Genomic DNA, 72,089 nt, shown 5'->3' on the forward strand with positions numbered 1-72,089 from the left:
ACAAAACCTTTACCCACAAGGCCTCCCACCACACTCCTACTCCCACACAGCCTCCCACCACATTCCCTCGCACCACGGGTCCTCCCACCACAAACACTTCAACAAACTCCTTCTCACACACAACCTCGCACCAGACGCCCTCCCACCTCACGAGCTGGCAGCACACGCCCTTCACCACACTCCTTCTCCCACACTCCCTCGCAGCACACTCCTTCTCCCACACTCCCTCAAACCACTCAAACTCGCTCCACACGTCCGCGCCCCTCACACTACTCTCTCTTCTCCACACTCCCTCGCACCACACGTCCTAGCACCACACGTCCTCCCACCACTCGCCTATCGCACCACGCGCCCTCACACCATACATCCTCCCACCACAGCCCCTTCACCACACTCCTCCTCACAAACTCCCTCGCTCCACATGCTCTCCCACCACGCTACCTCACAGCACATTTACTTCACCATGCACGTTCTCCCACATTCCTCCCCACTCCACAAGCCCTCCAACCACACGCCCTCCCAGCACACTCCCTTCACCATTTCTCACCACTACTTCACACCACACGCCCTCACACTACTCTCTGTTCTCCACACTCACGTGGACCACATGCACTCCCACCACTTGCCCCCCCACCACACTCAATTCACCACACTCCTTGACTCACATTCCCACAAATCACACACCCTCGCGCCACACGGACGCCCACACAAGCTTCACAGCATTTCTTCTAACACATTCTAACACATTCCTCCCAACACTAAACTTCACCACACACCTTCGCACCACATGGGCTCCCACCACATTGCCTACATCACACTCCTTATTCCACACTTCCTCTAACCACACGCCCTCGCACCACGTGCCCTTTCACCTCATCCCCTCCCAAAACATTGCTTTCACCACACACCTCCCACCACACGCCCTCCCACCACACTCCTTCTCCCACATTCCCACGACACACACACCCTCGCAACACACACCCTCACTCCACACGCACTCCCACCACAGTCCCTCCCACCACACACCCTTCATGATCCACCTACTCACACACTCCCTCGCACCACACGCACTCCCCCCACTCGCCCTCCCACCACTCTCAGTTCACCACACTCCTTTTCCCACACTCACCCGCACGAGTTAACCACGCACCACATGTCCTCACCCCACACACCCTCACAACTAACACTCTCTACCGTATACTTTTACCACAATCACTCGCACCACACACCCTCCCAACACATGTCCTACCACCACACTCCATTCACCATTGCTCAACACTCATTCTCACCACACGCCCTCACACTACTCTCCCTTCTCCACACTCACTCGCACCCCACGCCCTCCCACCACATGCCCTCCCACCACACTCAATTCACCACACACCTTGACCCTCATTCCCACACATCAAACACCCTCACGCCACATGGACTCCCACCACAGTCCCTCCGACCAAACCTTCACTGCACTTCTTCAAACACATTCCTCCCAACACTAACCTTCACCACACATCTTCGCACCACATGCCCTCCCACCACATTGCCTACATCCCACTCCTTATTCCACACTTCCTCTAACCACACGCACTCCAACCACATTGCCTCCCACCACACTCACCTCACCACACTGCTTCTCACATAGTCCCTCGCTCGACACACCCTCCGAACGGCCGCCCTCTCACCACACTCCCTTCACCACACTTCTCCAACACACACTCGCACCACACGCCATCTCACCACACTCCCTCGCACCACACTTCCTCGCAACATATGCACTCCCCACACTCGCCCTCCCACCACTCTCAGTTCACCACACTCCTTTTCCTACACTCCCTCGGACAAGTCACCCTCGCACCACATGTCCTCGCCACACACACCCTGCCTACTAACTCTCTTTACCATATCCTTTTACCACACTCACTCGCACAACACACCCTTACACCGCATGCCTTACCACAACACTCCATTCACCTGTTCAACACACTTACTCGCACCACACTCCCTCCCACCATATGTCCTCCAACCACACTCAATTCACCACACTCCTTGACCCATATTCCCACACACCACATACCCTCGCACCACAAGGACTCCAACCAGAGTCCCTCCGACCACACACACTTCACCGCACTCCTTCTAACACACTCCGACCCACACTAACTTTCACCACACACCTTCGCAACACAAGTCCTCCCACCACGTTGCCTACATCATACTCCTGATCCCACACTTACTCTAACCGCACACCCTGCAACCACAATCCCTCCCATCACACTAACTTCACCACACTACCTCTCCCATACATCCTTGCAACACACACCTTCGGACTGGATGCCCTCCCACCACACTCCCTTCAGCACACACCTCCTCCCAGACACACACGCACGACACGCACACTCACCACACTCCCTCGCATCACACGCCCCCTACCACTCACCCTCCCACCCCACTCACTTCGCCACACTCATTCTCCCACCCTCATTCGCACGACACAACCAAGAAACACATGTCCGCACACCTCACACCCTACCAACACACTCCTTTCACTATACTCCTTCTTCAACATTCCCTCGCACCACACACTAACACACCACACGCCCTCCCACCAACCTCCCTTCACCATTGCCCCTCACGCCCTCCCACCATCTGCCCTCGCATCACACGCACATCAACTTTATGTTCCCAACACACTCCATTCACCACACCCCTTTTCCTACATTTCCACACACCACACATCCTCGCACCACACGAACTCCTACCACAGTCCCTCCAACCACAGACATTTCACCGCATTTCTTCTAACACACTCCTCCCCACAGTAACTTTCACCGCACACCTTCGCAAGACATGCCCTCCCACCACATTGCCTACATCACACTCCTTATCCCACGCTGTCTCTAACCACACGCCCTACAAACACACTCCCTCCCACCACACCCACTTCACCACACTACTTATCACTCCACACACCCTCCGACAGGGCGTCCTTCCACCACACTCCCTTCACTACACACCTTCTACGACACACCCTCGCACCACACGCCCATTCTCCACACTCAGTTCGCCACAATCCTTCTCCCATATTCCCTCACACCAGTCAACCTCGCATCACATGTCCTCACCACACACACCCACCCAACACACTATCTTCACCATATCCTTTTACCACACTCACTCGTACCACTCACCCTTACATCACACGCCCAACCACCACACTCCATTCACCAGTTCACCACACGCCCTACAACCACACGCCCTTCCAACTCATCCCCTCCCAAGACACTGCATTCACCTCACTCCTTAACCCACACGACCTCACACCACATGCCCTCACGCACAATCACTCTCACCACACGCCCAGGCACCACACATCCTCCAAACACATGCCTTCCCACCATGCGCCCAACCACCACACAGACTCCCACCACACTTCTTTCACCACACTTCTTCTCCGTCACACTTCCCCACAATACCTTACCCTAGAAACCCTCCCAGCACACACCCTCTCAACACATTCCTCCCACACGTCCACCCACCACACTCCTACTCACACACTCCCTCACACCATTCGCCCTCCTAACACACGCCCTCTCACCACATGCCCTCCAAACAAACTTCCTTCGCCACACACCTGGTCACACATTCCTTCGCACCACTCATTATCCCACCACACCCTATCCCACCACGCAACCTCAAAGCACATTTCTTTCAACACGCTCCTTCTCCCACACTCCCACGCATCATACACCCTCACACCACACGCACTCCCACCACAGTCGCTCCCACCACACACCCTTCACTGCACTCCTTCTAACACACTCATCCCCAAACTAACGTTCACCACACTCATTCTCACCACATGGCGTCCCCACCACACTCCCTATATCACACTCCATCTCCCACACTTCCTCTTACCTCACGCCCTCCACCCACACGCCCTCCCACCACACTCCCTTCACCACACTCCTTCTCCCACACTCCTTCGCACCACACAAACTCGAACCACACGTCCTCGCACCACACACACTCCCAACACACTCCCCTCACCGGTGTGAGGGTTTGTGGGAGAAGTAGTTTGTTCAAGGTAGTGTGGTGGCAGGGAGTGTGCTGCGAGGGAGTGTGGTGCGTGGGAGTGTGGGAGAACGATGGTGGTGAAGGGAGAGTCGTAGGAGGGCATATGGTGCGAGGTAGTGTGGGGTAGTGTGTAGGAGAAGGAGTGTGGAAAAGAGAGCGTGGTGTGAGGGCGTCTGGTGGGAGGGGGTGTGGTGCGAAAGAGTCTGGGAGGAGTGTGGTGAAGGAAGTGTGGTGGGAGGGCGGGTGGTGCGAGGGCGTTTGGGAGAAGATGTGTGATTAAGGGAGTGTGATGGGAGTGCGTGTGGTGCAAGGTAGTGTGGGGAGGAGTGTGGGAGAAGTCGTGGGGTGCGAGGGAGTTCGGTGGGAGAAAATGTGGTGGGACGACGTGTGATGCTTGCAAGTGCGAGTGAAGGAGTGTGGTGAAGGGAATGTGTTGGGATTGCTTGTGATGGGAGAGTTTGTGGTGGGAGAGTGGATCGTGCGAGGGAGTGTGGGAGCAGTAGTGTGGTAGGAGGGTGTGTGGTGGGAAGGCTTGAGGGTATTGTGGGGAGGAGTGAGGGAGAATGAGTGTGGTGAAGTGAGTATGTTGGCAGGGCGTGTGCTGCGATGAACAGTGGGAGATGGAGTGGGATGGTATGGACTGTGGTGGAAGGGCGTGTGGTGCGAGGGCGTTTAGTGTGAAGGCGTTTGGTGGGAGGGCGTGTGGAGAAATGGTGAAGGGAGTTTGTTGGGAGGATGTGTCATGCGAGGACGTGTGTTGCGGGTGCCAGTGAGTGTGGGAGAAGGAGAGTGGTGAAGGGAGTGTTGTGGGAGGGCTTCTGGGGAAAGGTAGTGTGGGGAGGAGTGTTGGCGAAGTAGCATGTTGAAGGAAATGTGCTGTGAGGGCGTGTGATTGGGAGAGCATGTAGTGGGAGATTGTGTAGTGTCAGGGAGTGTGTGAGCAGGTGTGTGGCAAACGCAGTTTGGAGGGAGGGCGTGTGGTATGAAGGAATGTGGTGGGTGGACGTGTGGGAGAAGGAGTGTGGTGGGAGTGTGTGTGGTGGGAGGGTTTGTGGGGAAAGGTATTGTGGGGACGAGTGTTGGAGAAGGATTGTGGTGAAAGAAGTGTGGTGGGAGTACTTGTGGTGGTTGGGAGCGTGCTGCGAGCGCGGGTGTTTGGAGGACCTGTGGTGCTTGGTCGTGTGGTGCGAGTGATTGTGGAGAATGGAGAGTTGTGTGAGGGCGTGTGGTGTGAGGGATTGTGTGATAAGGAGTGTGGTGAAGGGAGTGTTTTGGGAGTGGATGAGGTGGAAGGGCGTGTGGTTCGAGGGCTTGTGGTGAAATAGTGAAAGGAGTGTGGTGGTTGGGCATGAGGTGGAAGAGTGTGTGGAGCGAAGGAGTGTTTGACCAGGAGTGTGGTGAATGGAGTTTGGTGGGAGAGCATGTGGTGGGAGGGCGTGTGGTAGGAGGGCATGTGGTGCGAAGGAATATGATGGGTGGAGCTGTGGTGAAAGGAGTGTGATGGGAGGACGTGTGGTAGTTGGGTGCATGGTGGGAGGGCCGGTGTTTGGAGGATGTGTGGTGGTTGTGCGTGTGGTGCGAGTGAGTGTAGTGAGTGGGCGTGCCGTACGTGGGAGAGTGGGAGAAGGTGTGTGGTGAAGGTAGTGTGGTGGGAGGGCATCCGGTCAGAGGGTGTGTGGAGCGAGAGTGTATGGGAGAGGTAGTATGGTGAGGTGAGTGTGATGGGAGGGGGTGTGGTTGGAGGGCCTGTGGTTAGAGGAAGTGTGGGATAAGGAGTGTGATTTAGGCAATGTGGTGGGAGGGCATGTGTTGTGAAGGTGTGTGGTGAAAGTTCCTGTGGGGAGGAGTGTGTTAGAAGAAGTGCGGTGCCGGGTGTGTGGCTTGAGGTACTGTGGTTGGAGTGCGTGTGGTGCCAGGGTGTGTGGTGCGTGGGAATGTGGGGTAAGGAGTGTTGAGAAGGGAGTATGGTGCGAGGACGTGTGGTGGGAGGGCTTTTGGGTAAAGGTAGTGTGGGGAGGAGTGTGGGAGAAGGAGCATGGTGAAGGAAATGTGGTGTGAGTTAGTGTGGTGGTTTATCGTGTGGTGGGAGAGAGTGTGGTGCAAAAGAGTGTGTGACCAGGAGTGTGGCGAAGAGAATTTGGTGGGATGGCATGTGGTGTGAGGCAGCATGTGAGTAGGAATGTTGTGAAGAGTGTGTCGTGGGAGGGCATGTGGTGAGAAGGAATGTGGTGGATTGACGTGTGGAGAAGGAATGTGTTCGGACGGTTTGTACGGAAAGGTATTCTGGAGAAGTGTAAGGGAGATGAAGTCTGCTGAAAGAAGTGTGGTGGGAGAACGTGTGGCAGGAGAGTGTGTGGAGAGATGGAGTATTTGAGAAGGGGAGTTGCGAATGAAGTTTGGTGGTTGGGCATGTGGTGGGAGGACGTGTGGTACGAGAGCATGTGGTGCGAAGGAAAATGGAGGGTGGAGCTGTGGTGAAAGAAGTCTCGTGGGAGGACATGTGGTGGTTGGGTGCATAGTGGGTGTGCGGGTGTTTGGAGGATTTGTGGTGGTAGTGCGTGTGGTGCGAGTGAGTGTGGAGAAGGGAGATTAGTGTGAGGCCGTGTGGTGTGAAGGTGTGTGGTGAAATGGTGAATGGAGTGTGGTGGTAGGGCGTGTGGTGTAAGGGTGTGTGTGCGAGTGAGTGTGGTAAAAGTGTATGGTAAAGGCAGTTAGTTTGGGAGGTTGTGTGTGGCGAGGACATGTGGTGCGAGGTTGGTGCGAGGGAGTTTGGGAGAAGGGGAGTGGTGAACTGAGAGGAGTAGGGGGAGTGCGAGTGTGGGGAATGCATATCTTGCGAGGGAGTGTGGTTTGAAGGAGTGTGGAGAATGGACGTGTGGTGCGAGGGTGTGTGGTCGAAGGTGTGTAGTGAAGGGAGTGTGGTGGGAGGGACTGTGGTGGGAGTGCGTGTGGTGCGAGGGTGTGTGGTGCGTGAGAATGTGGGAGAAGGAGTGTGGTGAAGGGAGAGTGGTGGGAGGACATGTGGTGGGAGGGAGTGTGGAAAGAGGATATGTGGGAGAATGAGTGTGATGTAGGCAATATGGTGGGAGGGCATGTATTGCGAAGGTGTGTGGTGAAAGTTAGTGTGGGGAGGAGTGTGTTAGAAGAAGTGAGGTGAAGGGTGTGTGGTCGGAGGGATTGTGGTGGGAGTCCATGTGGTGCGAGGATGTGTGGTGTGTGGAAATGTGGGTCAAGGAGTGTGGTCAATGGAGTGTGGTGGGAGGACGTGTGTTGGGAGGACGTGTGTTGGGAGGGCTTTTGTGTAGTGTTGGGAGCAGGGTGGGAGAAGGTGGCTGGTGAAGGAAATGTGGTGTGAGCTTGTGTGGTGGGATAGCGTGTGGTGGCAGAGTGTGTGGTGCAAAGGAGTGTGTGACGAGGATTGTTGCGAAGGGAGTTTGGTGGGAGGGCATGTGGTGGGAGGGCGTGTGGTATGTGGGCGTGTGGTGTGAGTGAGTTTGTGAGTAGCTGGGTCATGAAGGGTGTGTGGTGGGAAGGACTGTGGTGGGAGTGCATGTGTTGTGAAGGTATGTGTTGCGAGGGTGTGTGTGTCGTGGGAATGTGGGAGAAGGAGTGTGGTGGGAGGGCGTGTGGTGGGAGGGCGTGTGGTTAGAGGTAGTGTGGAGTAAGGATTGTGATGTAGGCAATGTGGTGGGAGCCCATGTGGTGCGAAGGTGTGTGGTGAAGGTTAGTGTTGGGTGGAATGTGTTAGAAGAAATGTTGTGAAGCTTGTGTGGTCAGAGGGACTGTGGTGGGCGTCCGTGTGGCGCGAGGGTGTGTGGTGTGTGGGAATGTGAGCCAAGGAGTGCGAAGGTGTGTGGTGGGGGGGCATGTGGTGGGAGGGCATGTGGTCCGCGTGAGTGTGGAGAACTGAGAGTAGTGTGAGGGCGTGTGGTGTGAAGGAGTTGTGATAAATGGTGAATGGAGTGTGGTGATAGGACGTGGTGGGAGGGTGTGTGGTGAGAGTTAGTGTGGTGAACTGATGAAACGAGTGTGGTGGTAGGGCGTGTGGTGTAAGGGTGTGTGGTGTGAGTGAGTGTGGTAAAAGCATATGGTAGAGAGAGTTAGTTGGGAGGGTGTGTGTGGTGAGGACATGTCGTGTGATGTTGACTCATGCGAGTGATTGTGGGAATAGGAGTGTGGTGAACTGAGAGTGGTGGGAGGGCGAGTGGGGGGAGTGCGTGTGGTGCGAGTGAGTGTAGTGAGTGGGCGTGCCGTACGTGGGTGTGTGGGAGAAGGTGTGTGGTGAAGGTAGTGTGGTGGGAGGGCATCCGGTCAGAGGGTGTGTGGAGGAAGAGTGTATGGGAGAGGTAGTATGGTGAGGTGAGTGTGATGGGAGGGGGTGTGGTTGGAGGGATTTTGGTTAGAGGAAGTGTGGGATAAGGAGTGTGATTTAGGCAATGTTGTGGGAGGGCATGTGTTGTGAAGGTGTGTGGTGATAGTTCCTGTGGGGAGGAGTGTGTTAGAAGAAGTGCGGTTAAGGCTGTGTGGTGGGACAGACTGTTGTTGGAGTGCGTGTGGTGCCATGGTGTGTGGTGTGAGGGAATGTGGGATAAGGTGTGTGGAGAAGGGAGTGTGGTGGGAGGACGTGTGGTGGGAAGGCTTTTGGGTAAAGGTAGTCTGGGGAGGAGTGTGGGAGAAGGAGTGTGGTGAAGGAAATGTGGTGTGAGGTAGTGTGGTGGGATATCGTGTGGTGGGAGAGTGTGTGGTGCAAAATAGTGTGTCACCAGGAGTGTGGCGAATAGAATTTGGTGGGAGGGTGGGTGGTAGGAGGGCATGTGGTGTGAGGGAGTATGTGAGTAGGAATGTGGTGAAGGGTGTGGTGGGAGTGCATGTGGTGGGAGGACGTGTGGTGCCAAGGAATATGGTGGGTTGACGTGTGGAGAAGGAGTGTGGTGGGAGGGCTTGTATGGAAATGTATTGTGGGGAAGTGTAAGGGAGAAATATGGGGAAAGAAGTGTGGTGGGAGTCCATGTGGTGGGCGAGAGTGTGTTGCGAAGGAGTTTGTGACCAGGAGTGTGGCAAAGGGAATTTATTTCAATGTTTGCAGCTTCATTTTAGTATTTATTTATACTTTTTGAAATTGAAAAATAAATTCGTATTACTTTATCTACATTTTGTTTTCTGGTTGTAAAGTATATTTTTAAAATTCTTTAAAAGTTTTTCAAGTCCTATTAATATTTAAACATGAAAGATGTAAAACAATGAATTGATAAACATTTCGCAAAAAAAGCATTGATTTTGATGAAGCTAATATGAAGCTGCAAACATTGAAATGAATGTATTTTAGCCTGTATAGTATTCTTTTTAAAATTTAAATGTGTAGGTGAATTTCCTGATCGACAGTTTGTTTTCTTTAAGATAATTATTTTTTCAAGCCTCTAACAATTTTTTACATTTTAGAAAGGCTATTAATATTTGAACATGGCAGTTCATATGAGAATCATTGTTTAATCATTTCCCAAAAGTCCATTTATATTAATGTTTGTTGTTTCATTTTCGAAATTATATTATACTTCTTTAAATTGGAAACGAAGATGTGAATTTAGAGTTCTATATTAGGCTAGGTATTTTTACAACCTCTGACAAACATTTTACATGTGCTGTTTAATCAACTGAGATCATAGGCCACACTAACTTTCCCCACTTTCCATCGCACCACACGGCATCCCACCACACGCCCACCCACCATACGCCCTTCCACTACACGCCCTCCTACCAATCTCCCTTCACCACACTCCTTCTCCCACACACCCTCCCACCACACGCCCCCAAACCACTCTCCCTTCTCCACACTCCTCCTCTCACACTCCATTGCTCCACACGCCCTCGCACCACACGCCCTTGCACCTCATACCCTCCCAATACACTCCCTTCACCACACTCCTTACCTCACACTCCATCGCTCCACACGCCATCACAATACTCTCCCTTATCCACATTCCATCGCACCACACGTCCTAGAACTACACGTCCCCCAAATACCCGCCCTCCCACCACGCGCCCTCCAACCACACGTCCTCCCACCACACTACTTTCACCACACTCCTTCTACCACATACATCCTCACAATAGCCCCCACAAACCCTCCCACCACATTGCCTACATTAAACCCCTTATCCCACACTTCCTCTAACCACACCTCTTACAACCACACTCCCTCCCATCACAGTTCACCACACTACCTCTCCCATACACCCTCGCTCCACACACACTCTGACCGGATGCCCTCCCAACACACTCCCTTCACCACACACCTTCTCCCACACACCCACGCATGATTCGCCCACTCGCGTGTGGTGGGATGCCGTGTGGTGCGACGGAAAGTGGGGAAAGGTAGTGTGGCCTATGATCTCAGTTGATTAAACAGCACATGTAAAACGTTTGTCAGAGGTTGGAAAAGAACTTCTTCAAGAAACCAAATTGTAGATCAGTAAATTTACAATTACATTCTAATTTTAAAAAGATTAATATATGCTTAAAATGAAATTACAAACATAAAATAAAATGTTTTTTTGAGAAATGTTGAAATTGTTTCACATCTATAAACTTTCATGTTTAAATATTAATAGCCTTTGTAAAACGTTTAAAGAAGTTTAAAAATATACTATACAACCATAAAAAAAATGTAGATAAAGAAATTTGCATTTAAATTTCAAGTTCAAAACGTAATAAATGCTAATATGAAGCTGCAAACATTGAAATGAATGTATTTTAGGAAAAGATTAAACATAGCTTTCTCAGCTATGAACTACGTTGTTTATAGTTTAACAGAACTTGTAAAACGTTTGTCAAAGGTTGTCAAGAAACCAAAATGTAGATCAGTAAATTCACATTTACATATCAATTTTTAAAGAAATAATATAAATCCTTAAAATGAAATTACAAAAATAAAACAAAATACTTTTTTGAGAAATGTTTAAACATTTTTTCACATCTTTAAACTTTCATGTTTAAATATTAATAGCCTTTGTAAAACGTTTAAAGAAGTTGAAAAATATACATTACAACCGGGAAACAAAATGTAGATAAAGAAATTCGCATTTAATTTTCAATTTGAAAAAGTATAAATAAATGCTAATATGTAGCTGCAAACATTGAATTGAATGCATTTTAGGAAAAGATTAAACATAGTTTTCTCAGCTATGTACACCATCGTTTATATATAAACATACGTAAAACGTTTGTCAGAGTTTATAACAATACTTTTCTTTAACGAAACGAAATGTAGAAGAGTAAATTCATATCTACATTTCAAGTTTAAAAACCATCGTATAATTTCCAAACTGAATCTAAAAACATTAATGCAAATGTATTTTTCAGAAATATTTAAAAATTGTTTCACATCTATGAACTTTCATGTTTAAATATTCATAGCCTTTGTAAAACGTTTAAAGCAGTTTAAAAATATATTATGCAACCAGAAAACGAAGTGTAGGCAAAGAAATTTGGATTTAATTTTCAATTTCAAAAAGTAAAATATAATGCTAATATGAAGCTGCAAACATTGAATTGAATGCATTTTATGAAAGATTAAACATAGCTTTCTCATCTATGAACTACGTTGTTTATAGTTTAACAGAACGTAAAAGTTTGTCAGAGGTTGTAAAAGTACTTTTCTTCAAAAAACCAAATGTAGATTAGTAAATTCACATTTACATTACAATATTTACAAGAAATATACCATAGTAAATGCTTAAAATGAAATTACCATCATAAAATAAAATGCATTTTTGAGAAATGTTTAAGCATTCTTTCACCGATGAACTTTCATGTTTAAATATTAATAACCTTTGTAAAACGTTAAAAAAAGTTTTACAAAGGCTATTAATATTTAAACATGAAAGTTTATAGATGTGAAAAAATTTCAACATTTCTCAAAAAAACATTTTATTTTATGTTTGTAATTTCATTTTAAGCACATATTATTGTTTTTAAAATTAGAATGTAATTGCAAATTTACTGATCTACAATTTGGTTTCTTGAAGAAGTTCTTTTCCAACCTCTGACAAACGTTTTACATGTTCTGTTAAACTATAATCAACGTAGTTCACACCTGAGAAAGCAATGTTTAATCGTTTCCTAAAATGCATTCATTTCAATGTTTGAAGCTTCATATTAGCGTTTATTCATAATTTTTGATATGCAAATTTCTTTCTCTACATTTTGTTTTCTTGTTGTATAGTATATTTTTAAACTTCTTTAAACGTTTTACAAAGGCTATTAATATTTAAACATGACATTTGATAGGTTTGAAATATTGTTTAAACATTACCCAAAAATACATATATGGTTGCAGCTTCATTTTTTGAGGGCGTGGTGAAATGGTGAATGGAGTGCTGTTGTTGGGCGTGTGGTTTAAGGTTGTGTGTAGCGAAAGGGTGTTGGAGAAAGAGTTTGGAGAAGTGAGTGTGGTGGGAGGGTGAGTGGTGGGGGTGCGTGTGGTGTGAGGGTGTGTGATGTGTGGGCGAGTCATGCATGGGTGTGTGGGAGAAGGTGTGTGGTGAAGGGAGTGTGTTGGGAGGGCATCCGGTCAGAGGGTGTGTGGAGCGAGGGAGTATGGGAGAGGTAGTGTGGTGCACTGTGATGGGAGGGAGTGTGGTTGTAAGAGGTGTGGTTAGAGGAAGTGTGGGATAAGGGGTTTAATGTAGACAATGTGGTGGGAGGGTTTGTGGGGGAAGGTATTGTGAGGATGAATGTGGTAGAAGGAGTGTGGTGAAAGAAGTGTGGTGGGAGGACGTGTGGTTGGAGGGCGCGTGGTGGGAGGACGGGTGTTTGGGGGACGTGTGGTTCTAGGACGTGTGGTGCGATGGAATGTGCATACGAGAGAGTATTGTGAGGGTGTGTGGAGCTAGGGAGTGTGGGATAAGGAGTGTGAGGTAAGGAGTGTGCTGAAGGGAGTGTATTGGGAGGGTATGAGGTGCAAGGGCGTGTGGTGCGAGGGCGTGTGGGAGAAGGAGTGTGGTGAAGGGACTGTGCTGGGAGGGCGTGTTGTGCGAGGGTGTGTGGATACCTGGGCTAGTGGGAGAAGCAATATGTTGAAGGGAGAGTGGTAGGAGAAAGTGTAAGAAGGATATGCTGAAGAGACTGTGTTTGGAGAGTGTGTGGTGCGAAGATATGTGGTGCGAGTTAGTGTGGGTGGAGTGTGGTGGGAGGATGTGTGGGAGCAGGAGTGTGGCGAAGGGAGTTTGCTAGGAGGGCGTGTGGTGGAAGGGCGTATGGTGGGTGAGCGTGTGGTGGGTTGCCGTGTGGTGCGACGGAAAGTGGGGAAAGGTTGTGTGGCCTATGATCTCAGTTGATTAAACAGCACATGTAAAACGTTTGTCAGAGGTTGTAAAAATACCTAGCCTAATATAGAACACTAAATTCACATCTACGTTTCCAATATAAAGAAGTATAATATAATTTCGAAAATGAAACAACAAACATTAATATAAATGGATTTTTGGGAAATGAATAAACAATGATTCTCATATGAACTGCCATGTTCAAATATTAATAGCCTTTCTAAAATGTAAAAAATTGTCAGAGGCTTGAAAAAGTAATTATCTTAAAGAAATCAAAATGTCGATCAGGAAATTCACATCCACATTTAAATTTTAAAAAGAATAATATACAGGCTAAAATGAAACTACTAACATCAAAATAACTGCTTTTTTAGCGAAATGTTTATAAATTCATTGTTTTAAATCTATGAACTTTCATGTTAAAATATTAATAAGACTTGTAAAACTTTTAAAGAATTTAAAAAATATACTTTACAACCAGAAAACAAAATGTAGATAAAGTAATTCGAATTTAAATTTCAATTTCAAAAAGTATAAATAAATGCTAAAATGAAGCTGCAAACATTGAAATAAATTCCCTTTGCCACACTCCTGGTCACAAACTCCTTCGCACCACACTCTCGCCCACCACATGGACTCCCACCACACTTCTTTCACCATACTTCTTCTCCCTTACACTTCCCCACAATACATTTCCATACAAGCCCTCCCATCACACTCCTTCTCCACACGTCAACCCACCACATTCCTTGGCACCACATGCCCTCCCACTACACGCACTCCCACCACACCCTTCACCACATTCCTACTCACATACTCCCTCACACCACATGCCCTCCTACCACCCGCCATCCCACCAAATTCCCTTCGCCACACTCCTTGTCACACACTCTTTTGCACCACACACTCTCCCACCACACGATATCCCACCACACTACCTCACACCACATTTCCTTCACCACGCTCCTTCTCCCACACTCCTCCCCACACTACCTTTACCCAAAAGCCTTCCCACCACAAGTCCTCCCACCACACTCCCTTCTCCACACACCTTATCCCACATTCCCTCACACCACACGCACTCCAACAACAGTCCCTCTCACCACACAGCATTCACCGCACATCTTCTAACACATTCCTCCCCACAGGAACTTTCACCACACACCTTCACAACACATGTCCTCCCACCACATTGCCTAAATATCACTCCTTATCCCACACTTCCTCTAACCACAAGCCCTCCAACCATGCTCCCTCCCATCACACTCACCTGACCACACTTAACTCTCCCATACACTCTCGCTCCACACAACCTCTGACCGGATGCCGTCCCACCGCACTCCCTTCACCACACACCTTCTCTCACACACCCACGCACGGCACGCCCACAGACGGCTCTCCCTCGCACCACACGCACTCACCCCACTCGCCCTCCCACCACTCTCAGTTCACCACACACCTTTTCCCACACTCACCCGCACGAGTCCACCTCGCACCACATGTCCTCACCCCACACACCCTCACAACTAACACTCTCTACCATATACTTTTACCACAATGACTCGCACCACACATCCTCCCACCACGTCCTACCACCACACTCCATTCACCATTCCTCACCACTCCTTCACACCACACGCCCTCACACTATTCTCAGTTCTCCACACTCACTCGCACCACATGCCCTCCCACCACATGCCCCCCCACCACACTCAATTCACCACACTCCTTGACTCACATTCCCACACACCACACACCCTCGTGCCACACGGACGCCCACCACAATCCCTCTGACCACACAACCTTCACAGCACTTCTTCTAACACATTCCTCCCAACACTAACCTTCACCACACACCTTCGCACCACATGGGCTCCCACCACATTGCCGACATCACACTCCTTACTCCACACTTCCACTAACCACACGCCCTCCCACCACATGCCCTTTCACCTCATCCCCTCCCAAAACATTGCTTTCACCACACACCTCCTACCACACGCCCTCCCACCACACTCCTTCTCCCACATTCCCATGACGCACACACCTTCACACCACACGCACTCCCACCACAGTCCCTCCCACCACACACCCTTCATGACCCTCCTACTCACACACTCACTCACACCACACGCCCCATACCACACGCCCTCCCACCAAATGCCCTCCCACCAAACTCCCTTCGCCACAATGCTCGTTACACACTCCTTTGCACCACACACTCTGCCACCACATGCCCTCCCACCAAACTCCCTTCGCCACAATGCTCGTTACACACTCCTTTGCACCACACACTCTGCCACCACACGCTATCCCACCACACAACCTCACACCACATTTCTTTCACCAGCCACCTTCTCCCACCCTGCTCCCCACACTACCTTTACACAAAAGCCCTCCCAACACACGTCCTCCCACCACACTCCAGTGACCACACTCCTTGACCCACATTTCCACACACCACACATCGTCGCATCACACGGAATCCCACCACAATCCCTCCGACCACACACCCTTCACCTCACTTCTTCTAACACACTCCTCCCCACACTAACTTTCAACACACTCCTTCGCAATACATGCCCTCCCAACACATTGCCTACATCACACTCATTCTCCCACATTTCCTTCGTACAACACGTCCTCCCACCACATGCCCAACCACCAAGGATATGTTGAAGGGATTTTTTGGGAGGGTGTGTGGGGCGCGGACGTTTGGAGCGAGTTTGAGTGGTTTGAGGGAGTGTGTGAGAAGGAGTGTGCTGCGAGGGAGTGTGGGAGAAGGAGTGTGGTGAAGGGCGTGTGCTGCCAGCTCGTGAGGTGGGAGGGCGTCTGGTGCGAGGTTGTGTGTGAGAAGGAGTTTGTTGAAGTGTTTGTGGTGGGAGGACCTGTTGTGCGAGGGAATGTGGTGGGAGGCTGTGTGGGAGTAGGAGTGTGGTGGGAGGCCTTGTGGGTAAAGGTTTTGTGGGGAGGAGTGTGGGAGAAAGTGTGTGGTGAAAGAAGTGTGGTGGCAGGACGTGGATTGGAGAGCACGTGGTGGGAGGGTGGAGGTGGGAGGGCGAGAGAAGGAAGGACGTGTGGTGCCTTGGCATGTGGTGCCAGGGAGTGTGAGAGAAGGAATGTGGTGGGAGCCAGTGTGGTGCGAGAGAGTGTGGGGGAAGGAGTGTGGTGAAGTGAGTGTGGTGGGAGGCAGGTTGTGGGAATGCGTGTGGTGCGAGGGTGTGTGGGTGAAGGAGTGTGGAGAAGGGAGTGTGGTGGGAAGGTGTCCGGTCAGAGGATGTGTGGAACAAGGGAGTATTGGAGTAGTGTGGTGAAGTGAGAGTGGTGGGAGGGGTGTGGTTGGAGGGCGTGTGGTAGTAGGGCATGTAGTGTGAGGGAGTGTGTTAGTAGGAGTGCTGTGAAGGGTATGTGGTCGGAGTGCGTGTGTTGGGAGGGCGTGTGATGCGAAGGAATATGGTGGGTTAACGTGTGGAGAGGGAGTATGGTGGGAAGGCTTGTAGGGAAAGGTATTGTGTGGAAGTGTAAAGGAGAAGAGTGTGGTGAAAGAAGTGTGGTGGGAGTACTTGTGCATGGTTGGGCGCGTGCTGCGAGCGCGGGTGTTTGGAGGACCTGTGGTGCTTGGTCGTGTGGTGCGAGTGTATGTGGAGAATGGAGAGTTGTGTGAGGGCGTGTGGTGTGAGGGAGTGTGTGATAAGGAGTGTGGTGAAGGGAGTGTTTTGGGAGGGGATGAGGTGGAAGGGCGTGTGGTGGGAGGGCTTGTGGTGAAATAGTGAAAGGAGTGTGGTGGTTGGGCATGAGGTGGGAGAGTGTGTGGAGCAAAGAAGTGTTAGACCAGGAGTGTGGTGAACGGAGTTTGTTGGGAGAGCATGTGGTAAGAGGGCATGTGGTGTGAAGGAATATGATGGGTGGAGTTGTGGTGAAAGGAGGGTGGTGGGAGGACGTGTGGTAGTTGGGTGCATGGTGGGAGGGCCGCTGTTTGGAGGATGTGTGGTGGTTGTGCGTGTGGTGCGAGTGAGTGTGGAGAAGGGAGAGTAGTGTGAGAGGGTGTGGTGTGAAGGTGTGTGGTGAAATGGTGAATGGAGTGTGGTGGCAAGGTGTGTGGTGTAAGGGTGTGTGGTGCGAGTGAGTGTGTTCAAAGAATATGGTAAAGAGAGTTAGTTGGGAGGGAGTATGTGGTCAGGACATGTGGTGCGAGATTGACAGGTGCGAGGAAGATTGGGAAAAGGGGTGTGGTGAACTAAGAGGAAGGTTAGGGTTAGGGTTAGGGTTAGGGTTAGGGTTAGGGTTAGGGTCACTCACATCACACACCCTCCCACCACATGTCCTAGCACCACACTCCACATTCCTCACCACTCCTTCACACCACACACTCTCACACTACTCTCCCTTCTCCACACTCACTCGCACCACACGCCCTCCCACCACATGCCCTCCCACCACACTCACTTCACCTCACTGCTTCTCACATACTCCGTCGCTCCACACACCCTCCGAACGGACGCCCTCTCACCACACTCCCTTCACCACACTCCCTCGCAACATATGCACTACGCCCACTCTCCCTCCCACCACTCTCAGTTCACCACACTCCTTTTCCTACACTCCCTCTCACCAGTCACCCTCGCAGCACATGTCCTCGCCACACACACCCTGCCTAATAACTCTCTTTACCATATCCTTTTACCACACTCACTAGCAGAACACACGCTTAAACCACACGCCTTATCACAACACTCCATTCACCTGTTCAACACACTCACTCGCACCACACTCCCTTCCACCACATGTCCTCCAACCACACTCAATTCACCACACTCCTTGACACATATTCCCACACACCACACACCCTCGCACCACAAGGACTCCCACCAGAGTCCCTCCGACCACACACCCATCACCACACTTCTTCTAACACACTCTGCCCCACACTAACTTTCACCACACACCTTCGCAACACATGCCCTCCCACCACATTGCCTACATTACACTCCTGATCCCACACTTACTCTAACCGCACGCCCTCCAAACACACTCCCTGAAATCACACTAACATCACCACACTACCTCTCCCATACACTCTCGCAACACACACCTTCGGACTGGATGCCCTCCCACCACACTTCCATCAGCACACACCTTCTCTCAGACACCCATGCACGACACGCCCACTCACCACACTCCCTCGCATCACACACACCTCCACTACTCACCCTCCCACCACACTCACTTCGGCACACTCATTCTCCCACAATCATTCGCACAACACAACCAAGAACCATACATCCGCACACCTCACACCCTACGAACACACACCTTTCACTATACTCCTTCTTCAACAGTCCCTCGCACCACACACTAACACACCACACGCCCTCCCACAAACCTCCCTTCACCACTTCCCCTCACGCCCTCCCACCAGATGCCCTCGCATCACACGCACATCAACCTTATAACTCCCAAACACACTCCCTTCACCATTCTGCTTCACCCACATGCCCTCCCACCACTCACACACCCACCACACGCCCTACCACCACACTCCCCTCACCACAATAAGTCTCCCAAAAACCCTCGCACCACATGCACTCGCTTCCCTTCTCAACTCCCTTCTCAACACTCCTTCTCAACACTCCCTTCTCAACACTCCTTATCACACATTCACACACACCACACACCCTGGCACCACACGCACTCCAACCACAGTACCTCACGCCGCACACCCTTCACCGCACTTCTTCTAACACACTCCTCCCCACAGGAACTTTCACCACACACCTTCACAACACATGTCCTCCCACCACATTGCCTAAATCACACTTCTTATCCCACACTGCCTCTAACCACAAGCCCTCTAACCACACTCCCTCCCATCACACTCACCTCACCACACTACCTTTCCCATACACTCTTGCTCCACACACCCTCTGACCGGATGCCCTCCCACCACACTCACTTCACCACACACCTTATCCCACACACCCACGTACGGCACACCCACTCACTACACTCACTCGCACCACACGCACTCCCCCCACTGGCCCTCCCACCACACTCCTTTTCCCACAATCACTCGGACGCGTCAACCTCGCACCACATGTCCTCACCACACACACCCTCCCAACTAACTCTCTCTACCATATGCTTTTACCACACTCACTAGCACCACACACCCTTACACCACACGCCCTACAACCACACTCGGTTCATCAGTTCACCACACTAACTGGCACCACACACCCTCCCACCACGTCCCACCACCACACTCCATTCACCATTTCTCACCACTCCTTCACACCACACGCCCTCACACTACTCTCAGTTCACCACACTCACTCGCACCACATGCCCTCCCACCACATGCCCCCCCACCACACTCAATTCACCACACTCCTTGACACAAATTCCCACACACCACACACCCTCGCGCCACACGGACGCCCACCACAGTCCCTCCGACCACACAACCTTCTCAGCACTTCTTCTAACACATTCTTCCCAACACTAACCTTCACCACACACCTTCGCACCACATGGGCTCCCAGCACATTGCCTACATCACACTCCTTACTCCACACTTGCTCTAACCTCACGCCCTCCCACCACATGCCCTTCCACCTCTTCCCCTCCCAAAACACTGCTTTCACCACATTCGCACTAAACACCCTCGCACCACACGACCTCCCATCATTTCTCCACACACCCCCACCACACGCCCTCGCGCCTCACACCCTTCCAACTCATCCCCTCCCCACACTCGCTTCACCACACTCCTTATCCCACACTCACTCGCACCACACGCCCTCACACTACTCTCCCTTCTCCACACTCCCTCGCACCACACGTCCTAGCACCACACGTCCTCCCACCACCCGCCCATCGCACCACGCGCCCTCACACCATACTTCCTCCCACCACAGACCCTTCACCACACTCCTCCTCACAAACTCCCTCGCTCCACATGCTCTCCCACCATGCTACCTCACAGCACATTTCCTTCACCATGCACGTTCTCCCACATTCCTCCCCACTCCACAAGCCCTCCAACCACATGCCCTCCCAGCACACTCCCTTCACCACACTCCTTCTCCCACACACCCTCTTACCACATTCATTCTCCCACACTCCCTCGGACCACACAACCTTGCACCATGAGTCCTCGCCCCACACACCCTCCAAGCATAATCCCTTCACCATATACTTCTCCCACACTCACTTGCACCATGCACACTCGCACCACACGCCCTCCCACCACACAACCTTCACTACACTCCTTCTCCCAAACTCCCTCACACCACACGCTCTTCCCATACTCCCCTGCACCAGTCAAACTCGCACAACATGACCTCGCCACACACACCCTCCCAACTAACTCTCTCTACCATATCCTTTAACCACACTCACTCGCACCACACATCTTCACAAGACACGCCCTCCCACCAATCTCCTTTCAACATTGCACCCCACGCCCTCCCACCAGACGCCCTCGCATCACACGCACATCAAGCTCATACCTCACTTCACCACACTGCTTCTCACATACTCCCTCGCTCCACACACCCTCCGAACAGAAGCCCTCCCACCGCACTCCCTTAACCACACTCCTCCAAAACAGCCTCGCACCACACGTCATCTCACCACACTCCCTTGCGCCACACTCCCTCGCACCACACGCACTCCCACTAATCGCCCTCCCACCATTCTCAGTTCACCACACTCCTTTTCCCACACTCCCTCGCACCAGTCAAGCTCGCACCACATGTCCTCGCCACACACACCCTCCCAACTAACTCTCTCTACCATATCCTTTAACCACATTCACTCGCACCACACACCCTTACATGACACACCCTACCACCACTCTGCATTCACCATTTCTCCCCACTCCTTCACACCACACGCCCTCACACTGCTCTCCCTTCTCCTCCCTCACTCGCACCACACTCACTCACACCAAAGACCCTTCCACCACATTTCCTCCCACCACACTCAATTCACCACACTCCATGACCCACATTCCCACACACCATACACCCTCGCACCACACGCACTCCCACCACAGTCCCTCCAACCACACTCCTTCTCCCACACCACCTCTCACCACACGCCCTCCTACCACATGTGCTCCCACCACACTCACTTCACCACACTACTTCTCACACACTCCCTCGAACCATACGCCGATCTACCACACACACTCTCACACCATACGCCATTCCACGACACGCCCTCCTATCAAATACTCTCCCACAACACGCCCTCCTACCACACTTCCTTTACCACATTCCTCCTCTTACACTCAATCGCAAAACACATTCTCCCACCACACGCTCTCCCTCCACATGCCCTCACACCACATTTCATTCACCACACTCCTTCTCCCACACTACTCCCCGCACTGCCTTTCACACAAACCCTCCCACTACACGCCCTCCCACCACACACACTTCACCACACACCTTGTCCAACACTCCCTCGCACCACACGCACTCCCATCACACTCCCTTAATCACACATCTTCTCCCAAATGCCCTCGCACCACCCGCCCTCCCACCACACTTCCTTCACCACACTCCTCCCAGACTCTTTCGCACCACAGCCCCTCCCACCACAAGCCCTCACACCACACTCTCTTTTCCACACTCCTTCTCCCCCACTCTTCCCCACACTACCTCGCACCATATGCCCTCCTACGACTCTCCCTTCACCACCATCGTTCTCCCACACTCCCACGCACCATACTCCCTCGCAGCACACGCCCTGCCACCACACTCCCTTCACCACACTCGTTCTCCCAAAAGCCGTCGCACCACACTCCCTCCCACCACACTACCTTGACCAAACTACTTCTCCCACACTCCTTCACACCGGTGAAGGGAGTGTGTTGGGAGTGTGTGTGGTGCGAGGACGTGTGGTTCGAGTTTGTGTGGTGCGAAGGATTGTGGGAGAAGGAGTGTGGTGAAGGGAGTGTGGTGGGAGGGCGTGTGGGTGGAGGGCGTGAGGTGAGAGGAAGTGTGGGAGATGGAGTGTGATATAGGGAGTGTGGTGGGGGGGCCATGTGGTGAGAATGAGTGTGGTGAAAGTTAGTTTGGGATGAGTGTGTTAGAAGGAGTGCAGTGAAGGGTGTGTGGTGGGAGCGACTGTGGTGGGAGTGCGTGTGGTGTAAGGTTGTATGATGCGTGGGAGTGTGGGAGAAGGAGCGTGTTGAAAGAAATGTGCTTTGAGGTAGCGTGGTGGGATAGGGTGTGGTGGGATAATGAGTGGTGCGAAGAAATGTGTGACCAGGTGTGTGGCGAAGGGAGTTTTTTAGGAGGGCATGTGGTGAGAGGGCGTTTGTGAGGAGGGCGAGTGGTGTGAGGGAGTGTGTGAGTAGGAGTGTGGTGGGTGGACGTGTGGGAGGAGTGTGTTGAGAGGGTGTGTGGTGGGAGGGTTTCTAGGGTAAGGTATTGTGGGGTAGTGTGCCGGAGAAGAAGTGTGGTGAAAGAAGTGTGGTGGGAGGCCGTGTGGTGGTTGGGCACGTGGTGGTGGGCGGATATTTGGAGGACGTGTGGTGCTCAGGCGCGTGGTGCAAGTGAGTGTGGAGAAGGGAGAGTAATGGGAGGGCGTGTGGTGAGATGGCGTGTGGTGCGAGAGTGGGTGGGAGGAGTGTGGTGAAGGGAGTGTGGACAGAGGGGGTCCGTTCAGAGGATGTGTGGAGCGAGGGAGTATGTGAGAGGTGGTATGGTGAAGTAAGTTTGGTGTGAGGTCGTGTGGTAGGATAGCGTGTGGTAGGAGGGCATATGGTGTGAGGGAGTGTGTGAGTAGTAGTTTGGTGAAGCGTGTGTGGTGGAAGTGCGTGTGGTGGGAATGCGTATGTTGTGAAGGAATGTGGTGGGTGGACGTGTGGAAAAGAAGTGTGGTGCAAGGCTTTGTAGGGAAACGTATTGTAGGGTAGTGTAGGGAGAGAAGTGTGGTGAAATAAGTGTGGTGGGAGTCTGTGTGGTGGTTGAGCGCGTGGTGGGAAGGCATGTGTTTGGAGGAAGTGTGGTGCCTGGGCGTGTGGTGCGAGTGAGTGTGCAGTAGGGAGAGTAGCATGAGGGCATGTGGTGTGAGATCACGTGGGATAAGGAGTGAGGTGAAGGGAGTGTTTTGGGAAGGGATGAGGTGGAAGGGCGTGTGGTTGGAGGGCGTGTGGTGAACTGGTGAATGGAGTGTGGTGGTTGGGCGTGTGATGTAAGGGTGAGTGGTCCGAGTGAGTGTGCTAAAAGGATATGGTGAAGAGAGTGTGTTGGGAGGGTGTGTGTGGTGAGGACATGTGATGCGAGGTTGACTGGTGTGAGGGAATATGGGAGAAGGATTGTGGCGAACTGAGTGTGGTGGGAGGGCGAGTGGTGGGAGTGCGTGTAGTGCGAAGGAGTGTCGAGAATGGGCGTGTGGTGCGAGGGTGTGTCGTAGAAGGTGTGTAGTGAAGGGAGTGTGGTGGGAGGACGCCCAGTCGAAGGGTGCGTGGAGTGATAAGTAGTGTGGTGAAGTGAGTGTGGTGGGAGGGAGTGTGTTTGGAGGGTGTGTGGTTAGAGACAGCGTGGGATAAGGAGTGTGATGTAGGCAATGTGGTGGGAGGGCATGTCTTGCAAAGGTGTGCGGTGAAAGTTACTGTGGGGAGGAGTGTGTTAGAAGAAATGCGGTGAAAGGTGTGTGGTCGGAGGGACTGTGGTAGGAGTTCGTGTGGTGCGAGGATGTGTGGTGTGTGGAAATGTGGGAGAAGGGGTGTGGTGAATGGAGTGTGTTGGGAAGTTATAAAGTTGATGTGCGTGTAATGCGAGGGCATCTGGTGGGAGGGCGTGAGGGGCAATGCTGAAGGGAGGTTGGTGGGAGTGCGTGTGGTGTGTTAGTGTGTGGTGCGAGGGAATGTGGAGTATAGTGAAAGGAGTGTGTTGGTAGGGTGTGAGGTGTGCGGACATGTGGTTCTTGGTTTTGTCGTGCGAATGAGGGTGGGAGAATGAGTGTGGCGAAGTGTGAGTGGTGGGAGGGCGAGTGGGGGGAGTGCGTGTGGTGCGACGGAGTGCGGTCTGTGGGCGTGCCATGCGTGGGTGTGTGGGAGAAGGTGTGTGTGGTGAAGGGAGTGCGGTGGGAGGGCATCCGGTCAGAGGGTGTGTGGAGCGAGAGTGTATGGGAGAGGTAAGTGTGGTGAGGTGAATGTTATGGGAGGGAGTGAGGTTGGAGGGATTGTGGTTAGAGAAAGTGTGGGATAAGGAGTGTGATTTAGGCAATGTGGTGGGAGGGCATGTGTTGCGAAGGTGTGTGGTGAAAGTTAGTGTGGGGCAGAATGTGTTAGAAGAAGTGTGGTGATGGGTGTGTGGTCGGAGGGACTCTGGTGGGAGTCCTTGTGGTGCGAGTGTGTGTGGTGTGTGGGAATATGTGTCAAGGAGTGTGGTGAATTGAGTGTGGTTGGAGGACATGTGGTGGGTAGGAGTGTCGTGCGAGTGAGTGTGTTGAACAGGTGAATGGAGTGTTGTGATAAGGCGTGTGGTTTAAGCGTGTGTTGTGCTAGTGAGTGTGGTAAAAGGATATGGTAAAGAGAGTTAGTAGGCAGGGTGTGTGTGGCGAGGACATGTGCTGCGAGGGTGACTGGTGAGAGGGAGTGTAGGAAAAGGAGTGTGGTGAATTGAGAGTGGTGGGAGGGCGAGTGGGCGTAGTGCCTATGTTGCGAGGGAGTGTGGTGCGAGGGAGTGTGCTGAGATGGCGTGTGGTGCGAGGGTGTGTTGGAGGAGTGTGGTGAAGTGAGTGTGGTGAGAGGGCGTCCGTTCGGAGGGTGTGTGGAGCGACGGAGTATGTGAGAAGCAGTGATGTGAAGTGAGTGTGGTGGGAGGGTGTCTTGGGTAAACTTATACCTCTCATTTTGTTCATTTAGATTGGTCACAGTGTTTGAGCTACCGAAAGAAAATAGACACACACACCGAGAGCAGTTCAGTTTATACAAATGTTTATTACTAATTCAAAAGCTGATTTCACACTACAATATGCAAGCCCTTCCCAACTATACTTATCAACGCTTGGACTGGTCCCAACTGCCGAAGCGAGGCAACGACTGCACACTTGTAGTAGGTTGTCAGGGCGCTGGTAGCAGCTTCTCCACCTCCCCCGACCGGGACGTTGCTCGGACTCTGGCTGTTCTTCCTTCTTGACAAGGGGTGTTCCCACCCCTCGGAGAGTCTAAACTTCAGCAGCAGGACCACAGGCTTATATACCCCAAAAACAATTAATCATGCGCCTACTCCTTCTAATATTTGTCAGTCAAAATCAAAACTGAACATTACATTCTACAATTTAGAAGATTAATTATTCTGGAACCAGGATGTTATAACTTCCTGGTTTATCTCGTAGATACAAAGACTTATTAAAACTTCTCGAGCAAGACAGGTTGTGACCAATTCGTCAATTTCAGAGTGTTGCATTTGACAACTGCTTTCCCTGGGCCTCACAGTGGAATTCCATTTCAAAGTGTATCTTCAGATAAGTCCCCATGGCTGAGTTTAATTACATCTGCTAGTTCTGAAAGTAAGGTGACCTGCGTGTGGACCCAGTGTCGTCAGTTCCACATAAGCAAAAAGCATCTGGGTACATGGTTTTAATCCTCCATTACAGAGGGCATGTGGTGGGAGGGCGTGTGGTGCGAGTGAGTGTGGAGAAGGGAGAGTAGTGTGAGGGTGTGTGGTGTTAAGGAGTGGTGAGAAATGTGGAGTGTGGTGGTAGGACATGTGGTGGGAGGGTGTGTGATGTGAGTGACCCTAACCCTAACCCTAACTCTAACCCTAACCCTAACCCTAACCCTCCTCTTAGTTCACCACACCCCTTTTCCCAAACTCCCTCGCACCTGTCAATCTCGCACCACATGTCCTGACTACATACACCCTCCCAACTAACTCTCTTTACCATATTCTTTGAACACACTCACTCGCACCACACACCTTTACACCACACACCTTGCCACCACACTCCATTCACCATTTCACCACATGCCTACACACCACACCCTCTCACACTACTCTCCCTTCTCCACACTCACTCGCACCACACGCACAACCACCACACATCCTCCAAACAGCGGCCCTCCCACCATGCACCCAACTTCCACACGTCCTCCCACCACACTCCTTTCACCACAGCTCCACCCATCATATTCCTTCGCACCACACGCCCTCTTACCACACGCCCTCCCACCACATGCTCTCCCACCAAACTCCGTTCACCACACACCTGGTCAAACACTTCGCTCCACACACTCTCCCACCTCATGCCCAACCACCACTCTCCTTTCACTCTTTCACCACAAGCCCTCCCACCACACGCCCTTCCACCTCATCCCCTCCCAAAACACTCGCTTCACCACACTCCTTATCACACACTCCCTCACACCACACGCCCTCACACAACTCTCCATTGCAAAAGAGTATGTGACCAGGAGTGTGGTGAAGAGAATTTGGTGGGAGAAGAGTGGTAGGATGGCATGTGGTGTGAGGGAGTATGTGAGTAGGAATATGGTGAAGAGTGTGTGGTGGGAGGGCATGTGGTGAGAAGGAATGTGGTGGATTGACGTGTGGAGAAGGAATGTGTTCAGACGGTTTGTAGGGAAAGGTATTCTGGAGAAGTGTAAGGGAGATAAAGTGTGCTGAACGAAGTGTGGTGGGAGAACGTGTGGTAGGAGAGTGTGTGGAGAGAAGGAGTATTTGAGAAGGAGTGTTGCGGATGGAGTTTGGTGGTTGGGCATGTGGTGGGAGGACGTGTGGTATGAGGGCATGTGCTGCGAAGGGAAATGGAGGGTGGAGCTGTGGTGAATGAAGTCTCGTGGGAGGATGTGTGGTGACTGGGCATGTGGTGCGAGTGAGTGTGCAGTAGGGAGAGTAGCGTGAGGTCGCGTGGGATAAGGAGTGAGGTGAAGGGAGTGTTTTGGGAGGGGATGAGGTGGAAGGTCGTGTGGTTGGAGGGCGTGTGGTGAACTGGTGAATGGAATGTGGTGGTTGGGCGTGTGATGTAATGGTGAGTGGTGCGAGTGTGTGTGGTAAAAGGATATGGTGAAGAGTGTGTGTTGGGAGGGTGTGTGTCGTGAGGACATGTGATGCGAGGTTGACTGGTGTGAGGGAATATGGGAGAAGGATTGTGGTGAACTGAGTGTGGTGGGAGGGCGAGTGGTGGGAGTGCGTGTGGTGCGAAGGAGTGTGGAGAATGGGCGTGTGGTGCGAGGGTGTGTTGTAGAGGTGTGTAGTGAAGGGAGTGTGGTGGGAGGACGCCCAGTCGGAGGGTGTGTGGAGTGATAAGTCGTGTGGTGAAGTGAGTGTGGAGAAGGGAGATTAGTGTGAGGGCGTGTGGTGTGAAGGTGTGTGGTGAAATGGTGAATGGAGTGTGGTGGTAGGGCGTGTGGTGTAAAGGTGTGTGTGCGAGTGAGTGTGGTAAAAGTGTATGGTAAAGGCAGTTAGTTTGGGAGGGTGTGTGTGTGGCAAGGATATATGGTGCGAGGTTGACTGGTGCGAGGGAGTTTGGGAGAAGGGGTGTGGTGAACTGAGAGGAGTAGGGGGAGGGCGAGTCTGGGGAGTGCATATGTTGCAAGGGAGTGTGGTGCGAAGGAGTGTGGAGAATGGGTGTGTGGTGCGAGGGTGTGTGGTAGAAGGTGTGTAGTGAAGGGAGTGTGGTGGGAGGGACTGTGGTGGGAGTGCGTGTGGTGCCAGACTGTGTGGTGCGTGAGAATTTGGGAGAAGGAGTGTGGTGAAGGGAACGTGGTGGGAGGACATGTGGTGGGAGGGAGTGTGTAATAAATAGTGTGGTGAATGGAGGGTTTTGGGAGGGGATGAGGTGGAAGGGAGTGTGGTGGGAGGGCGTGTGGAAAGAGGAAATGTGGGAGAATGAGTGTGATGGGAGGGCATGTATTGCGAAGGTGTGTGGTGAAAGTTAGTGTGGGGAGGAGTGTGTTAGAAGAAGTGAGGTGAAGGGTGTGTTGTCGGAGGGATTGTGGTGGGATTCTGTGTGGTGCGAGGATGTGTGGTGTGTGGAAATGTGAGTCAAGGAGTGTGGTTAATGGAGTGTGGTGGGAGTGCGTGTGGTGGGAGGACATGTGGTGCCAAGGAATATGGTGGCTTGACGTGTGGAGAAGGAGTGTGGTGGGAGGGCTTGTATGGAAATGTATTGTGTGGAAGTGTAAGGGAGAAGAAGTATGGTGAAAGAAGTGTGGTGGGACTCCATGTGGTGGGCGAGAGTGTGGTGCGAAGCAGTTTGTGACCAGGAGTGTGGCAAAGGGAATTTATTTCAATGTTTGCAGCTTCATTTTAGCATTTATTCGAATTACTTTATCTACATTATGTTTTCTGGTTGTAAAGTATATTTTTAAAATTCTTTAAAAGTTTTACAAGTCTTATTAATATTTAAACATGAAAGTTCATAGATGTAAAACAATGAATTGATAAACATTTCGCAAAAAATGCATTTATTTTGATGTTAGTAGTTTCATTTTAGCCTGTATATTATTCTTTTTAAAACTTAAATGTGGACGTGAATTTCCTGATCGACATTTTGTTTTCTTTAAGATAATTATATTTTCAAGACTCTAACAATTTTTTACATTTTAGAAAGGCTATTAATATTTGAACATGGCAGTTCATATGAGAATCATTGTTTAATCATTTCCCATAAATCAATTTATATTAATGTTTGTTGTTTCATTTTCGAAATTATATTATACTTATTTAAATTGGATGTGAATTTAGTGTTCTATATTAGGCTAGGTATTTTTACAACCTCTGACAAACGTTTTACATGTGCTGTTTAATCAACTGAGATCATAGGCCACACTACCTTTCCCCACTTTCCGTCGCACCACACGGCATCCCACCACACGCCCACCCACCATACGCCCTTCCACCACACGCCCTCCTAGCAAACTCCCTTCGCCACACTCCTGCTCCCACATACCCTCCCACCACACTCCTCCCACACTAACTCGCACGACATGTCCTCGCACCACACACCCTCCAAACACAGTCTCTTCACCATATCCTTCTTACACTTTCTCCTACCACTCTCCCTTCAACATATTGCTTCTCCCACAAGCCCAGGCATCCACACGCCCTCGCACAACACGCCCTCCCAGCACAGTCCCTTCACCACACTCCTTCACCCACACACCCTCGCACCACACGCCCCCAAACCACTCTCCCTTCTCCACACTCTTTCTCTCACACTCCATCGCTCCACACGCCCTCATACCCTCCCAATACACTCCCTTCACCACACTCCTTACCTCACACTCCTTATCCCACACTCCCTAGCTCCACACACCCTCACAATACTCTCCCTTATCCTCATTCCATTCCACCACACGTCCTAGAACCACACGTCCCCCAAACACCCGCCCTCCCACCACGCGCACTCTAACCACACGTCCTCCCACCACACTTCTTTCACCACACTCCTTCTACCACATTCATCCTCACAATACCTTCCCCCACAAACCCTCCCACCACATTGCCTATATTAAACCCCTTATCCCACACTTCCTCTAACCACACTTACAACCACACTCCCTCCCATCACAGTTCACCACACTACCTCTCCCATACTCCCTCGTTCCACACCCCCTCTGACCGGATGCCCTCCCAACACACTCCCTTCACCACACACCTTCTCCCACACACCCACGCATGACACGCCCACTCACCACACACCCACACACCACACGCACCCCCACCACTCACCCTCCCTCCACACTCACTTGTACACACTCTTTCTCCCACACCCATTCGCAACACACAACCTTAAACCACATGCCCAACCACAGCACTCCATTCAAAATTTCACCACGGCCTCAAAAATGAAGCTGCAAACATATATGTATTTTTGGGTAATGTTTAAACAATATTTCGCACCTATGAACTGTCATGTTTAAATATTAATTGCCTTTGTAAAATGTTTAAAGAAGTTTAAAAATATACTATACAACCATAAAAAAGTGTAGGTAAAGAAATTCGCATTTAAATTTCAAGTTCAAAACATAATAAATGCTAATATGAAGCTGCAAACATTGAAATGAATGTATTTTAGGAAAAGATTAAACATAGCTTTCTCAGCTATGAACTATGTTGTTTATAGTTTAACAGAACTTGTAAAACGTTTGTCAAAGGTTGTCAAGAAACCAAAATGTAGATCAGTAAATTCACATTTACATATCCATTTTTAAAAAAATAATATAAATTCTTAAAATGAAATTACAAAAATGAAACAAAATACTTTTTTGAGAAATGTTTAAACATTTTTTCACATCTTTGAACTTTCATGTTTAAATTTGAATAGCCTTTGTAAAACGTTTAAAGAAGTTGAAAAATATACATTACAACCGGGAAACAAAATGTAGATAAAGAAATTCGCATTTAATTTTCAATTTGAAAAAGTATAAATAAATGCTAATATGTAGCTGCAAACATTGAATTCAATGCCTTTTAGGATAGGATTAAACATAGTTTTCTCAGCTATGTACACCATTGTTTATATATAAACATACGTAAAACGTTTGTCAGAGTTTATAACAACACTTTTCTTTAACGAAACGAAATGTAGAAGAGCAAATTCATATCTACATTTCAAGTTTAAAAACCATCGTATAATTTCCAAACTGAATCTATAAACATTAATGCAAATGTATTTTTCAGAAATATTAAAAAATTGTTTCACATCTATGAACTCTCATGTTTAATATTCATATGCTTTGTAAAGCGTTTAAAGCAGTTTAAAAATATACTATGCAACCAGAAAAGGAAGTGTAGGCAAAGAAATTCGCATTTAAATTTTAATTTCACAAAGTAAAATATAATGCTAATATGAAGCTGCATTTTAGGAAAAGATTAAACATAGCTTTCTCAGCTAAGAACTACGTTATTTATAGTTTAACAGCACATGTAAAACATGTGTCAGAGCTTGAAAAAATACTTTTTCTTCAAGAAAATAGATCAATAAAATCGCATTATATTTCAAAATTTAAAAGAATAATATAAATGCTTTAAATTACAAAATTGCTTATTTGAGAAATTTTTTCACATCTATGAACTTTCATGTTTAAATATTAATAATTAAATAAGGACATCGCATTTAATTTTCAGTTTGAAAAAGTATAAATAAATGCAAATATAAAGCTGGAAACATTGAAATGAACGCACTTTTGGGAAAGATTAAACATAGCTTTCTCATCTAAGAACTACGTTGTTTATAGTTTAACAGCACATGTTAAACGTTTGTCAGAGGTTGTAAATGTACTTTTCTTCAAGAAAACAAATTGTAGATCAGTAAATTCACATTAACATTTCAATATTTAAAAGATAATATAAATGCTTAAAATGAAATTACAAACATAAAATAAAATGCTTTTTTGAGAAATGTTTAAGCATTTCTTCACATCTATGAACTTTCATGTTTAATATTCATAGCCTTTGTTAAACGTTTAAAGCAGTTTAAAAATATACTATGCAACCAGAAAACGAAGAGTAGGCAAAGAAATTCGCATTTAAATTACAATTTCAAAATGTAAAATATAATGCTAATATGAAGCTGCATTTTAGGAAAAGATTAAACAATCTTTCTCTGCTAAGAACTACGTTGTTTATAGTTTAACAGCACGTGTAAAACGTTTGTTAGAGGTTTAAAATATACTTTTCTTCAAGAAACCCAATTGTGGATGAGTAAATTTACATTTACACATCAACATTTAAAAGAAGAATATAAATGCTTATAATGAAATTACAAACATAGAATAAAAAGCTTTTTAGTGAAATCTTTAAATATTTTTTCACATCCATGAACTTTCATGTTTCATATTAATAACCTATGTAAAACGTTTAAAGAAGTTTAAAAATACACTATACAACCAGAAAACAAAATGCAGATAAATTCGCATTTAAATTTCGATCAGATCGTAATAAATGCTAATATGAAGCTGCAACCATTGAAATGAATTCATTTTTTGAAAAAATTAAACATAGCTTTCTCATCTATGAATTACGTTGTTTATAGTTTAACAGCACATGTTAAACGTTTGTCAGAGGTTGTAAATGTACTTTTCTTCAAGAAAAAAAATTGTAGATCAGTAAATTCACATTAACATTACAATATTTAAAAGATAATATAAATGCTTAAAATGAAATTACAAACATAAAATAAAATGCTTTTTTGAGAAATGTTTAAGCATTTCTTTACATCTATGAACTTCATGTTTAAATATTAATAGCCTTTGTAAAACGTTTAGTTTTAAAATATACTATCGAACCAGAAAACGAAGTGTAGGCAAAGAAATTCGCATTTAAATTACAATTTCAAAATGTAAAATATAATGCTAATATGAAGCTGCATTTTAGGAAAAGATTAAACAATCTTTCTCTGCTAAGAACTACGTTGTTTATAGTTTAACAGCACGTGTAAAACGTTTGTTAGAGGTTTAAAACCCAATTGTGGATGAGTAAATTTACATTTACACGTTAATATTTAAATGAATAATATAAATGCTTATAATGAAATTACAAACATGGAATAAAATGCTTTTTTGAGAAATGTTTAAGCATTTCTTCACATCTATGAACTTTCATGTTTAATATTCATAGCCTTTGTTAAACGTTTAAAGCAGTTTAAAAATATACTATGCAACCAGAAAAGGAAGTGTAGGCAAAGAAATTCGCATTTAAATTTTAATTTCACAAAGTAAAATATAATGCTAATATGAAGCTGCATTTTAGGAAAAGATTAAACATAGCTTTCTCAGCTAAGAACTACGTTATTTATAGTTTAACAGCACATGTAAAACATGTGTCAGAGCTTGAAAAAATACTTTTTCTTCAAGAAAATAGATCAATAAAATCGCATTATATTTCAAAATTTAAAAGAATAATATAAATGCTTTAAATTACAAAATTGCTTATTTGAGAAATTTTTTCACATCTATGAACTTTCGTTTAAATATTAATAATTAAATAAGGACATCGCATTTAATTTTCAGTTTGAAAAAGTATAAATAAATGCAAATATAAAGCTGGAAACATTGAAATGAACGCACTTTTGGGAAAGATTAAACATAGCTTTCTCATCTAAGAACTACGTTGTTTATAGTTTAACAGCACATGTTAAACGTTTGTCAGAGGTTGTAAATGTACTTTTCTTCAAGAAAACAAATTGTAGATCAGTAAATTCACATTAACATTTCAATATTTAAAAGATAATATAAATGCTTAAAATGAAATTACAAACATAAAATAAAATGCTTTTTTGAGAAATGTTTAAGCATTTCTTCACATCTATGAACTTTCATGTTTAATATTCATAGCCTTTGTTAAACGTTTAAAGCAGTTTAAAAATATACTATGCAACCAGAAAACGAAGAGTAGGCAAAGAAATTCGCATTTAAATTACAATTTCAAAATGTAAAATATAATGCTAATATGAAGCTGCATTTTAGGAAAAGATTAAACAATCTTTCTCTGCTAAGAACTACGTTGTTTATAGTTTAACAGCACGTGTAAAACGTTTGTTAGAGGTTTAAAATATACTTTTCTTCAAGAAACCCAATTGTGGATGAGTAAATTTACATTTACACATCAACATTTAAAAGAAGAATATAAATGCTTATAATGAAATTACAAACATAGAATAAAAAGCTTTTTAGTGAAATCTTTAAATATTTTTTCACATCCATGAACTTTCATGTTTCATATTAATAACCTATGTAAAACGTTTAAAGAAGTTTAAAAATACACTATACAACCAGAAAACAAAATGCAGATAAATTCGCATTTAAATTTCGATCAGATCGTAATAAATGCTAATATGAAGCTGCAACCATTGAAATGAATTCATTTTTTGAAAAAATTAAACATAGCTTTCTCATCTATGAATTACGTTGTTTATAGTTTAACAGCACATGTTAAACGTTTGTCAGAGGTTGTAAATGTACTTTTCTTCAAGAAAAAAAATTGTAGATCAGTAAATTCACATTAACATTACAATATTTAAAAGATAATATAAATGCTTAAAATGAAATTACAAACATAAAATAAAATGCTTTTTTGAGAAATGTTTAAGCATTTCTTTACATTTATGAACTTCATGTTTAAATATTAATAGCCTTTGTAAAACGTTTAGTTTTAAAATATACTATCGAACCAGAAAACGAAGTGTAGGCAAAGAAATTCGCATTTAAATTACAATTTCAAAATGTAAAATATAATGCTAATATGAAGCTGCATTTTAGGAAAAGATTAAACAATCTTTCTCTGCTAAGAACTACGTTGTTTATAGTTTAACAGCACGTGTAAAACGTTTGTTAGAGGTTTAAAACCCAATTGTGGATGAGTAAATTTACATTTACACGTTAATATTTAAATGAATAATATAAATGCTTATAATGAAATTACAAACATGGAATAAAATGCTTTTTTGAGAAATGTTTAAGCATTTCTTCACATCTATGAACTTTCATGTTTAATATTCATAGCCTTTGTTAAACGTTTAAAGCAGTTTAAAAATATACTATGCAACCAGAAAAGGAAGTGTAGGCAAAGAAATTCGCATTTAAATTTTAATTTCACAAAGTAAAATATAATGCTAATATGAAGCTGCATTTTAGGAAAAGATTAAACATAGCTTTCTCAGCTAAGAACTACGTTATTTATAGTTTAACAGCACATGTAAAACATGTGTCAGAGCTTGAAAAAATACTTTTTCTTCAAGAAAATAGATCAATAAAATCGCATTATATTTCAAAATTTAAAAGAATAATATAAATGCTTTAAATTACAAAATTGCTTATTTGAGAAATTTTTTCACATCTATGAACTTTCATGTTTAAATATTAATAATTAAATAAGGAAATCGCATTTAATTTTCAGTTTGAAAAAGTATAAATAAATGCAAATATAAAGCTGGAAACATTGAAATTAACGCACTTTTGGGAAAGATTAAACATAGCTTTCTCATCTAAGAACTACGTTGTTTATAGTTTAACAGCACATGTCAGAGGTTGTAAATGTACTTTTCTTCAAGAAACCAAAGGTAGATCAGTAAATTCACATTAACATTTCAATATTTAAAAGATAATATAAATGCTTAAAATGAAATTACAAACATAAAATAAAATGCTTTTTTGAGAAATCTTTAAATATTTTTTCACATCTATGAACTTTCATGTTTAATATTCATAACCTTTGTTAAACGTTTAAAGCAGTTTAAAAATATACTATGCAACCAGAAAACGAAGTGTAGGCAAAGAAATTCGCATTTAAATTTCAATTTCAAAATGTAAAATATAATGCTAATATGAAGCTGCATTTTAGGAAAAGATTAAACAATCTTTCTCTGCTAAGAACTACGTTGTTTATAGTTTAACAGCACATGTTAAACGTTTGTCAGAGGTTGTAAAAGTACTTTTCTTCAAGAAACCAAAGGTAGATCAGTAAATTCACATTAACATTTCAATATTTAAAAGATAATATAAATGCTTAAAATGAAATTACAAACATAAAATAAAATGCTTTTTTGAGAAATGTTTAAGCATTTCTTCACATCTATGAACTTTCATGTTTAATATTCATAGCCTTTGTAAAACGTTTAAAGCAGTTTAAAAATATACTATGCAACCAGAAAAGGAAGTGTAGGCAAAGAAATTCGCATTTAAATTTCAATTTCAAAAAGTATAAATAAATGCTAATATGAAGGTGCGAACATTGAATTGAATGCATTTTATGAAAGATTAAACATTGCTCTCTCATCTATGAACTACGTTGTTTAAAGTTGAACAGAACATGTAAAATTTTGTCAGAGGTTGTAAAAGTACTTTTCTTCAAGAAACCATAGGTAGATCAGTAAATTCACATTAACATTTCAATATTTAAAAGATAATATAAATGCTTAAAATGAAATTACAAACATAAAATAAAATGCTTTTTTGAGAAATGTTTAAGCATTTCTTCACATCTATGAACTTTCATGTTTAATATTCATAGCCTTTGTAAAACGTTTAAAGCAGTTTAAAAATATACTATGCAACCAGAAAACGAAGTGTAGGCAAAGAAATTCGCATTTAAATTTCAATTTCAAAATGTAAAATATAATGCTAATATGAAGCTGCATTTTAGGAAAAGATTAAACAATCTTTCTCTGCTAAGAACTACGTTGTTTATAGTTTAACAGCACATGTTAAACGTTTGTCAGAGGTTGTAAATGTACTTTTCTTCAAGAAAACAAATTGTAGATCAGTAAATTCACATTAACATTTCAATATTTAAAAGATAATATAAATGCTTAAAATGAAATTACAAACATAAAATAAAATGCTTTTTTGAGAAGTGTTTAAGCATTTCCTCACATCTATGAACTCTCATGTTTAAATATTTATAGCCTTTGTAAAGCGTTTAAAGCAGTTTAAAAATATACTATGCAACCAGAAAAGGAAGTGTAGGCAAAGAAATTCGCATTTAAATTTCAATTTCAAAAAGTATAAATAAATGCTAATATGAAGGTGCGAACATTGAATTGAATGCATTTTATGAAAGATTAAACATTGCTCTCTCATCTATGAACTACGTTGTTTATAGTTGAACAGAACATGTAAAATTTTGTCAGAAGTTGTAAAAGTACTTTTCTTCAAGAAACCAAATGTAGATCAGTAAATTCACATTTACATTTCAATATTTAAAAGATAATATAAATGCTTAAAATGAAATTACAAACATAAAATAAAATGCTTTTTTGAGAAGTGTTTAAGCATTTCTTCACATCTATGAACTCTCATGTTTAAATATTCATAGCCTTTGTAAAGCGTTTAAAGCAGTTTAAAAAATATACTATGCAACCAGAAAAGGAAGTGTAGTCAAAGAAATTCGCATTTAACTTTCAATTTCAAAATGTAAAATATAATGCTAATATGAAGCTGCATTTTAGGAAAAGATTAAACAATCTTTCTCTGCTAAGAACTACGTTGTTTATAGTTTAACAGCACATGTTAAACGTTTGTCAGAGGTTGTAAAAGTACTTTTCTTCAAGAAACCAAAGGTAGATCAGTAAATTCACATTAACATTTCAATATTTAAAAGATAATATAAATGCTTAAAATGAAATTACAAACATAAAATAAAATGCTTTTTTGAGAAATGTTTAAGCATTTCTTCACATCTATGAACTCTCATGTTTAAATATTCATAGCCTTTGTAAAGCGTTTAAAGCAGTTTAAAAATATACTATGCAACCAGAAAAGGAAGTGTAGGCAAAGAAATTCGCATTTAAATTTTAATTTCACAAAGTAAAATATAATGCTAATATGAAGCTGCATTTTAGGAAAAGATTAAACATAGCTTTCTCAGCTAAGAACTACGTTATTTATAGTTTAACAGCACATGTAAAACATGTGTCAGAGCTTGAAAAAATACTTTTTCTTCAAGAAAATAGATCAATAAAATCGCATTATATTTCAAAATTTAAAAGAATAATAGAAATGCTTTAAATTACAAAATTGCTTATTTGAGAAATTTTTTCACATCTATGAACTTTCATGTTTAAATATTAATAATTAAATAAGGAAATCGCATTTAATTTTCAGTTTGAAAAAGTATAAATAAATGCAAATATAAAGCTGGAAACATTGAAATGAACGCACTTTTGGGAAAGATTAAACATAGCTTTCTCATCTAAGAACTACGTTGTTTATAGTTTAACAGCACATGTTAAACGTTTGTCAGAGGTTGTAAATGTACTTTTCTTCAAGAAAACAAATTGTAGATCAGTAAATTCACATTAACATTTCAATATTTAAAAGATAATATAAATGATTAAAATGAAATTACAAACATAAAATAAAATGCTTTTTTCAGAAATGTTTAAGCATTTCTTTACATCTATGAACTTCATGTTTAAATATTCATAGCCTTTGTAAAAAGTTTAAAGCAGTTTAAAAATATACTATAGATCCAGAAAACAAAATGTAGATAAGGAGATTCGCATTTAATTTTCAGGTTGAAAATGTATAAATAAATGCTAAATGAAGCTGCATTTTATGAAAAGATTAAACAATCTTTCTCTGCTAAGAACTACGTCGTTTATAGTTTAACAGCACGTGTAAAACGTTTGTTAGAGGTTTAAAACATACTTTTCTTCAAGAAACCCAATTGTGGATGAGTAAATTTACATTTACACATCAATATTTAAAAGAATAATACAAATGGTTATAATAAAATTACAAACATAGAATAAAATGCTTTTTTGAGAAATCTTTAAATATTTTTTCACATCTATGAACTTTCATATTTAAATATTAATAGCCTTTGTAAAACGTTTAGTTTTAAAATATACTATCGAACCAGAAAACGAAATGTAGGCAAAGAAATTCGCATTTAACTTTCAATTTCAAAATGTAAAATATAATGCTAATATGAAGCTGCATTTTAGGAAAAGATTAAACATAGCTTTCTCAGCTAAGAACTACGTTATTTATAGTTTAACAGCACATGTAAAACATGTGTCAGAGCTTGAAAAAATACTTTTTCTTCAAGAAAATAGATCAATAAAATCGCATTATATTTCAAAATTTAAAAGAATAATATAAATGCTTTAAATTACAAAATTGCTTATTTGAGAAATTTTTTCACATCTATGAACTTTCATGTTTAAATATTAATAATTAAATAAGGAAATCGCATTTAATTTTCAGTTTGAAAAAGTATAAATAAATGCAAATATAAAGCTGGAAACATTGAATTGAATGCATTAAACATTGCTCTCTCATCTATGAAGTACGTTGTTTAAAGTTGAACAGAACATGTAAAATTTTGTCAGAGGTTGTAAAAGTACTTTTCTTCAAGACACCAAAGGTAGATCAGTAAATTCACATTAACATTTCAATATTTAAAAGATAATATAAATGCTTAAAATGAAATTACAAACATAAAATAAAATGCTTTTTTGAGAAATGTTTAAGCATTTCTTCACATCTATGAACTTTCATGTTTAATATTCATAGCCTTTGTAAAACGTTTAAAGCAGTTTAAAAATATACTATGCAACCAGAAAACGAAGTGTAGGCAAAGAAATTCGCATTTAAATTTCAATTTCAAAATGTAAAATATAATGCTAATATGAAGCTGCATTTTAGGAAAAGATTAAACAATCTTTCTCTGCTAAGAACTACCTTGTTTATAGTTTAACAGCACATGTTAAACGTTTGTCAGAGGTTGTAAATGTACTTTTCTTCAAGAAAACAAATTGTAGATCAGTAAATTCACGTTAACATTTCAATATTTAAAAGATAACATAAATGCTTAAAATGAAATTACAAACATAAAATAAAATGCTTTTTTGAGAAGTGTTTAAGCATTTCTTCACATCTATGAACTCTCATGTTTAAATATTTATAGCCTTTGTAAAGCGTTTAAAGCAGTTTAAAAATATACTATGCAACCAGAAAAGGAAGTGTAGGCAAAGAAATTCGCATTTAAATTTCAATTTCAAAAAGTATAAATAAATGCTAACATGAAGGTGCGAACATGGAATTGAATGCATTTTATGAAAGATTAAACATTGCTCTCTCATCTATGAACTCTGTTTGTTTCCCCTCTGTCCTGCAGTGTCCTCCACGGTTCCCCACTTTTTTGAATCCTTTCCCCCTGCTCCCTTTGGTTCCCCACTGTTCCTCAGTGTTTCCCAATTCTCCACTTTTTTCCTATCCTTTCGCTCTGCTCCCTTTGGTTCCCCTCTGTCCTGCAGTGTTCCCCATGTTTCCCCACTTTTTACAATCCGTTCCCCCAGCTCGCTTTGCTTTCCCACTGTTCTGCAGTGTTCCCCATGTTTCCCCACTGTTTTCCAATCTGTTCGCCCTGGTCCCTTTGGTTCCCCTCTGTCCTGCAGTGTCCTCCACGGTTCCCAACTTTTTGCAATCCATTCCCCCTGCTCTATTTGTTTCCCCTCTGTCCTGCAGTGTCCTCCACGGTTCCCAACTTTTTGCAATCCATTCCCCCTGCTCTGTTTGTTTCCCCTCTGTCCTGCAGTGTCCTCCACGGTTCCCAACTTTTTGCAATCCATTCCCCCTGCTCTATTTGTATCCCCTCTGTCCTGAACTACGTTGTTTATAGTTGAACAGAACATGTAAAATTTTGTCAGAAGTTGTAAAAGTACTTTTCTTCAAGAAACCAAATGTAGATCAGTAAATTCACATTTACATTTCAATATTTAAAAGATAATATAAATGCTTAAAATGAAATTACAAACATAAAATAAAATGCTTTTTTGAGAAGTGTTTAAGCATTTCTTCACATCTATGAACTCTCATGTTTAAATATTCATAGCCTTTGTAAAGCGTTTAAAGCAGTTTAAAAATATACTATGCAACCAGAAAAGGAAGTGTAGGCAAAGAAATTCGCATTTAAATTTTAATTTCACAAAGTAAAATATAATGCTAATATGAAGCTGCATTTTAGGAAAAGATTAAACATAGCTTTCTCAGCTAAGAACTACGTTATTTATAGTTTAACAGCACATGTAAAACATGTGTCAGAGCTTGAAAAAATACTTTTTCTTCAAGAAAATAGATCAATAAAATCGCATTATATTTCAAAATTTAAAAGAATAATATAAATGCTTTAAATTACAAAATTGCTTATTTGATAAATTTTTTCACATCTATGAACTTTCATGTTTAAATATTAATAATTAAATAAGGACATCGCATTTAATTTTCAGTTTGAAAAAGTATAAATAAATGCAAATATAAAGCTGGAAACATTGAAATGAACGCACTTTTGGGAAAGATTAAACATAGCTTTCTCATCTAAGAACTACGTTGTTTATAGTTTAACAGCACATGTTAAACGTTTGTCAGAGGTTGTAAATGTACTTTTCTTCAAGAAAACAAATTGTAGATCAGTAAATTCACATTAACATTTCAATATTTAAAAGATAATATAAATGCTTAAAATGAAATTACAAACATAAAATAAAATGCTTTTTTGAGAAATGTTTAAGCATTTCTTCACATCTATGAACTTTCATGTTTAATATTCATAGCCTTTGTTAAACGTTTAAAGCAGTTTAAAAATATACTATGCAACCAGAAAACGAAGTGTAGGCAAAGAAATTCGCATTTAAATTACAATTTCAAAATGTAAAATATAATGCTAATATGAAGCTGCATTTTAGGAAAAGATTAAACAATCTTTCTCTGCTAAGAACTACGTTGTTTATAGTTTAACAGCACGTGTAAAACGTTTGTTAGAGGTTTAAAATATACTTTTCATCAAGAAACCCAATTGTGGATGAGTAAATTTACATTTACACATCAACATTTAAAAGAAGAATATAAATGCTTATAATGAAATTACAAACATAGAATAAAAAGCTTTTTAGTGAAATCTTTAAATATTTTTTCACATCCATGAACTTTCATGTTTCATATTAATAACCTATGTAAAACGTTTAAAGAAGTTTAAAAATACACTTTACAACCAGAAAACAAAATGCAGATTAATTCGCATTTAAATTTCGATCAAAACGTAATAAATGCGAATATGAAGCTGCAACCATTGAAATGAATTCATTTTTTGAAAAAATTAAACATAGCTTTCTCATCTATGAATTACGTTGTTTATAGTTTAACAGCACATGTTAAACGTTTGTCAGAGGTTGTAAATGTACTTTTCTTCAAGAAAACAAATTGTAGATCAGTAAATTCACATTAACATTTCAATATTTAAAAGATAATATAAATGATTAAAATGAAATTACAAACATAAAATAAAATGCTTTTTTGAGAAATGTTTAAGCATTTCTTTACATCTATGAACTTCATGTTTAAATATTCATAGCCTTTGTAAAAAGTTTAAAGCAGTTTAAAAATATACTATAGATCCAGAAAACAAAATGTAGATAAGGAGATTCGCATTTAATTTTCAGGTTGAAAATGTATAAATAAAAGCTAAATGAAGCTGCATTTTATCAAAAGATTAAACAATCTTTCTCTGCTAAGAACTACGTCGTTTATAGTTTAACAGCACGTGTAAAACGTTTGTTAGAGGTTTAAAACATACTTTTCTTCAAGAAACCCAATTGTGGATGAGTAAATTTACATTTACACATCAATATTTAAAAGAATAATACAAATGGTTATAATAAAATTACAAACATAGAATAAAATGCTTTTTTGAGAAATCTTTAAATATTTTTTCACATCTATGAACTTTCATATTTAAATATTAATAGCCTTTGTAAAACGTTTAGTTTTAAAATATACTATCGAACCAGAAAACGAAGTGTAGGCAAAGAAATTCGCATTTAAATTACAATTTCAAAATGTAAAATATAATGCTAATATGAAGCTGCATTTTAGGAAAAGATTAAACAATCTTTCTCTGCTAAGAACTACGTTGTTTATAGTTTAACAGCACGTGTAAAACGTTTGTTAGAGGTTTAAAACCCAATTGTGGATGAGTAAATTTACATTTACACGTTAATATTTAAATGAATAATATAAATGCTTATAATGAAATTACAAACATGGAATAAAATGCTTTTTTGAGAAATGTTTAAGCATTTCTTCACATCTATGAACTTTCATGTTTAATATTCATAGCCTTTGTTAAACGTTTAAAGCAGTTTAAAAATATACTATGCAACCAGAAAAGGAAGTGTAGGCAAAGAAATTCGCATTTAAATTTTAATTTCACAAAGTAAAATATAATGCTAATATGAAGCTGCATTTTAGGAAAAGATTAAACATAGCTTTCTCAGCTAAGAACTACGTTATTTATAGTTTAACAGCACATGTAAAACATGTGTCAGAGCTTGAAAAAATACTTTTTCTTCAAGAAAATAGATCAATAAAATCGCATTATATTTCAAAATTTAAAAGAATAATATAAATGCTTTAAATTACAAAATTGCTTATTTGAGAAATTTTTTCACATCTATGAACTTTCATGTTCAAATATTAATAATTAAATAAGGAAATCGCATTTAATTTTCAGGTTGAAAATGTATAAATAAATGCTAAATGAAGCTGCATTTTAGGAAAAGATTAAACAATCTTTCTCTGCTAAGAACTACGTCGTTTATAGTTTAACAGCACGTGTAAAACGTTTGTTAGAGGTTTAAAACATACTTTTCTTCAAGAAACCCAATTGTGGATGAGTAAATTTACATTTACACATCAATATTTAAAAGAATAATACAAATGGTTATAATAAAATTACAAACATAGAATAAAATGCTTTTTTGAGAAATCTTTAAATATTTTTTCACATCTATGAACTTTCATATTTAAATATTAATAGCCTTTGTAAAACGTTTAGTTTTAAAATATACTATCGAACCAGAAAACGAAGTGTAGGCAAAGAAATTCGCATTTAAATTACAATTTCAAAATGTAAAATATAATGCTAATATGAAGCTGCATTTTAGGAAAAGATTAAACAATCTTTCTCTGCTAAGAACTACGTTGTTTATAGTTTAACAGCACGTGTAAAACGTTTGTTAGAGGTTTAAAACCCAATTGTGGATGAGTAAATTTACATTTACACGTTAATATTTAAATGAATAATATAAATGCTTATAATGAAATTACAAACATGGAATAAAATGCTTTTTTGAGAAATGTTTAAGCATTTCTTCACATCTATGAACTTTCATGTTTAATATTCATAGCCTTTGTTAAACGTTTAAAGCAGATTAAAAATATACTATGCAACCAGAAAAGGAAGTGTAGGCAAAGAAATTCGCATTTAAATTTTAATTTCACAAAGTAAAATATAATGCTAATATGAAGCTGCATTTTAGGAAAAGATTAAACATAGCTTTCTCAGCTAAGAACTACGTTATTTATAGTTTAACAGCACATGTAAAACATGTGTCAGAGCTTGAAAAAATACTTTTTCTTCAAGAAAATAGATCAATAAAATCGCATTATATTTCAAAATTTAAAAGAATAATATAAATGCTTTAAATTACAAAATTGCTTATTTGAGAAATTTTTTCACATCTATGAACTTTCATGTTTAAATATTAATAATTAAATAAGTAAATCGCATTTAATTTTCAGTTTGAAAAAGTATAAATAAATGCAAATATAAAGCTGGAAACATTGAAATTAACGCACTTTTGGGAAAGATTAAACATAGCTTTCTCATCTAAGAACTACGTTGTTTATAGTTTAACAGCACATGTCAGAGGTTGTAAATGTACTTTTCTTCAAGAAACCAAAGGTAGATCAGTAAATTCACATTAACATTTCAATATTTAAAAGATAATATAAATGCTTAAAATGAAATTACAAACATAAAATAAAATGCTTTTTTGAGAAATCTTTAAATATTTTTTCACATCTATGAACTTTCATGTTTAATATTCATAACCTTTGTTAAACGTTTAAAGCAGTTTAAAAATATACTATGCAACCAGAAAACGAAGTGTAGGCAAAGAAATTCGCATTTAAATTTCAATTTCAAAATGTAAAATATAATGCTAATATGAAGCTGCATTTTAGGAAAAGATTAAACAATCTTTCTCTGCTAAGAACTACGTTGTTTATAGTTTAACAGCACATGTTAAACGTTTGTCAGAGGTTGTAAAAGTACTTTTCTTCAAGAAACCAAAGGTAGATCAGTAAATTCACATTAACATTTCAATATTTAAAAGATAATATAAATGCTTAAAATGAAATTACAAACATAAAATAAAATGCTTTTTTGAGAAATGTTTAAGCATTTCTTCACATCTATGAACTTTCATGTTTAATATTCATAGCCTTTGTAAAACGTTTAAAGCAGTTTAAAAATATACTATGCAACCAGAAAAGGAAGTGTAGGCAAAGAAATTCGCATTTAAATTTCAATTTCAAAAAGTATAAATAAATGCTAATATGAAGGTGCGAACATTGAATTGAATGCATTTTATGAAAGATTAAACATTGCTCTCTCATCTATGAACTACGTTGTTTAAAGTTGAACAGAACATGTAAAATTTTGTCAGAGGTTGTAAAAGTACTTTTCTTCAAGAAACCAAAGGTAGATCAGTAAATTCACATTAACATTTCAATATTTAAAAGATAATATAAATGCTTAAAATGAAATTACAAACATAAAATAAAATGCTTTTTTGAGAAGTGTTTAAGCATTTCTTCACATCTATGAACTCTCATGTTTAAATATTCATAGCCTTTGTAAAGCGTTTAAAGCAGTTTAAAAAATATACTATGCAACCAGAAAAGGAAGTGTAGTCAAAGAAATTCGCATTTAACTTTCAATTTCAAAATGTAAAATATAATGCTAATATGAAGCTGCATTTTAGGAAAAGATTAAACAATCTTTCTCTGCTAAGAACTACGTTGTTTATAGTTTAACAGCACATGTTAAACGTTTGTCAGAGGTTGTAAAAGTACTTTTCTTCAAGAAACCAAAGGTAGATCAGTAAATTCACATTAACATTTCAATATTTAAAAGATAATATAAATGCTTAAAATGAAATTACAAACATAAAATAAAATGCTTTTTTGAGAAATGTTTAAGCATTTCTTCACATCTATGAACTCTCATGTTTAAATATTCATAGCCTTTGTAAAGCGTTTAAAGCAGTTTAAAAATATACTATGCAACCAGAAAAGGAAGTGTAGGCAAAGAAATTCGCATTTAAATTTTAATTTCACAAAGTAAAATATAATGCTAATATGAAGCTGCATTTTAGGAAAAGATTAAACATAGCTTTCTCAGCTAAGAACTACGTTATTTATAGTTTAACAGCACATGTAAAACATGTGTCAGAGCTTGAAAAAATACTTTTTCTTCAAGAAAATAGATCAATAAAATCGCATTATATTTCAAAATTTAAAAGAATAATATAAATGCTTTAAATTACAAAATTGCTTATTTGAGAAATTTTTTCACATCTATGAACTTTCATGTTTAAATATTAATAATTAAATAAGGACATCGCATTTAATTTTCAGTTTGAAAAAGTATAAATAAATGCAAATATAAAGCTGGAAACATTGAAATGAACGCACTTTTGGGAAAGATTAAACATAGCTTTCTCATCTAAGAACTACGTTGTTTATAGTTTAACAGCACATGTTAAACGTTTGTCAGAGGTTGTAAATGTACTTTTCTTCAAGAAAACAAATTGTAGATCAGTAAATTCACATTAACATTTCAATATTTAAAAGATTATATAAATGCTTAAAATGAAATTACAAACATAAAATAAAATGCTTTTTTGAGAAATGTTTAAGCATTTCTTCACATCTATGAACTTTCATGTTTAATATTCATAGCCTTTGTTAAACGTTTAAAGCAGTTTAAAAATATACTATGCAACCAGAAAACGAAGTGTAGGCAAAGAAATTCGCATTTAAATTACAATTTCAAAATGTAAAATATAATGCTAATATGAAGCTGCATTTTAGGAAAAGATTAAACAATCTTTCTCTGCTAAGAACTACGTTGTTTATAGTTTAACAGCACGTGTAAAACGTTTGTTAGAGGTTTAAAATATACTTTTCATCAAGAAACCCAATTGTGGATGAGTAAATTTACATTTACACATCAACATTTAAAAGAAGAATATAAATGCTTATAATGAAATTACAAACATAGAATAAAAAGCTTTTTAGTGAAATCTTTAAATATTTTTTCACATCCATGAACTTTCATGTTTCATATTAATAACCTATGTAAAACGTTTAAAGAAGTTTAAAAATACACTATACAACCAGAAAACAAAATGCAGATTAATTCGCATTTAAATTTCGATCAAAACGTAATAAATGCGAATATGAAGCTGCAACCATTGAAATGAATTCATTTTTTGAAAAAATTAAACATAGCTTTCTCATCTATGAATTACGTTGTTTATAGTTTAACAGCACATGTTAAACGTTTGTCAGAGGTTGTAAATGTACTTTTCTTCAAGAAAAAAAATTGTAGATCAGTAAATTCACATTAACATTTCAATATTTAAAAGATAATATAAATGATTAAAATGAAATTACAAACATAAAATAAAATGCTTTTTTGAGAAATGTTTAAGCATTTCTTTACATCTATGAACTTCATGTTTAAATATTCATAGCCTTTGTAAAAAGTTTAAAGCAGTTTAAAAATATACTATAGATCCAGAAAACAAAATGTAGATAAGGAGATTCGCATTTAATTTTCAGGTTGAAAATGTATAAATAAAAGCTAAATGAAGCTGCATTTTATCAAAAGATTAAACAATCTTTCTCTGCTAAGAACTACGTCGTTTATAGTTTAACAGCACGTGTAAAACGTTTGTTAGAGGTTTAAAACATACTTTTCTTCAAGAAACCCAATTGTGGATGAGTAAATTTACATTTACACATCAATATTTAAAAGAATAATACAAATGGTTATAATAAAATTACAAACATAGAATAAAATGCTTTTTTGAGAAATCTTTAAATATTTTTTCACATCTATGAACTTTCATATTTAAATATTAATAGCCTTTGTAAAACGTTTAGTTTTAATATATACTATCGAACCAGAAAACGAAGTGTAGGCAAAGAAATTCGCATTTAAATTACAATTTCAAAATGTAAAATATAATGCTAATATGAAGCTGCATTTTAGGAAAAGATTAAACAATCTTTCTCTGCTAAGAACTACGTTGTTTATAGTTTAACAGCACGTGTAAAACGTTTGTTAGAGGTTTAAAACCCAATTGTGGATGAGTAAATTTACATTTACACGTTAATATTTAAATGAATAATATAAATGCTTATAATGAAATTACAAACATGGAATAAAATGCTTTTTTGAGAAATGTTTAAGCATTTCTTCACATCTATGAACTTTCATGTTTAATATTCATAGCCTTTGTTAAACGTTTAAAGCAGTTTAAAAATATACTATGCAACCAGAAAAGGAAGTGTAGGCAAAGAAATTCGCATTTAAATTTTAATTTCACAAAGTAAAATATAATGCTAATATGAAGCTGCATTTTAGGAAAAGATTAAACATAGCTTTCTCAGCTAAGAACTACGTTATTTATAGTTTAACAGCACATGTAAAACATGTGTCAGAGCTTGAAAAAATACTTTTTCTTCAAGAAAATAGATCAATAAAATCGCATTATATTTCAAAATTTAAAAGAATAATATAAATGCTTTAAATTACAAAATTGCTTATTTGAGAAATTTTTTCACATCTATGAACTTTCATGTTTAAATATTAATAATTAAATAAGGAAATCGCATTTAATTTTCAGTTTGAAAAAGTATAAATAAATGCAAAGATAAAGCTGGAAACATTGAAATTAACGCACTTTTGGGAAAGATTAAACATAGCTTTCTCATCTAAGAACTACGTTGTTTATAGTTTAACAGCACATGTCAGAGGTTGTAAATGTACTTTTCTTCAAGAAACCAAAGGTAGATCAGTAAATTCACATTAACATTTCAATATTTAAAAGATAATATAAATGCTTAAAATGAAATTACAAACATAAAATAAAATGCTTTTTTGAGAAATCTTTAAATATTTTTTCACATCTATGAACTTTCATGTTTAATATTCATAACCTTTGTTAAACGTTTAAAGCAGTTTAAAAATATACTATGCAACCAGAAAACGAAGTGTAGGCAAAGAAATTCGCATTTAAATTTCAATTTCAAAATGTAAAATATAATGCTAATATGAAGCTGCATTTTAGGAAAAGATTAAACAATCTTTCTCTGCTAAGAACTACGTTGTTTATAGTTTAACAGCACATGTTAAACGTTTGTCAGAGGTTGTAAAAGTACTTTTCTTCAAGAAACCAAAGGTAGATCAGTAAATTCACATTAACATTTCAATATTTAAAAGATAATATAAATGCTTAAAATGAAATTACAAACATAAAATAAAATGCTTTTTTGAGAAATGTTTAAGCATTTCTTCACATCTATGAACTTTCATGTTTAATATTCATAGCCTTTGTAAAACGTTTAAAGCAGTTTAAAAATATACTATGCAACCAGAAAAGGAAGTGTAGGCAAAGAAATTCGCATTTAAATTTCAATTTCAAAAAGTATAAATAAATGCTAATATGAAGGTGCGAACATTGAATTGAATGCATTTTATGAAAGATTAAACATTGCTCTCTCATCTATGAACTACGTTGTTTAAAGTTGAACAGAACATGTAAAATTTTGTCAGAGGTTGTAAAAGTACTTTTCTTCAAGAAACCAAAGGTAGATCAGTAAATTCACATTAACATTTCAATATTTAAAAGATAATATAAATGCTTAAAATGAAATTACAAACATAAAATAAAATGCTTTTTTGAGAAATGTTTAAGCATTTCTTCACATCTATGAACTTTCATGTTTAATATTCATAGCCTTTGTAAAACGTTTAAAGCAGTTTAAAAATATACTATGCAACCAGAAAACGAAGTGTAGGCAAAGAAATTCGCATTTAAATTTCAATTTCAAAATGTAAAATATAATGCTAATATGAAGCTGCATTTTAGGAAAAGATTAAACAATCTTTCTCTGCTAAGAACTACGTTGTTTATAGTTTAACAGCACGTGTTAAACGTTTGTCAGAGGTTGTAAATGTACTTTTCTTCAAGAAAACAAATTGTAGATCAGTAAATTCACATTAACATTTCAATATTTAAAAGATAATATAAATGCTTAAAATGAAATTACAAACATAAAATAAAATGCTTTTTTGAGAAGTGTTTAAGCATTTCCTCACATCTATGAACTCTCATGTTTAAATATTTATAGCCTTTGTAAAGCGTTTAAAGCAGTTTAAAAATATACTATGCAACCAGAAAAGGAAGTGTAGGCAAAGAAATTCGCATTTAAATTTCAATTTCAAAAAGTATAAATAAATGCTAATATGAAGGTGCGAACATTGAATTGAATGCATTTTATGAAAGATTAAACATTGCTCTCTCATCTATGAACTACGTTGTTTATAGTTTAACAGCACATGTTAAACGTTTGTCAGAGGTTGTAAAAGTACTTTTCTTCAAGAAACCAAAGGTAGATCAGTAAATTCACATTAACATTTCAATATTTAAAAGATAATATAAATGCTTAAAATGAAATTACAAACATAAAATAAAATGCTTTTTTGAGAAATGTTTAAGCATTTCTTCACATCTATGAACTCTCATGTTTAAATATTCATAGCCTTTGTAAAGCGTTTAAAGCAGTTTAAAAATATACTATGCAACCAGAAAAGGAAGTGTAGGCAAAGAAATTCGCATTTAAATTTTAATTTCACAAAGTAAAATATAATGCTAATATGAAGCTGCATTTTAGGAAAAGATTAAACATAGCTTTCTCAGCTAAGAACTACGTTATTTATAGTTTAACAGCACATGTAAAACATGTGTCAGAGCTTGAAAAAATACTTTTTCTTCAAGAAAATAGATCAATAAAATCGCATTATATTTCAAAATTTAAAAGAATAATATAAATGCTTTAAATTACAAAATTGCTTATTTGAGAAATTTTTTCACATCTATGAACTTTCATGTTTAAATATTAATAATTAAATAAGGACATCGCATTTAATTTTCAGTTTGAAAAAGTATAAATAAATGCAAATATAAAGCTGGAAACATTGAAATGAACGCACTTTTGGGAAAGATTAAACATAGCTTTCTCATCTAAGAACTACGTTGTTTATAGTTTAACAGCACATGTTAAACGTTTGTCAGAGGTTGTAAATGTACTTTTCTTCAAGAAAACAAATTGTAGATCAGTAAATTCACATTAACATTTCAATATTTAAAAGATTATATAAATGCTTAAAATGAAATTACAAACATAAAATAAAATGCTTTTTTGAGAAATGTTTAAGCATTTCTTCACATCTATGAACTTTCATGTTTAATATTCATAGCCTTTGTTAAACGTTTAAAGCAGTTTAAAAATATACTATGCAACCAGAAAACGAAGTGTAGGCAAAGAAATTCGCATTTAAATTACAATTTCAAAATGTAAAATATAATGCTAATATGAAGCTGCATTTTAGGAAAAGATTAAACAATCTTTCTCTGCTAAGAACTACGTTGTTTATAGTTTAACAGCACGTGTAAAACGTTTGTTAGAGGTTTAAAATATACTTTTCATCAAGAAACCCAATTGTGGATGAGTAAATTTACATTTACACATCAACATTTAAAAGAAGAATATAAATGCTTATAATGAAATTACAAACATAGAATAAAAAGCTTTTTAGTGAAATCTTTAAATATTTTTTCACATCCATGAACTTTCATGTTTCATATTAATAACCTATGTAAAACGTTTAAAGAAGTTTAAAAATACACTATACAACCAGAAAACAAAATGCAGATTAATTCGCATTTAAATTTCGATCAAAACGTAATAAATGCGAATATGAAGCTGCAACCATTGAAATGAATTCATTTTTTGAAAAAATTAAACATAGCTTTCTCATCTATGAATTACGTTGTTTATAGTTTAACAGCACATGTTAAACGTTTGTCAGAGGTTGTAAATGTACTTTTCTTCAAGAAAAAAAATTGTAGATCAGTAAATTCACATTAACATTTCAATATTTAAAAGATAATATAAATGATTAAAATGAAATTACAAACATAAAATAAAATGCTTTTTTGAGAAATGTTTAAGCATTTCTTTACATCTATGAACTTCATGTTTAAATATTCATAGCCTTTGTAAAAAGTTTAAAGCAGTTTAAAAATATACTATAGATCCAGAAAACAAAATGTAGATAAGGAGATTCGCATTTAATTTTCAGGTTGAAAATGTATAAATAAAAGCTAAATGAAGCTGCATTTTATCAAAAGATTAAACAATCTTTCTCTGCTAAGAACTACGTCGTTTATAGTTTAACAGCACGTGTAAAACGTTTGTTAGAGGTTTAAAACATACTTTTCTTCAAGAAACCCAATTGTGGATGAGTAAATTTACATTTACACATCAATATTTAAAAGAATAATACAAATGGTTATAATAAAATTACAAACATAGAATAAAATGCTTTTTTGAGAAATCTTTAAATATTTTTTCACATCTATGAACTTTCATATTTAAATATTAATAGCCTTTGTAAAACGTTTAGTTTTAATATATACTATCGAACCAGAAAACGAAGTGTAGGCAAAGAAATTCGCATTTAAATTACAATTTCAAAATGTAAAATATAATGCTAATATGAAGCTGCATTTTAGGAAAAGATTAAACAATCTTTCTCTGCTAAGAACTACGTTGTTTATAGTTTAACAGCACGTGTAAAACGTTTGTTAGAGGTTTAAAACCCAATTGTGGATGAGTAAATTTACATTTACACGTTAATATTTAAATGAATAATATAAATGCTTATAATGAAATTACAAACATGGAATAAAATGCTTTTTTGAGAAATGTTTAAGCATTTCTTCACATCTATGAACTTTCATGTTTAATATTCATAGCCTTTGTTAAACGTTTAAAGCAGTTTAAAAATATACTATGCAACCAGAAAACGAAGTGTAGGCAAAGAAATTCGCATTTAAATTTTAATTTCACAAAGTAAAATATAATGCTAATATGAAGCTGCATTTTAGGAAAAGATTAAACATAGCTTTCTCAGCTAAGAACTACGTTATTTATAGTTTAACAGCACATGTAAAACATGTGTCAGAGCTTGAAAAAATACTTTTTCTTCAAGAAAATAGATCAATAAAATCGCATTATATTTCAAAATTTAAAAGAATAATATAAATGCTTTAAATTACAAAATTGCTTATTTGAGAAATTTTTTCACATCTATGAACTTTCATGTTTAAATATTAATAATTAAATAAGGAAATCGCATTTAATTTTCAGTTTGAAAAAGTATAAATAAATGCAAAGATAAAGCTGGAAACATTGAAATTAACGCACTTTTGGGAAAGATTAAACATAGCTTTCTCATCTAAGAACTACGTTGTTTATAGTTTAACAGCACATGTCAGAGGTTGTAAATGTACTTTTCTTCAAGAAACCAAAGGTAGATCAGTAAATTCACATTAACATTTCAATATTTAAAAGATAATATAAATGCTTAAAATGAAATTACAAACATAAAATAAAATGCTTTTTTGAGAAATCTTTAAATATTTTTTCACATCTATGAACTTTCATGTTTAATATTCATAACCTTTGTTAAACGTTTAAAGCAGTTTAAAAATATACTATGCAACCAGAAAACGAAGTGTAGGCAAAGAAATTCGCATTTAAATTTCAATTTCAAAATGTAAAATATAATGCTAATATGAAGCTGCATTTTAGGAAAAGATTAAACAATCTTTCTCTGCTAAGAACTACGTTGTTTATAGTTTAACAGCACATGTTAAACGTTTGTCAGAGGTTGTAAAAGTACTTTTCTTCAAGAAACCAAAGGTAGATCAGTAAATTCACATTAACATTTCAATATTTAAAAGATAATATAAATGCTTAAAATGAAATTACAAACATAAAATAAAATGCTTTTTTGAGAAATGTTTAAGCATTTCTTCACATCTATGAACTTTCATGTTTAATATTCATAGCCTTTGTAAAACGTTTAAAGCAGTTTAAAAATATACTATGCAACCAGAAAAGGAAGTGTAGGCAAAGAAATTCGCATTTAAATTTCAATTTCAAAAAGTATAAATAAATGCTAATATGAAGGTGCGAACATTGAATTGAATGCATTTTATGAAAGATTAAACATTGCTCTCTCATCTATGAACTACGTTGTTTAAAGTTGAACAGAACATGTAAAATTTTGTCAGAGGTTGTAAAAGTACTTTTCTTCAAGAAACCAAAGGTAGATCAGTAAATTCACATTAACATTTCAATATTTAAAAGATAATATAAATGCTTAAAATGAAATTACAAACATAAAATAAAATGCTTTTTTGAGAAATGTTTAAGCATTTCTTCACATCTATGAACTTTCATGTTTAATATTCATAGCCTTTGTAAAACGTTTAAAGCAGTTTAAAAATATACTATGCAACCAGAAAACGAAGTGTAGGCAAAGAAATTCGCATTTAAATTTCAATTTCAAAATGTAAAATATAATGCTAATATGAAGCTGCATTTTAGGAAAAGATTAAACAATCTTTCTCTGCTAAGAACTACGTTGTTTATAGTTTAACAGCACGTGTTAAACGTTTGTCAGAGGTTGTAAATGTACTTTTCTTCAAGAAAACAAATTGTAGATCAGTAAATTCACATTAACATTTCAATATTTAAAAGATAATATAAATGCTTAAAATGAAATTACAAACATAAAATAAAATGCTTTTTTGAGAAGTGTTTAAGCATTTCCTCACATCTATGAACTCTCATGTTTAAATATTTATAGCCTTTGTAAAGCGTTTAAAGCAGTTTAAAAATATACTATGCAACCAGAAAAGGAAGTGTAGGCAAAGAAATTCGCATTTAAATTTCAATTTCAAAAAGTATAAATAAATGCTAATATGAAGGTGCGAACATTGAATTGAATGCATTTTATGAAAGATTAAACATTGCTCTCTCATCTATGAACTACGTTGTTTATAGTTTAACAGCACATGTTAAACGTTTGTCAGAGGTTGTAAAAGTACTTTTCTTCAAGAAACCAAAGGTAGATCAGTAAATTCACATTAACATTTCAATATTTAAAAGATAATATAAATGCTTAAAATGAAATTACAAACATAAAATAAAATGCTTTTTTGAGAAATGTTTAAGCATTTCTTCACATCTATGAACTCTCATGTTTAAATATTCATAGCCTTTGTAAAGCGCTTAAAGCAGTTTAAAAATATACTATGCAACCAGAAAAGGAAGTGTAGGCAAAGAAATTCGCATTTAAATTTTAATTTCACAAAGTAAAATATAATGCTAATATGAAGCTGCATTTTAGGAAAAGATTAAACATAGCTTTCTCAGCTAAGAACTACGTTATTTATAGTTTAACAGCACATGTAAAACATGTGTCAGAGCTTGAAAAAATACTTTTTCTTCAAGAAAATAGATCAATAAAATCGCATTATATTTCAAAATTTAAAAGAATAATATAAATGCTTTAAATTACAAAATTGCTTATTTGAGAAATTTTTTCACATCTATGAACTTTCATGTTTAAATATTAATAATTAAATAAGGACATCGCATTTAATTTTCCGTTTGAAAAAGTATAAATAAATGCAAATATAAAGCTGGAAACATTGAAATGAACGCACTTTTGGGAAAGATTAAACATAGCTTTCACATCTAAGAACTACGTTGTTTATAGTTTAACAGCACATGTTAAACGTTTGTCAGAGGTTGTAAATGTACTTTTCTTCAAGAAAACAAATTGTAGATCAGTAAATTCACATTAACATTTCAATATTTAAAAGATAATATAAATGCTTAAAATGAAATTACAAACATAAAATAAAATGCTTTTTTGAGAAATGTTTAAGCATTTCTTCACATCTATGAACTTTCATGTTTAATATTCATAGCCTTTGTTAAACGTTTAAAGCAGTTTAAAAATATACTATGCAACCAGAAAACGAAGTGTAGGCAAAGAAATTCGCATTTAAATTACAATTTCAAAATGTAAAATATAATGCTAATATGAAGCTGCATTTTAGGAAAAGATTAAACAATCTTTCTCTGCTAAGAACTACGTTGTTTATAGTTTAACAGCACGTGTAAAACGTTTGTTAGAGGTTTAAAATATACTTTTCATCAAGAAACCCAATTGTGGATGAGTAAATTTACATTTACACATCAACATTTAAAAGAAGAATATAAATGCTTATAATGAAATTACAAACATAGAATAAAAAGCTTTTTAGTGAAATCTTTAAATATTTTTTCACATCCATGAACTTTCATGTTTCATATTAATAACCTATGTAAAACGTTTAAAGAAGTTTAAAAATACACTATACAACCAGAAAACAAAATGCAGATTAATTCGCATTTAAATTTCGATCAAAACGTAATAAATGCGAATATGAAGCTGCAACCATTGAAATGAATTCATTTTTTGAAAAAATTAAACATAGCTTTCTCATCTATGAATTACGTTGTTTATAGTTTAACAGCACATGTTAAACGTTTGTCAGAGGTTGTAAATGTACTTTTCTTCAAGAAAAAAAATTGTAGATCAGTAAATTCACATTAACATTTCAATATTTAAAAGATAATATAAATGATTAAAATGAAATTACAAACATAAAATAAAATGCTTTTTTGAGAAATGTTTAAGCATTTCTTTACATCTATGAACTTCATGTTTAAATATTCATAGCCTTTGTAAAAAGTTTAAAGCAGTTTAAAAATATACTATAGATCCAGAAAACAAAATGTAGATAAGGAGATTCGCATTTAATTTTCAGGTTGAAAATGTATAAATAAAAGCTAAATGAAGCTGCATTTTATCAAAAGATTAAACAATCTTTCTCTGCTAAGAACTACGTCGTTTATAGTTTAACAGCACGTGTAAAACGTTTGTTAGAGGTTTAAAACATACTTTTCTTCAAGAAACCCAATTGTGGATGAGTAAATTTACATTTACACATCAATATTTAAAAGAATAATACAAATGGTTATAATAAAATTACAAACATAGAATAAAATGCTTTTTTGAGAAATCTTTAAATATTTTTTCACATCTATGAACTTTCATATTTAAATATTAATAGCCTTTGTAAAACGTTTAGTTTTAATATATACTATCGAACCAGAAAACGAAGTGTAGGCAAAGAAATTCGCATTTAAATTACAATTTCAAAATGTAAAATATAATGCTAATATGAAGCTGCATTTTAGGAAAAGATTAAACATAGCTTTCTCAGCTAAGAACTACGTTATTTATAGTTTAACAGCACATGTAAAACATGTGTCAGAGCTTGAAAAAATACTTTTTCTTCAAGAAAATAGATCAATAAAATCGCATTATATTTCAAAATTTAAAAGAATAATATAAATGCTTTAAATTACAAAATTGCTTATTTGAGAAATTTTTTCACATCTATGAACTTTCATGTTTAAATATTAATAATTAAATAAGGAAATCGCATTTAATTTTCAGTTTGAAAAAGTATAAATAAATGCAAAGATAAAGCTGGAAACATTGAAATTAACGCACTTTTGGGAAAGATTAAACATAGCTTTCTCATCTAAGAACTACGTTGTTTATAGTTTAACAGCACATGTCAGAGGTTGTAAATGTACTTTTCTTCAAGAAACCAAAGGTAGATCAGTAAATTCACATTAACATTTCAATATTTAAAAGATAATATAAATGCTTAAAATGAAATTACAAACATAAAATAAAATGCTTTTTTGAGAAATCTTTAAATATTTTTTCACATCTATGAACTTTCATGTTTAATATTCATAACCTTTGTTAAACGTTTAAAGCAGTTTAAAAATATACTATGCAACCAGAAAACGAAGTGTAGGCAAAGAAATTCGCATTTAAATTTCAATTTCAAAATGTAAAATATAATGCTAATATGAAGCTGCATTTTAGGAAAAGATTAAACAATCTTTCTCTGCTAAGAACTACGTTGTTTATAGTTTAACAGCACATGTTAAACGTTTGTCAGAGGTTGTAAAAGTACTTTTCTTCAAGAAACCAAAGGTAGATCAGTAAATTCACATTAACATTTCAATATTTAAAAGATAATATAAATGCTTAAAATGAAATTACAAACATAAAATAAAATGCTTTTTTGAGAAATGTTTAAGCATTTCTTCACATCTATGAACTTTCATGTTTAATATTCATAGCCTTTGTAAAACGTTTAAAGCAGTTTAAAAATATACTATGCAACCAGAAAAGGAAGTGTAGGCAAAGAAATTCGCATTTAAATTTCAATTTCAAAAAGTATAAATAAATGCTAATATGAAGGTGCGAACATTGAATTGAATGCATTTTATGAAAGATTAAACATTGCTCTCTCATCTATGAACTACGTTGTTTAAAGTTGAACAGAACATGTAAAATTTTGTCAGAGGTTGTAAAAGTACTTTTCTTCAAGAAACCAAAGGTAGATCAGTAAATTCACATTAACATTTCAATATTTAAAAGATAATATAAATGCTTAAAATGAAATTACAAACATAAAATAAAATGCTTTTTTGAGAAATGTTTAAGCATTTCTTCACATCTATGAACTTTCATGTTTAATATTCATAGCCTTTGTAAAACGTTTAAAGCAGTTTAAAAATATACTATGCAACCAGAAAACGAAGTGTAGGCAAAGAAATTCGCATTTAAATTTCAATTTCAAAATGTAAAATATAATGCTAATATGAAGCTGCATTTTAGGAAAAGATTAAACAATCTTTCTCTGCTAAGAACTACGTTGTTTATAGTTTAAGAGCACGTGTTAAACGTTTGTCAGAGGTTGTAAATGTACTTTTCTTCAAGAAAACAAATTGTAGATCAGTAAATTCACATTAACATTTCAATATTTAAAAGATAATATAAATGCTTAAAATGAAATTACAAACATAAAATAAAATGCTTTTTTGAGAAGTGTTTAAGCATTTCCTCACATCTATGAACTCTCATGTTTAAATATTTATAGCCTTTGTAAAGCGTTTAAAGCAGTTTAAAAATATACTATGCAACCAGAAAAGGAAGTGTAGGCAAAGAAATTCGCATTTAAATTTCAATTTCAAAAAGTATAAATAAATGCTAATATGAAGGTGCGAACATTGAATTGAATGCATTTTATGAAAGATTAAACATTGCTCTCTCATCTATGAACTACGTTGTTTATAGTTTAACAGCACATGTTAAACGTTTGTCAGAGGTTGTAAAAGTACTTTTCTTCAAGAAACCAAAGGTAGATCAGTAAATTCACATTAACATTTCAATATTTAAAAGATAATATAAATGCTTAAAATGAAATTACAAACATAAAATAAAATGCTTTTTTGAGAAATGTTTAAGCATTTCTTCACATCTATGAACTCTCATGTTTAAATATTCATAGCCTTTGTAAAGCGCTTAAAGCAGTTTAAAAATATACTATGCAACCAGAAAAGGAAGTGTAGGCAAAGAAATTCGCATTTAAATTTTAATTTCACAAAGTAAAATATAATGCTAATATGAAGCTGCATTTTAGGAAAAGATTAAACATAGCTTTCTCAGCTAAGAACTACGTTATTTATAGTTTAACAGCACATGTAAAACATGTGTCAGAGCTTGAAAAAATACTTTTTCTTCAAGAAAATAGATCAATAAAATCGCATTATATTTCAAAATTTAAAAGAATAATATAAATGCTTTAAATTACAAAATTGCTTATTTGAGAAATTTTTTCACATCTATGAACTTTCATGTTTAAATATTAATAATTAAATAAGGACATCGCATTTAATTTTCAGTTTGAAAAAGTATAAATAAATGCAAATATAAAGCTGGAAACATTGAAATGAACGCACTTTTGGGAAAGATTAAACATAGCTTTCACATCTAAGAACTACGTTGTTTATAGTTTAACAGCACATGTTAAACGTTTGTCAGAGGTTGTAAATGTACTTTTCTTCAAGAAAACAAATTGTAGATCAGTAAATTCACATTAACATTTCAATATTTAAAAGATAATATAAATGCTTAAAATGAAATTACAAACATAAAATAAAATGCTTTTTTGAGAAATGTTTAAGCATTTCTTCACATCTATGAACTTTCATGTTTAATATTCATAGCCTTTGTTAAACGTTTAAAGCAGTTTAAAAATATACTATGCAACCAGAAAACGAAGTGTAGGCAAAGAAATTCGCATTTAAATTACAATTTCAAAATGTAAAATATAATGCTAATATGAAGCTGCATTTTAGGAAAAGATTAAACAATCTTTCCCTGCTAAGAACTACGTTGTTTATAGTTTAACAGCACGTGTAAAACGTTTGTTAGAGGTTTAAAATATACTTTTCATCTAGAAACCCAATTGTGGATGAGTAAATTTACATTTACACATCAACATTTAAAAGAAGAATATAAATGCTTATAATGAAATTACAAACATAGAATAAAAAGCTTTTTAGTGAAATCTTTAAATATTTTTTCACATCCATGAACTTTCATGTTTCATATTAATAACCTATGTAAAACGTTTAAAGAAGTTTAAAAATACACTATACAACCAGAAAACAAAATGCAGATTAATTCGCATTTAAATTTCGATCAAAACGTAATAAATGCGAATATGAAGCTGCAACCATTGAAATGAATTCATTTTTTGAAAAAATTAAACATAGCTTTCTCATCTATGAATTACGTTGTTTATAGTTTAACAGCACATGTTAAACGTTTGTCAGAGGTTGTAAATGTACTTTTCTTCAAGAAAAAAAATTGTAGATCAGTAAATTCACATTAACATTTCAATATTTAAAAGATAATATAAATGATTAAAATGAAATTACAAACATAAAATAAAATGCTTTTTTGAGAAATGTTTAAGCATTTCTTTACATCTATGAACTTCATGTTTAAATATTCATAGCCTTTGTAAAAAGTTTAAAGCAGTTTAAAAATATACTATAGATCCAGAAAACAAAATGTAGATAAGGAGATTCGCATTTAATTTTCAGGTTGAAAATGTATAAATAAAAGCTAAATGAAGCTGCATTTTATCAAAAGATTAAACAATCTTTCTCTGCTAAGAACTACGTCGTTTATAGTTTAACAGCACGTGTAAAACGTTTGTTAGAGGTTTAAAACATACTTTTCTTCAAGAAACCCAATTGTGGATGAGTAAATTTACATTTACACATCAATATTTAAAAGAATAATACAAATGGTTATAATAAAATTACAAACATAGAATAAAATGCTTTTTTGAGAAATCTTTAAATATTTTTTCACATCTATGAACTTTCATATTTAAATATTAATAGCCTTTGTAAAACGTTTAGTTTTAAAATATACTATCGAACCAGAAAACGAAGTGTAGGCAAAGAAATTCGCATTTAAATTACAATTTCAAAATGTAAAATATAATGCTAATATGAAGCTGCATTTTAGGAAAAGATTAAACAATCTTTCTCTGCTAAGAACTACGTTGTTTATAGTTTAACAGCACGTGTAAAACGTTTGTTAGAGGTTTAAAACCCAATTGTGGATGAGTAAATTTACATTTACACGTTAATATTTAAATGAATAATATAAATGCTTATAATGAAATTACAAACATGGAATAAAATGCTTTTTTGAGAAATGTTTAAGCATTTCTTCACATCTATGAACTCTCATGTTTAAATATTCATAGCCTTTGTAAAGCGTTTAAAGCAGTTTAAAAATATACTATGCAACCAGAAAAGGAAGTGTAGGCAAAGAAATTCGCATTTAAATTTTAATTTCACAAAGTAAAATATAATGCTAATATGAAGCTGCATTTTAGGAAAAGATTAAACATAGCTTTCTCAGCTAAGAACTACGTTATTTATAGTTTAACAGCACATGTAAAACATGTGTCAGAGCTTGAAAAAATACTTTTTCTTCAAGAAAATAGATCAATAAAATCGCATTATATTTCAAAATTTAAAAGAATAATATAAATGCTTTAAATTACAAAATTGCTTATTTGAGAAATTTTTTCACATCTATGAACTTTCATGTTTAAATATTAATAATTAAATAAGGAAATCGCATTTAATTTTCAGTTTGAAAAAGTATAAATAAATGCAAATATAAAGCTGGAAACATTGAAATTAACGCACTTTTGGGAAAGATTAAACATAGCTTTCTCATCTAAGAACGACGTTGTTTATAGTTTAACAGCACATGTCAGAGGTTGTAAATGTACTTTTCTTCAAGAAACCAAAGGTAGATCAGTAAATTCACATTAACATTTCAATATTTAAAAGATAATATAAATGCTTAAAATGAAATTACAAACATAAAATAAAATGCTTTTTTGAGAAATCTTTAAATATTTTTTCACATCTATGAACTTTCATGTTTAATATTCATAACCTTTGTTAAACGTTTAAAGCAGTTTAAAAATATACTATGCAACCAGAAAACGAAGTGTAGGCAAAGAAATTCGCATTTAAATTTCAATTTCAAAATGTAAAATATAATGCTAATATGAAGCTGCATTTTAGGAAAAGATTAAACAATCTTTCTCTGCTGAGAACTACGTTGTTTATAGTTTAACAGCACATGTTAAACGTTTGTCAGAGGTTGTAAAAGTACTTTTCTTCAAGAAACCAAAGGTAGATCAGTAAATTCACATTAACATTTCAATATTTAAAAGATAATATAAATGCTTAAAATGAAATTACAAACATAAAATAAAATGCTTTTTTGAGAAATGTTTAAGCATTTCTTCACATCTATGAACTTTCATGTTTAATATTCATAGCCTTTGTAAAACGTTTAAAGCAGTTTAAAAATATACTATGCAACCAGAAAAGGAAGTGTAGGCAAAGAAATTCGCATTTAAATTTCAATTTCAAAAAGTATAAATAAAGGCTAATATGAAGGTGCGAACATTGAATTGAATGCATTTTATGAAAGATTAAACATTGCTCTCTCATCTATGAACTACGTTGTTTATAGTTGAACAGAACATGTAAAATTTTGTCAGAAGTTGTAAAAGTACTTTTCTTCAAGAAACCAAATGTAGATCAGTAAATTCACATTTACATTTCAATATTTAAAAGATAATATAAATGCTTAAAATGAAATTACAAACATAAAATAAAATGCTTTTTTGAGAAGTGTTTAAGCAATTCTTCACATCTATGAACTCTCATGTTTAAATATTCATAGCCTTTGTAAAGCGTTTAAAGCAGTTTAAAAAATATACTATGCAACCAGAAAAGGAAGTGTAGTCAAAGAAATTCGCATTTAACTTTCAATTTCAAAATGTAAAATATAATGCTAATATGAAGCTGCATTTTAGGAAAAGATTAAACAATCTTTCTCTGCTAAGAACTACGTTGTTTATAGTTTAACAGCACATGTTAAACGTTTGTCAGAGGATGTAAAAGTACTTTTCTTCAAGAAACCAAAGGTAGATCAGTAAATTCACATTAACATTTCAATATTTAAAAGATAATATAAATGCTTAAAATGAAATTACAAACATAAAATAAAATGCTTTTTTGAGAAATGTTTAAGCATTTCTTCACATCTATGAACTCTCATGTTTAAATATTCATAGCCTTTGTAAAGCGTTTAAAGCAGTTTAAAAATATACTATGCAACCAGAAAAGGAAGTGTAGGCAAAGAAATTCGCATTTAAATTTTAATTTCACAAAGTAAAATATAATGCTAATATGAAGCTGCATTTTAGGAAAAGATTAAACATAGCTTTCTCAGCTAAGAACTACGTTATTTATAGTTTAACAGCACATGTAAAACATGTGTCAGAGCTTGAAAAAATACTTTTTCTTCAAGAAAATAGATCAATAAAATCGCATTATATTTCAAAATTTAAAAGAATAATATAAATGCTTTAAATTACAAAATTGCTTATTTGAGAAATTTTTTCACATCTATGAACTTTCATGTTTAAATATTAATAATTAAATAAGGAAATCGCATTTAATTTTCAGTTTGAAAAAGTATAAATAAATGCAAATATAAAGCTGGAAACATTGAAATTAACGCACTTTTGGGAAAGATTAAACATAGCTTTCTCATCTAAGAACTACGTTGTTTATAGTTTAACAGCACATGTCAGAGGTTGTAAATGTACTTTTCTTCAAGAAACCAAAGGTAGATCAGTAAATTCACATTAACATTTCAATATTTAAAAGATAATATAAATGCTTAAAATGAAATTACAAACATAAAATAAAATGCTTTTTTGAGAAATCTTTAAATATTTTTTCACATCTATGAACTTTCATGTTTAATATTCATAACCTTTGTTAAACGTTTAAAGCAGTTTAAAAATATACTATGCAACCAAAAAACGAAGTGTAGGCAAAGAAATTCGCATTTAAATTTCAATTTCAAAATGTAAAATATAATGCTAATATGAAGCTGCATTTTAGGAAAAGATTAAACAATCTTTCTCTGCTAAGAACTACGTTGTTTATAGTTTAACAGCACATGTTAAACGTTTGTCAGAGGTTGTAAAAGTACTTTTCTTCAAGAAACCAAAGGTAGATCAGTAAATTCACATTAACATTTCAATATTTAAAAGATAATATAAATGCTTAAAATGAAATTACAAACATAAAATAAAATGCTTTTTTGAGAAATGTTTAAGCATTTCTTCACATCTATGAACTCTCATGTTTAAATATTCATAGCCTTTGTAAAGCGTTTAAAGCAGTTTAAAAATATACTATGCAACCAGAAAAGGAAGTGTAGGCAAAGAAATTCGCATTTAAATTTTAATTTCACAAAGTAAAATATAATGCTAATATGAAGCTGCATTTTAGGAAAAGATTAAACATAGCTTTCTCAGCTAAGAACTACGTTATTTATAGTTTAACAGCACATGTAAAACATGTGTCAGAGCTTGAAAAAATACTTTTTCTTCAAGAAAATAGATCAATAAAATCGCATTATATTTCAAAATTTAAAAGAATAATATAAATGCTTTAAATTACAAAATTGCTTATTTGAGAAATTTTTTCACATCTATGAACTTTCATGTTTAAATATTAATAATTAAATAAGGACATCGCATTTAATTTTCAGTTTGAAAAAGTATAAATAAATGCAAATATAAAGCTGGAAACATTCAAATGAACGCACTTTTGGGAAAGATTAAACATAGCTTTCTCATCTAAGAACTACGTTGTTTATAGTTTAACAGCACATGTTAAACGTTTGTCAGAGGTTGTAAATGTACTTTTCTTCAAGAAAACAAATTGTAGATCAGTAAATTCACATTAACATTTCAATATTTAAAAGATAATATAAATGCTTAAAATGAAATTACAAACATAAAATAAAATGCTTTTTTGAGAAATGTTTAAGCATTTCTTCACATCTATGAACTTTCATGTTTAATATTCATAGCCTTTGTTAAACGTTTAAAGCAGTTTAAAAATATACTATGCAACCAGAAAACGAAGTGTAGGCAAAGAAATTCGCATTTAAATTACAATTTCAAAATGTAAAATATAATGCTAATATGAAGCTGCATTTTAGGAAAAGATTAAACAATCTTTCTCTGCTAAGAACTACGTTGTTTATAGTTTAACAGCACGTGTAAAACGTTTGTTAGAGGTTTAAAATATACTTTTCATCAAGAAACCCAATTGTGGATGAGTAAATTTACATTTACACATCAACATTTAAAAGAAGAATATAAATGCTTATAATGAAATTACAAACATAGAATAAAAAGCTTTTTAGTGAAATCTTTAAATATTTTTTCACATCCATGAACTTTCATGTTTCATATTAATAACCTATGTAAAACGTTTAAAGAAGTTTAAAAATACACTATACAACCAGAAAACAAAATGCAGATTAATTCGCATTTAAATTTCGATCAAAACGTAATAAATGCGAATATGAAGCTGCAACCATTGAAATGAATTCATTTTTTGAAAAAATTAAACATAGCTTTCTCATCTATGAATTACGTTGTTTATAGTTTAACAGCACATGTTAAACGTTTGTCAGAGGTTGTAAATGTACTTTTCTTCAAGAAAAAAAATTGTAGATCAGTAAATTCACATTAACATTTCAATATTTAAAAGATAATATAAATGATTAAAATGAAATTACAAACATAAAATAAAATGCTTTTTTGAGAAATGTTTAAGCATTTCTTTACATCTATGAACTTCATGTTTAAATATTCATAGCCTTTGTAAAAAGTTTAAAGCAGTTTAAAAATATACTATAGATCCAGAAAACAAAATGTAGATAAGGAGATTCGCATTTAATTTTCAGGTTGAAAATGTATAAATAAAAGCTAAATGAAGCTGCATTTTATCAAAAGATTAAACAATCTTTCTCTGCTAAGAACTACGTCGTTTATAGTTTAACAGCACGTGTAAAACGTTTGTTAGAGGTTTAAAACATACTTTTCTTCAAGAAACCCAATTGTGGATGAGTAAATTTACATTTACACATCAATATTTAAAAGAATAATACAAATGGTTATAATAAAATTACAAACATAGAATAAATGCTTTTTTGAGAAATCTTTAAATATTTTTTCACATCTATGAACTTTCATATTTAAATATTAATAGCCTTTGTAAAACGTTTAGTTTTAAAATATACTATCGAACCAGAAAACGAAGTGTAGGCAAAGAAATTCGCATTTAAATTACAATTTCAAAATGTAAAATATAATGCTAATATGAAGCTGCATTTTAGGAAAAGATTAAACAATCTTTCTCTGCTAAGAACTACGTTGTTTATAGTTTAACAGCACGTGTAAAACGTTTGTTAGAGGTTTAAAACCCAATTGTGGATGAGTAAATTTACATTTACACGTTAATATTTAAATGAATAATATAAATGCTTATAATGAAATTACAAACATGGAATAAAATGCTTTTTTGAGAAATGTTTAAGCATTTCTTCACATCTATGAACTTTCATGTTTAATATTCATAGCCTTTGTTAAACGTTTAAAGCAGTTTAAAAATATACTATGCAACCAGAAAAGGAAGTGTAGGCAAAGAAATTCGCATTTAAATTTTAATTTCACAAAGTAAAATATAATGCTAATATGAAGCTGCATTTTAGGAAAAGATTAAACATAGCTTTCTCAGCTAAGAACTACGTTATTTATAGTTTAACAGCACATGTAAAACATGTGTCAGAGCTTGAAAAAATACTTTTTCTTCAAGAAAATAGATCAATAAAATCGCATTATATTTCAAAATTTAAAAGAATAATATAAATGCTTTAAATTACAAAATTGCTTATTTGAGAAATTTTTTCACATCTATGAACTTTCATGTTTAAATATTAATAATTAAATAAGGAAATCGCATTTAATTTTCAGTTTGAAAAAGTATAAATAAATGCAAATATAAAGCTGGAAACATTGAAATTAACGCACTTTTGGGAAAGATTAAACATAGCTTTCTCATCTAAGAACTACGTTGTTTATAGTTTAACAGCACATGTCAGAGGTTGTAAATGTACTTTTCTTCAAGAAACCAAAGGTAGATCAGTAAATTCACATTAACATTTCAATATTTAAAAGATAATATAAATGCTTAAAATGAAATTACAAACATAAAATAAAATGCTTTTTTGAGAAATCTTTAAATATTTTTTCACATCTATGAACTTTCATGTTTAATATTCATAACCTTTGTTAAACGTTTAAAGCAGTTTAAAAATATACTATGCAACCAAAAAACGAAGTGTAGGCAAAGAAATTCGCATTTAAATTTCAATTTCAAAATGTAAAATATAATGCTAATATGAAGCTGCATTTTAGGAAAAGATTAAACAATCTTTCTCTGCTAAGAACTACGTTGTTTATAGTTTAACAGCACATGTTAAACGTTTGTCAGAGGTTGTAAAAGTACTTTTCTTCAAGAAACCAAAGGTAGATCAGTAAATTCACATTAACATTTCAATATTTAAAAGATAATATAAATGCTTAAAATGAAATTACAAACATAAAATAAAATGCTTTTTTGAGAAATGTTTAAGCATTTCTTCACATCTATGAACTTTCATGTTTAATATTCATAGCCTTTGTAAAACGTTTAAAGCAGTTTAAAAATATACTATGCAACCAGAAAAGGAAGTGTAGGCAAAGAAATTCGCATTTAAATTTCAATTTCAAAAAGTATAAATAAATGCTAATATGAAGGTGCGAACATTGAATTGAATGCATTTTATGAAAGATTAAACATTGCTCTCTCATCTATGAACTACGTTGTTTAAAGTTGAACAGAACATGTAAAATTTTGTCAGAGGTTGTAAAAGTACTTTTCTTCAAGAAACCAAAGGTAGATCAGTAAATTCACATTAACATTTCAATATTTAAAAGATAATATAAATGCTTAAAATGAAATTACAAACATAAAATAAAATGCTTTTTTGAGAAATGTTTAAGCATTTCTTCACATCTATGAACTTTCATGTTTAATATTCATAGCCTTTGTAAAACGTTTAAAGCAGTTTAAAAATATACTATGCAACCAGAAAACGAAGTGTAGGCAAAGAAATTCGCATTTAAATTTCAATTTCAAAATGTAAAATATAATGCTAATATGAAGCTGCATTTTAGGAAAAGATTAAACAATCTTTCTCTGCTAAGAACTACGTTGTTTATAGTTTAACAGCACGTGTAAAACGTTTGTTAGAGGTTTAAAACCCAATTGTGGATGATTAAATTTACATTTACACGTTAATATTTAAATGAATAATATAAATGCTTATAATGAAATTACAAACATAGAATAAAATGCTTTTTTGAGAAATGTTTAAGCATTTCTTCACATCTATGAACTTTCATGTTTAATATTCATAGCCTTTGTTAAACGTTTAAAGCAGTTTAAAAATATACTATGCAACCAGAAAAGGAAGTGTAGGCAAAGAAATTCGCATTTAAATTTTAATTTCACAAAGTAAAATATAATGCTAATATGAAGCTGCATTTTAGGAAAAGATTAAACATAGCTTTCTCAGCTAAGAACTACGTTATTTATAGTTTAACAGCACATGTAAAACATGTGTCAGAGCTTGAAAAAATACTTTTTCTTCAAGAAAATAGATCAATAAAATCGCATTATATTTCAAAATTTAAAAGAATAATATAAATGCTTTAAATTACAAAATTGCTTATTTGAGAAATTTTTTCACATCTATGAACTTTCATGTTTAAATATTAATAATTAAATAAGGAAATCGCATTTAATTTTCAGTTTGAAAAAGTATAAATAAATGCAAATATAAAGCTGGAAACATTGAAATTAACGCACTTTTGGGAAAGATTAAACATAGCTTTCTCATCTATGAATTACGTTGTTTATAGTTTAACAGCACATGTTAAACGTTTGTCAGAGGTTGTAAATGTACTTTTCTTCAAGAAAACAAATTGTAGATCAGTAAATTCACATTAACATTTCAATATTTAAAAGATAATATAAATGCTTAAAATGAAATTACAAACATAAAATAAAATGCTTTTTTGAGAAATGTTTAAGCATTTCTTCACATCTATGAACTTTCATGTTTAATATTCATAGCCGTTGTTAAACGTTTAAAGCAGTTTAAAAATATACTATGCAACCAGAAAACGAAGTGTAGGCAAAGAAATTCGCATTTAAATTACAATTTCAAAATGTAAAATATAATGCTAATATGAAGCTGCATTTTAGGAAAAGATTAAACAATCTTTCTCTGCTAAGAACTACGTTGTTTATAGTTTAACAGCACGTGTAAAACGTTTGTTAAAGGTTTAAAATATACTTTTCTTCAAGAAACCCAATTGTGGATGAGTAAATTTACATTTACACATCAACATTTAAAAGAAGAATATAAATGCTTATAATGAAATTACAAACATAGAATAAAAAGCTTTTTAGTGAAATCTTTAAATATTTTTTCACATCCATGAACTTTCATGTTTCATATTAATAACCTATGTAAAACGTTTAAAGAAGTTTAAAAATACACTATACAACCAGAAAACAAAATGCAGATAAATTCGCATTTAAATTTCGATCAGATCGTAATAAATGCTAATATGAAGCTGCAACCATTGAAATGAATTCATTTTTTGAAAAAATTAAACATAGCTTTCTCATCTATGAATTACGTTGTTTATAGTTTAACAGCACATGTTAAACGTTTGTCAGAGGTTGTAAATGTACTTTTCTTCAAGAAAAAAAATTGTAGATCAGTAAATTCACATTAACATTTCAATATTTAAAAGATAATATAAATGATTAAAATGAAATTACAAACATAAAATAAAATGCTTTTTTGAGAAATGTTTAAGCATTTCTTTACATCTATGAACTTCATGTTTAAATATTCATAGCCTTTGTAAAAAGTTTAAAGCAGTTTAAAAATATACTATAGATCCAGAAAACAAAATGTAGATAAGGAGATTCGCATTTAATTTTCAGGTTGAAAATGTATAAATAAATGCTAAATGAAGCTGCATTTTAGGAAAAGATTAAACAATCTTTCTCTGCTAAGAACTACGTCGTTTATAGTTTAACAGCACGTGTAAAACGTTTGTTAGAGGTTTAAAACATACTTTTCTTCAAGAAACCCAATTGTGGATGAGTAAATTTACATTTACACATCATTATTTAAAAGAATAATACAAATGGTTATAATAAAATTACAAACATAGAATAAAATGCTTTTTTGAGAAATCTTTAAATATTTTTTCACATCTATGAACTTTCATATTTAAATATTAATAGCCTTTGTAAAACGTTTAGTTTTAAAATATACTATCGAACCAGAAAACGAAATGTAGGGAAAGAAATTCGCATTTAAATTTCAATTTCAAAAAGTATAAATAAATGCTAATATGAAGGTACGAACATTGAATTGAATGCATTTTATTAAAGATTAAACATTGCTTTCTCATCTATGAACTACGTTGTTTATAGTTGAAGAGAACATGTAAAAGTTTGTCAGAGGTTGTAAAAGTACTTTTCTTCAAGAAACCAAATGTAGATCAGTAAATTCACATTTAAAATTCACAATTTTAAAAAGAATGATCAGAATGCTCAATATGAAATGACAAACAAAAAAAAAATGCTTTTTTGAGAAATGTTTAAGCATTTTTTCACATCTATGAACTCTCATGTTTAAATATTCATAGCCTTTGTAAAGCGTATAAAGCAGTTTAAAAATATACTATGCAACCAGAAAAGGAAGTGTAGGCAAAGAAATTCGCATTTAAATTTTAATTTCACAAAGTAAAATATAATGCTAATATGAAGCTGCATTTTAGGAAAAGATTAAACATAGCTTTCTCAGCTAAGAACTACGTTATTTATAGTTTAACAGCACATGTAAAACATGTGTCAGAGCTTGAAAAAATACTTTTTCTTCAAGAAAATAGATCAATAAAATCGCATTATATTTCAAAATTTAAAAGAATAATATAAATGCTTTAAATTACAAAATTGCTTATTTGAGAAATTTTTTCACATCTTTCATGTTTAAATATTAATAATTAAATAAGGACATCGCATTTAATTTTCAGTTTGAAAAAGTATAAATAAATGCAAATATAAAGCTGGAAACATTGAAATGAACGCACTTTTGGGAAAGATTAAACATAGCTTTCTCATCTAAGAACTACGTTGTTTATAGTTTAACAGCACATGTTAAACGTTTGTCAGGGGTTGTAAATGTACTTTTCTTCAAGAAAACAAATTGTAGATCAGTAAATTCACATTAACATTTCAATATTTAAAAGATAATATAAATGCTTAAAATGAAATTACAAACATAAAATAAAATGCTTTTTTGAGAAATGTTTAAGCATTTCTTCACATCTATGAACTTTCATGTTTAATATTCATAGCCTTTGTTAAACGTTTAAAGCAGTTTAAAAATATACAATGCAACCAGAAAACGAAGTGTAGGCAAAGAAATTCGCATTTAAATTTTAATTTCACAAAGTAAAATATAATGCTAATATGAAGCTGCATTTTAGGAAAAGATTAAACATAGCTTTCTCAGCTAAGAACTACGTTATTTATAGTTTAACAGCACATGTAAAACATGTGTCAGAGCTTGAAAAAATACTTTTTCTTCAAGAAAATAGATCAATAAA

This window comes from Narcine bancroftii, chromosome 12, assembly GCF_036971445.1.
Source record: "Narcine bancroftii isolate sNarBan1 chromosome 12, sNarBan1.hap1, whole genome shotgun sequence".
Classification (NCBI taxonomy): domain Eukaryota; kingdom Metazoa; phylum Chordata; class Chondrichthyes; order Torpediniformes; family Narcinidae; genus Narcine; species Narcine bancroftii.